Source organism: Zea mays, chromosome 4, assembly GCF_902167145.1.
Source record: "Zea mays cultivar B73 chromosome 4, Zm-B73-REFERENCE-NAM-5.0, whole genome shotgun sequence".
In the NCBI taxonomy this organism is placed as follows: Eukaryota; Viridiplantae; Streptophyta; class Magnoliopsida; order Poales; family Poaceae; genus Zea; species Zea mays.
Genome location: NC_050099.1, coordinates 12,048,696 through 12,120,784, shown reverse-complemented (window position 1 = coordinate 12,120,784; position 72,089 = coordinate 12,048,696). Strand labels below are relative to the sequence as shown.

Sequence of the window (72,089 nt, the reverse complement as noted above, 5' to 3'; positions counted from 1 at the left end):
CAGCAGCAGTGCCCGGCTCTGGGCGGTTGGGAACCTGCGGCGTGGAAGAAACAACTTCTTCCTCCACCAGGAAATCCGTTGAAGTCTCGGCGCGGTGCTCCACGATTTGCACCATCATGCTGAGCGAGGAAATAAGCAAAAACCTAATGCCTAACACCCTACCTGGCGCGCCAAATGTCGGAGAGGGAATTCTCCGGTCGGGTGGCGGAATGCACCCGCCCTAAATCCTAAGATGAGGAAGGGACTTAAGCGTTTTCCCTGTCTTGCTAAGCGATCACCGAGCACATCAACACGCGAGGATTTAGAGTGGTTCGGGCCACCGGAGCGTAATACCCTACTCCACTGTGTGTTGGATTGCTGTGGAAGCTTGAGAGCTAAGAGTCTAAGTTTTGTCTAAGAGAGCCTCCTTGTTGTAACGTTGCATGCCTCCCCTTTTATAGCTAAGGGGCATGTACAAGGGTATTGAGCCCCGACATGTGGGCTCAGGAATATAACAGATGTAGTACTTGGAGCTACTAATGTTCGCCGCTCGAGCAATCTTCTTGTGCCCTGACATCCGAGATCTGCATAGCATCGGCGTGCAGAGGAAGCTTCTCGTATAAGGGATGATGGACACAGTGCGTCGCGCAGCACGGGCGCAATGTTTGACAATGGACTGGACAGGCGCGCCGTCTGCAGGATGGCCCTAGCGCCTCCTGCCAGCGGAGTGGATAGGACACATTAAATGCTGAGGGGGCACATCGCCTGTCAGCGGGGTGGACAGGCAGCGTGTCCTCTCCACAATAAATGCAGAGACCGCGCGGCCTAGAGGCCTTACGTCAGGCTCCGCCCGCTGGCTTATGTCACGGGCAACAAGCCACGTGGCAGCATCGGGACTCCACCTGAGCGGGGAGCGCAAACGCACAGGATAAGGCCTGGACATGTGTCAGTACCGGACCCTTGCTTACGCCAGGGTATCCCCTGTCCCGGGACCTCGTTGTGGCCCGGACCTTACTCGGAGGGATCTGGACCCCATCCAAGGGACCCAACATGCTTACTTGGGAGTCTCGGACCGTAATTGGGGGTCCGAGTTGTGCGTACATGGGTCTGGTGCTTCCTCGCAGAGGTCCGGTCCAACTGATACATCCTGGGATGTATCATCTTTTCTCGCCACATGGTGCCCCTTGAGCCGTCCACGTGGTGGGGTCGGGTGCTGTTCACCGTGCAGCTAGAGATCGCCGTACTGGCACCTGAGAGCACCTAGAGGGGGGGTGAATAGGTGATCCTGTGAAACTTAAACTTATAGCCACAAAAACTTGTTAAGTGTTAGCACAATAATCGCCAATTGGCTAGAGAGAAGGTCTTGCACAATACGATAATCACAAGGAATTCAACACAGAGAAGACACAGTGATTTATCCCGTGGTTCGGCCAAGTACAAAACTTGCCTACTCCACGTTGTGGCGTCCCAACGGACGAGAGTTGCACTCAACTCCTCTCAAGTGATCCAATGATCAACTTGAATACCACAGTGTTATGCTTTTCTTTTCTTATCCCGTTCGCGAGGAATCTCCACAACTTGGAGCCTCTCGCCCTTACACTTTTGATGTTCACAAAGAATCACGGAGTAAGGAAGGGAAGCAACACACACAAATCCACAGCAAAATGCGCACACACACGGCCAAGAATTGAGCTCAAAAGACTATCTCAAAGTTCTCACTAGAACGGAGCTCGAATCACTGAGAATGACAAACGAATGCGCAAAGACTGAGTGTGGATGATCAAGAATGCTCTAAGGTTGCTTGGTTGTCTCCTCCATGCGCCTAGGGGTCTCTTTTATAGCCCCAAGGCAGCTAGGAGCCGTTGAGAGCAAATCTGGAAGGCCTTTCTTGCCTTCTGTCGTCGGGTGCACCGGACAGTCCGGTGCACACCGGACACTGTCCGGTGCCCGATTTCCTTCCTTAAATAGCGAAGCCGACCGTTGGCAGACTTGGAGCCGTTGGCGCACCGGACATGTCCGGTGCACACCGGACAGTCCGGTGCCCCCTTCTAGTCGTTGGCTCGGCCACGTGTCCCGCGCAGATCGCGCGGCCGACCGTTGGCCCGGCCGACCGTTGGCTCACCGGACAGTCCGGTGCACACCGGACAGTCCGGTGAATTATAGTCGTACGCCGTCGGCGAATTCCCGAGAGCGGCCACTTCGCTCGAGGCAGCCTGGCGCACCGGACAGTCCGGTGCCCCAGACCGAAACAGCCTTTTGGCTACACACAGCTAACTCTTCTCTTTTCTTCTTCTTTCTGTTTCTAATACTTAGACAAGTATATTAGTACACAAAACCAATGTACTAAGACTTAGAAACATACCTTTGCTCTTGTTTTGCACTTTGTCCATCCATAAGCATGAATTCACATTTAAGCACTTGTGTTGGCACTCAATCACCAAAATACTTAGAAATGGCCCAAGGGCACATTTCCCTTTCAATCTCCCCCTTTTTGGTGATTTATGCCAACACAACATAAAGCAACTAAAAATAAGTGCAAAATCACTTCAAATAAAACTCAAATTTATTTTGATTTTTGGCATATATGGATCATCCTTTGCCACCACTTGGTTTGTTTTTGCAAATCAAACTCAAATCTCTATCTCTAAGTCAAACACACATGTTGAAGCATAAAGAGAGTCATTCCAAAGGAGATTGATCAAAGATTTCAAAAACTCCCCCTATTTCCCATAATCAACACTTCTCCCCACAAGAGGCCAACTTTTGACAAAAGAGACAATGCAAGAGTTTTGACAAACCAAAAGCTCTATTCTACTATTTTCAAAATTTCTCAAGTGGTAGCTGATCCAACTATTGCTTTGGCCTTTATTTTCTCCCCCTTTGGCATCAAGCACCAAAACGGGATCAATCGTGGCCCCATAACCCCATTGCCTCACCAAAATCTTCAATTAAGAGCAAATGGCAATAAGAGTTCATGAGATGAACTTGGAATAGGTTACCCTCTCATCGGAGTGCAGTGGAAGTCTTTCATGGTCCAAGTCCACCTTTTCCCTTTTAATTCTCCTTTGAGACTAAAACAAGCAAACTCAAGCATATGGTTAGTCTCAAAGGGTCAAGTTGTAGCACAGCTCCCCCTAAATATGTGCATCACTTGCAAACAGGACTTGTGAGGTCCAGGGAGTGTTTGTATAACTTGAGCACCACAATAAGCAACAAAATGCAGAATGAACATGATCAACGGCATAAACACATGTATGCTACAATTCAATCCAAGTTCCGCGAATCTAGGACATTTAGCTCACTACGCAGCCTGCAAAAGGTCTTCTCATCTAGAGGCTTGATAAAGATATCGGCTAGCTGGTTCTCGGTGCTAACATGAAACACTTCGATATCTCCCTTTTGCTGGTGGTCTCTCAAAAAGTGATGCCGGATGTCTATGTGCTTTGTGCGGCTGTGTTCAACAGGATTTTCCGCCATGCGGATAGCACTCTCATTATCACATAGGAGTGGGACTTTGCTCAGATTGTAGCCAAAGTCCTGGAGGGTTTGCCTCATCCAAAGTAGTTGCGCGCAACACTGTCTTGTGGCAACATACTCGGCCTCAGCGGTGGATAGGGCAACGGAGGTTTGTTTCTTAGAGTTCCACGACACCAGGGACCTTCCTAAGAATTGGCACGTCCCCGATGTACTCTTCCTATCGACCTTACATCCAGCATAGTCGGAATCTGAGTATCCAACCAAGTCAAAGGTAGACCCTTTTGGATACCAGAGCCCGGTATGCTTTTTGATCAACGGACTTACCTCCTTTGTTGAGGTCGGTGTGTCCGTCGGTTCCCATCGGCGTCTTTGCGGGCTTGGCGTCCTTCATCCCAAACCTCTTTAGCAAATCTTGCGTGTACTTCGTTTGGGAGATGAAGGTGCCGTCCTTGAGTTGCTTCACTTGGAACCCAAGGAAGTAGTTCAACTCGCCCATCATCGACATCTCGAATTTCTGCGTCATTACCCTGCTAAACTCTTCACAAGACTTTTGGTTAGTAGAACCAAATATTATGTCATCGACATAAATTTGGCACACAAACAGATCACCATCACATGTCTTAGTAAAGAGAGTTGGATCGGCTTTCCCAACCTTGAAAGCATTAGCAATTAAAAAGTCTCTAAGACATTCATACCATGCTCTTGGGGCTTGCTTAAGTCCATAGAGCGCCTTAGAGAGCTTACACACGTGGTCGGGGTACCGTTCATCCTCGAAGCCAGGGGGTTGCTCCACGTACACCTCCTCCTTGATCGGCCTGTTGAGGAAAGCGCTCTTCACATCCATTTGGTACAACCTGAAAGAATGGTGAGCGGCATATGCTAGCAAGATGCGAATTGACTCTAGCCTAGCCACAGGAGCAAACGTCTCCTCAAAGTCCAAACCTGCGACTTGGGCATAACCTTTTGCCACAAGTCAAGCCTTGTTCCTCGTCACCACCCCGTGCTCGTCTTGTTTGTTGCGGAACACCCACTTGGTTCCCACAACATTTTGCTTGGGACGAGGCACCAGTGTCCAAACTTCATTGCGCTTGAAGTTGTTGAGTTCCTCCTGCATGGCCAATACCCAGTCCGGATCTAGCAAGGCTTCTTCTACCCTGAAAGGCTCAATAGAAGAGACAAAGGAGTAATGCTCACAAAAATTAACTAATCGAGATCGAGTAGTTACTCCCTTGCTAATGTCACCCAGAATTTGGTCGACGGGATGATCCCTTTGAATCATCGCTCGAACTTGGGTTGGAGGTGCCGGTTGTGCTTCTTCCTCCATCACGTGATCATCTTGTGCTCCCCCTTGATCACACTCCTCCTCTTGATGAACCTGTTCATCGTTTTGAGTTGGGGGATGCACCATTGTTGAGGAAGAAGGTTGATCTTGCTCCACTTGTTCCTGTGGTCGCACATCACCAATCGCCATGGTGCGCATGGCGGCCGTTGGAACGTCTTCTTCATCTACATCATCAAGATCAACAACTTGCTCTCTTGGAGAGCCATTAGTCTCATCAAATACAACGTCGCTAGAGACTTCAACCAAACCCGATGATTTGTTGAAGACTCTATACGCCTTTGTATTTGAGTCATAACCTAACAAAAACCCTTCTACAGCTTTTGGAGCAAACTTAGAATTTCTACCCTTCTTCACTAGAATGTAGCATTTGCTCCCAAATACACGAAAGTAAGATACATTGGGTTTGTTACCGGTTAGAAGCTCATACGAAGTCTTCTTGAGGAGGCGATGAAGGTAGACCCTGTTGATGGCGTGGCAAGCCGTGTTCACGGCTTCCGACCAAAAGCACTCGGGGGTCTTGAACTCTCCAAGCATCGTTCTCGCCATATCGATGAGTGTCCTGTTCTTCCTCTCTACCACACCATTTTGTTGTGGTGTGTAGGGAGCGGAGAACTCATGCTTGATCCCTTCCTCATCAAGGAACTCCTCCACTTGAAGGTTCTTGAACTCGGACCCGTTGTCGCTCCTGATCTTCTTCACTTTGAGCTCAAACTCATTTTGAGCTCTCCTTAGGAAGCGCTTGAGGGTTCCTTGGGTCTCAGACTTATCCTGCAAAAAGAACACCCAAGTAAAGCGGGAAAAGTCATCAACAATAACTAGACCATACTTACTTCCTCCTATGCTTAGATAGGCGACGGGTCCGAAGAGGTCCATATGTAACAGCTCCAGGGGTCTTGATGTGGTCATCACATTCTTGCTGTGATGCGCTCCTCCCACCTGTTTACCTGCCTGACAAGCTGCACAAGGTCTATCTTTTTCGAATTGTATGTTAGTCAAACCTATCACGTGTTCTCCCTTTAGAAGCTTGTGAAGGTTCTTCATCCCCACATGTGCTAAGCGGCGATGCCACAGCCAGCCCATGCCAGTCTTAGCAATTAAGCATGCATCTAGACCGGCCTCCTCTTTTGCAAAATCAACTAAATAAAGTTTGCCGTCTAATACACCCTTAAATGCTAGTGAACCATCACTTCTTCTAAAGACAGACACATCTACATTTGTAAAAAGACAATTATATCCCATATTGCATAGTTGACTAACATATAGCAAATTATATCCAAGAGACTCTACTAAAAACACATTAGAGATAGAGTGCTCATTTGAGATTGCAATTTTACCTAACCCTTTTACCTTGCCTTGATTCCCATCACCGAATATTATTGAATCTTGGGAATCTTTATTCTTGACGTAGGAGGTGAACATCTTCTTCTCCCCCGTCATATGGTTTGTGCATCCGCTGTCAATAATCCAGCTTGAACCCCCGGATGCATAAACCTGCAAGGCAAATTTAGGCTTGGGTCTTAGGTACCCAACTCATGTTGGGTCCTGCAAGGTTAGTGCAAATATCCTTAGGGACCCAAATGCAAGTTTTGTCTCCCTTGCATTTTGCCCCTAACTTCCTAGCAACTATTTTCCTATCCTTTCTACAAATAGCAAAGGAAGCATTTAAAGCACAGTAAATTGTAAAAGGTTCATTCACTACTTTCCTAGGAGCATGAATAATATTCTTTCTAGGCACATGATGAATAGCATTTCTCCTAGACATATTTCTACCATGCATATAGGAAGAACTAGAAGCAAACATGGCATGAGAGTCAAAATCATCATAAGCATTATTACTCCTATAAGCATTTCTAGTTTGTCTCCTATCATGATACATAAAAGCATGGTTCCTTTTAGTACTACTTGCCATAGGGGCCTTCCCTTTCTCCTTGGCGGAGATGGGAGCCTTATGGCTTGTTAAGTTCTTGGCTTCCCTCTTGAAGCCAAGTCCATCCTTAATTGAGGGGTGTCTACCAATCGTGTAGGCATCCCTTGCAAATTTTAGCTTATCGAAATCATTCTTGCTAGTCTTAAGTTGAGCATTAAGACTAGCCAATTCATCATTAAGCTTGGAAATTGAAACTAGGTGTTCACTACACGCATCAATGTCAAAATCTTTACACCTAGTACAAATTACAACATGTTCTACACAAGAATTAGATTTATTTGCTACTTCTAATTTAGCATTTAAATCATTGTTGACACCTTATAAAGTAGAAATGGTTTTATGACAAGTAGATAATTCACCAGAGAGCATTTCATTCCTTTTAATTTCTAGAGCAAGAGAATTTTGTGCACTAACAAATTTATCATGCTCCTCATATAAAAGATCTTCTTGTTTTTCTAGTAATCTATTCTTGTCATTCAAAGCATCGATCAACTCATTAATCTTATCTATCTTAGATCTATCTAAGCCCTTGAATAAGCATGAATAGTCTATGTCATCATCATCACTAGACTCATTATCACTAGAAGAAGCATAAGTGGAGTCTCGAGTGCTCACCTTCTTCTCCCTTGCCATAAGGCATGTGTGACGCTCGTTGGGGAAGAGGGATAACTTGTTGAAGGCGGTGGCGGCGAGTCCTTCATTGTCGGAGTCGGAAGAGGAGCAGTCCGAGTCCCACTCCTTGCCTAGATGCGCTTCGCCCTTTGCCTTCTTATAGTTCTTCTTCTTCTCCCTCTTGTTCCCTTGATCCTGATCACTATCATTGTCGGGACAGTTAGCAATAAAATGACCAAGCTTACCACATTTGAAGCATGAGCGCTTCCCCTTTGTCTTGGTTTTGCTTGGTTGCCCCTTGCGGCCTTTTAGTGTCGTCTTGAATCTCTTGATGATGAGAGCCATCGCTTCATCATTAAGTCCGGCCGCCTCAATTTGTGCCACCTTGCTAGGTAGCATTTCCTTGCTTCTTGTTGCCTTGAGAGCAAGAGGTTGAGTCTCATTGATTGGACCGTTTAGAGCGTCGTCGACGTATCTCGCCTCCTTGATCATCATCCGCCCGCTTACGAATTTTCCGAGTACCTCCTCGGGCGTCATCATCGTGTACCTGGGATTCTCACGAATATTGTTTACGAGATGAGGATCAAGAACAGTAAAGGACCTTAGCATTAGGCGGACGACGTCGTGGTCCGTCCATCGCGTGCTTCCGTAGCTCCTTATTTTGTTGATAAGGGTCTTGAGCCAGTTGTAAGTTTGGGTTGGCTCCTCTCCCCTTATCATTGCGAATCGTCCAAGCTCGCCCTCCACCAACTCCATTTTAGTGAGCATGGTGATGTCGTTCCCCTCGTGAGAGATCTTGAGGGTGTCCCATATCTGCTTGGCGTTGTCCAAGCCGCTCACCTTATTGTACTCTTCCCTGCACAAAGATGCTAATAGAACAGTAGTAGCTTGTGCATTTCTATGGATTTGTTCATTTATAAGCATAGGGCTATCCGAGCTATCAAATTTCATTCCATTCTCTACAATCTCCCATATGCTTGGATGGAGAGAGAATAAGTGACTACGCATTTTGTGACTCCAAAATCCGTAGTCTTCCCCATCGAAATGTGGAGGTTTGCCAAGAGGAATGGAAAGCAAATGCGAATTCGAACTATGTGGAATACGAGAATAATCAAATGAAAAGTTCGAATTGACCGTCTTCCTATAGTCGTTGTCGTCGTCCTTTTGGGAAGAAGTAGACTCATCGCTATCGTCGTAGTAGACGATCTCCTTGATGCGCCTTGTCTTCTTCTTCTTCCCATCTTTACGCTTGTGGCCCGAGCCCGAGTCAGTAGGCTTGTCATCCTTCGGCTCGTTGACGAAGGACTCCTTCTCCTTGTCGTTGATCACGATTCCCTTCCCCTTAGGATCCATCTCTTCGGGCGATTAGTCCCTTCTTGAAGAGAACGGCTCTGGTACCAATTGAGATCACCTAGAGGGGGGGGGTGAATAGGTGATCCTGTGAAACTTAAACTTATAGCCACAAAAACTTGTTAAGTGTTAGCACAATAATCACCAATTGGCTAGAGAGAAGGTCTTGCACAATACGATAATCACAAGGAATTCAACACAGAGAAGACACAGTGATTTATCCCGTGGTTCGGCCAAGTACAAAACTTGCCTACTCCACGTTGTGGCGTCCCAACGGACGAGAGTTGCACTCAACTCCTCTCAAGTGATCCAATGATCAACTTGAATACCACAGTGTTACGCTTTTCTTTTCTTATCCCGTTCGCGAGGAATCTCCCCAACTTGGAGCCTCTCGCCCTTACACTTTTGATGTTCACAAAGAATCACGGAGTAAGGAAGGGAAGCAACACACACAAATCCACAGCAAAATGCACACACACACGGCCAAGAATCGAGCTCAAAAGACTATCTCAAAGTTCTCACTAGAACGGAGCTCGAATCACTGAGAATGACAAACGAATGCGCAAAGACTGAGTGTGGATGATCAAGAATGCTCTAAGGTTGCTTGGTTGTCTCCTCCATGCGCCTAGGGGTCCCTTTTATAGCCCCAAGGCAGCTAGGAGCCGTTGAGAGCAAATCTGGAAGGCCTTTCTTGCCTTCTGTCGTCGGGTGCACCGGACAGCCCGGTGCACACCGGACACTGTCCGGTGCCCGATTTCCTTCCTTAAATAGCGAAGCCGACCTTTGGCAGACTTGGAGCCGTTGGCGCACCGGACATGTCCGGTGCACACCGGACAGTCCGGTGCCCCCTTCTAGCCGTTGGCTCGGCCACGTGTCCCGCGCAGATCGCGCGGCCGACCGTTGGCCCGGCCGACCGTTGGCTCACCGGACAGTCCGGTGCACACCGGACAGTCCGGTGAATTATAGCCGTACGCCGTCGGCGAATTCCCGAGAGCGGCCACTTCGCTCGAGGCAGCCTGGCGCACCGGACACTGTCCGGTGCACCACCGGACAGTCTGGTGCACCACCGGACAGTCCGGTGCCCCAGACTGAAACAGCCTTTTGGCTACACACAGCCAACTCTTCTCTTTTCTTCTTCTTTCTGTTTCTAATACTTAGACAAGTATATTAGTACACAAAACCAATGTACTAAGACTTAGAAACATACCTTTGCTCTTGTTTTGCACTTTGTCCATCCATAAGCATGAATTCACATTTAAGCACTTGTGTTGGCACTCAATCACCAAAATACTTAGAAATGGCCCAAGGGCACATTTCCCTTTCAGCACCGTGTCTTCATATTATAGTAAGGGGTACCCCTGATTCAGGGTACCGATAACATCTATAACTAGATTCACCTTGACAGAATGATAATGGATTTCCAGAATATAATCCTTAATAAGTTCCAACCAACAGCCCCTGAGAGCAACGGTCTCCCCACACTTCACTCACTCACCACCACATAAGTTCACCGTCGATCAGCCTCACCCATGCCCGCGCCACCGCCTGCCATCGTCGCCATGGCTCGACCATTGCGGCCAGCCTGGTCATGTCCACCCCCGCCTAAGCCAAGGCCACCATCGTGCTCCCTACACCTCACCGCATCTTGCCCACCAACTCCCTGCCCTTCCACTGTACCACAGAGGCACACCACCACGCACCAGTGAGCTCTCCTCCACCGGTGATCGTGGGTAGGCCATCCTACGCCTTACCCATCCAATTGAAGCTCGTAGCAAGCTCCACCAAGGTCCTATTAATCTCCCCTACCCCTCAATCGAAGCGCTATCGCCCTTAGCCGGCTGAATTGCTCGTCGTTAGCGATCTAGTCCCTCCGCTTGCGCTCATGGCTAGAACAACTCTGGCCACCTCCACGCACACCTCGACCACTGACATGATAGCTAGGACCTCTCGGACCTCACCAACACCTCGCCACGAATGCTACCACCACCGGTAAGCCACACTCTCGTTTGTTGCAGTTGGGCACTATTCTGGTGAAGGAAGGACCGCGAGTTAAGAAGATGGAAAGAGTAGTGGGTATTCTATGGAGCCCGTGACTCAGGTGAATAGTGAAACAAGGGCTTAGTTTAAATGGTTTAGAAAATAGGAAACTCAGGGACACCAATGCAAGTTCTTCTTCTTTTTTCCTTTCCGTTTTTTATTTTATAACTAAGAAGAAAACTTCAAAAACTCATAACTCTATAAATATGAGCTCAAAAATGACGAAACAAATTTGTAGCTTCACTTAGGACCAGACCTACTAGATAAAAATACGAAAGCAGATTTTGGCACCATTTATGTAGAGTTTTGTTTTAGAACAGAAACTGCTTATTTCTTATAAATAAGAAGAAAAATAGTAAAATACATCTAAAATGCCAGGAAAATTTTGAGTAGAAACCATAGATGATTTCTCACTAGGGGAAAATAGATTAACCTTTGGTTTAAAGAATTAAGTAGGGATTCTGAAACAAATACCCAATCTACTGTTCATTTTAGAAAAGCAAAATAAACCAAGTCCTCTAGGGATGTCGGAGGCGAAAGCACTCATCTTGGGGTGGGCTTACTACTTATATGCTTTCAGTAGTTATCCTCTCCACACTTGGCTACACAATGTTTACCGTAGGAACGATAACTGGTACACCAGACGTGTGTCCATCCCAGTCCTCTCGTACTAGGGAAAGCTCCTCTCAATGCTCTAACGCCCACACCGGATATGGATCGAACTATTTCACGATGTTCTGAACCCAGCTCACGTACCAGATTAATGGGCGAACAATGCAACCCTTGGAACCACCTACAGCTCCAGGTGGCGAAGAGTCAACATCGATGTGCTAAACCTTCTCGTCCGATTCAATAGGAGTATTCCATGCTAATGTGCCTTGGATGATCCACATCTTTAGGTTAGGCACTGATGAACACATTGAACTATCCATGTGGCTAAGAGCCCTCACAGCTTAGGCACAACGACACAATTATCACGGGTGTGCTCTACCACTGAACTGATAGCTCGTCATGCGGGCCTCCCTTTTTAGTGAGGCAATGAGGTTAGGCCACTAAGTTGCTCCATTTTGGTGCTTAGTGCCAAAGAGGGAGAAATTAAAGGCCAAAGCAACTAGATCGACCACCACTTGAGTTTTAAAAATGTTTTGAGCTTTGAACTTGTCTTTTTATCTAAAACCCTCTTGATAGCAAAGAAATTTACCTTATGAGAAAAAGGGGGAGAAATGGGTATTTGATCAAAACAAGTTCTTTCAAACTAGTTTGTTTTGCAAAACCTAAGTGTTTTTGGCTTAGTAGTAAGAAAAGGTTGAAAATGGATTTGGTTGCAAAATCAAAAACAAGTGGTGGCTAAATGATCCAAATATGCCAAATCATTTGAATACTTCATTTGTTTGACTTTGAACTTCAAATTGCATCTTTTTGACTCATATTGCTTTAAGTTAGTCAACTTTTAGTTGCTTTAGGTGTGTTGGTATATGCTAATTATGTTTGTCTAAGTTGTAGGGATGCTCCCGATAAAAGTCAAAAAGATTTGAAGAAGTTAGGCTCAAAAGGGCCTTACTTGGGTTGTTCTGGGCCTTACCGGACTAGTCCGGTGGTGCACCGGACCGGGTCACACCACCAGACCGAGTTCGCAGGGGCTTGGAACTTAGGCACTGGGCGGCCTGGTGCATCAGATCGGGTCCATGTGCACCAGACCGGGTCTGTAGGGGCTTGAAACTTAGGCACCAGGCGGCCTGGTGCATCGACCAGGTCCATGTCCACCAAACTGCCTATACGGCTAAACTTCGAAGTCTCAGGATTTTAATAATAAAAATCACTAGTTTGTCTACACTAACTGATCCGTTGGTGCACCGGACTGTTTTCAACGGCTCTCTCCCGCGGGCACGCGCTGGCCAACGGTTAGCTAACGTGGCACCTGGTCCAGAGGTGCACCAGACCAGTCTAGTGTCAGTCAGTTAAGGAAGGGCGTCAGTTAGATCCCAGGGGCACGCTACTATTCCCGGTCCTATGGCACATCAGACCGGTCTAGTGTCCCCGCAGACTGCAGGATTTCAATATCCTTTTAGATGGAAGGAGCAATGTCTATGGGGATGCCTTGGACTATAAAAAGGATCCCATAACGCACTCCTTCGATAACCAAGCACTCCAAGAGCAACACATCACTCTGACACTCTACCACAACACATTCTAGTGAGATCCGAGCACCGTTTTTGAGTTGTTCTTATGAATTTGTGTGTTTGCGCTCTTGTGATCTTCTCTCTTGTGTTGCATTGCCACGTTTGCTTTTGTGTGTGTATTCTCTCCTCTCTCTTATGTTGTTAGTAAGTTGTAAACTTCATTAATATGTGTACGGCTGCAAGAGACTCCAACATGTGGAGATAACTTTCAAGGGGAATCGTATTGATATAAGGAAGATTGTGGCACTCAAGTTGATCATAGGATCCCTTGAGAGGGGTTGAGAGCAACCCTTGTCCATTGAGTACACCACAACGTGGAGTAGACAAGCATTTGAGGCTTGGCCAAACCATAGGAAAAATCACCGTATCTCATGTGCTTATTTCTTTGTGGTTTTTCTTCCTCTATCTAAGTTCTCCAAATTCACTTGGAATATTGCTCTTATTCTATTTCATATTTTGGAAGATCAATCAAGTGAAGAGGACTTTTTCTCTTCTTCTCACTCTTACTTGGTTTAGTTTTGAACTAACTGTTATTTGGACCAAGTTGGCACTTTCTATTCACCCCTTTTAGGAGACTCTCAGCATTGTGATTGGATTTTTGCAAAGGTTGCCGATCAACCTAAATGTCAATGGAACGTTGCCCTCGACCCCCTTGTAGATTGGTATTCGATGCAAAGTTTGACAAATATTTGTTTGTAAAATTGTGCGAGTATATGCTTTTGACTATTCATTGATGTTGTTTGGTTGACGTCACTTAGATCATTTTGTTGATCCAACCGCACCCTTAGGCGTCTTCGAGACATTTGTTGGCTTCTAAGTGTGGTTAGATCAACAAAATATGAGAAGTGTCTTTGCTGACATGGCTTGTGTTGTTATGTCGAATGATGGACTTGTGTTGTTATGCTCTGGGGACTCCATAGGCATCCCTTCAGTTTGCCCTTTGGCATCGCGTCATAGGAGAGACTAGGACTTCAACCACGACGAGGCCCTCTCCTAGGCCTCCATGGACCATGATCAAGAAAGTGGCTGCAACAAACGTCTCAACCCCCAAGGGATCGACATTTGGCGGGTGATGTCCCAGTTGCAGACTCGGTCCTCGAAGAATCTCTCGTTTCCATTCGAGTCAGTCGGGGTTGGTTTCGGAGCCCACCTTGGTTTTCAATGTGAGGAGGTGGGGTCATCCTCCGAAACCACCCTAGTCCTTGACGGGAGGACGGGGACGAAAGGGGTTATCGACTCGTTCAAAGGGACACAACCTCAACAAAGCCGCCCTTTGGGTCATATTTGGGGTGTTTGGACCGTGTGTTCATAGCCTAGGGTTACAGTGTCACAAATTATGGCTAACTTGGTGTATGATCGAGGTATGTCTTCGGCCTTTTCCCCAACAATCCCCATGTAACTGCCACTCTAAATAGGTCAGAGTAACACCATGGCTTTTTAATTTGAACCCGTCCTTTTAAGTTCTTTGGTGGGGAAAGCCACAAAAGGAATCATCACCATGAGATAATACCTCCCACCTCCAATCCAGCTGTCAATCTTGCTAGCTCATTCTTAATTATAGCGGCCTCTAGCTTAGTAGCTTGCCACCAGAGACTTTCATCAAAGCAGCAGGAGCAGGATCAAGAATTTCAAGTTTGTAATCCAACTGGAGTTGGGTAAAAACACACCTCATTCCTGGTCATCTACAAAAATATTACTTCCAAGGGAAGAAACTGGCTGACACAATGAGAGTAAAGTCAGATATGCCGACAGCTTTTGTTTACTCTTAATACAAATAGTTTAATTGGAGCAATGCTGTAGAAAATGTCTTGTGATCTCATAACAAACTTCTCAACATTTTGAACTTGAAACCACTGCTTCTTGATTTGATCTGTTACCAGATTAGGGTTTGATTCGTAATATTTTTTAAAACGAAAACATTTGTGTCAAATGGAACCTCAATTTTGCAACCGAAATGGTAGCTCCAAGCTCTGCTTCTTGTGGATCCCAAAATCATGAACAGTTGCTAGAATAACGAAGACGCTGTTCATACTGCAAGGTCGGAAAACCGGACCAAATTACAAACACCTGGAGTATGCTAGAAGCAGCACTTGCCCTGTGGCAGGCATAATAATTTATTACATTAATATATGACTGCTGCATATCGGTTTCTATGGATCTGTCTGTCCAGCAGAAGAGCGGCTGTCGAAGGCCTTTCTGTGCCAAATTTTCAAATGATCTAGAGGATGGGGCCTTGGTGGTGTAAGCCTAGCTGAGAGCACCACACCATCAGCCTCTCCTACCAGGCTACCACTGATATCTGCTTCGAAGCTTCAGGTAAGAAGAAAGCTGCTGCAACACAGGGCACTACAAAGCGGGTGATGTTTCAGAAACTGCTGGGCATAACCTGTAGTGGAAGTGTGGAACTCCATGCCAATCTAACAGGTGGTTGATCTTCCCAGGATTGAATCAATGCAACGGCAACTTAATCTTTTTATCTGGTTTCGGAGTAGCATGAGTCAAAACACGCAAATGACAGTATGATCAACACTTTATCCTCAGCAACCTGCTTCACAACTCTCTGTGCTTGCTGAGGCGCGCTTTGCGCACTGCTTCTTGGATATTCTTTTCATGCTCCTTGAGCATCTGCTCCACGTTTCCTTTTGCTGTAATCATTGAACCTGAGTGCTGATATATTCTGCTCTTGCCCTTGTTCTGATCAGATAGAAGTATACCAAAAAAGTTGTTAATGGTAGACCAAAAAAAGCATAAAAAATACTATGATGTTAATGTCAAAACAGCTAACTTGTTCCAATAGAAAAAATAACTCAGCATGTGCAATGTCCACACAAACTCTATGGATCCTAGCTTATACAACAATTGCAAATTGTTACATAAACAGGCACAATCGGTAGCATAGGATTCACATCATTGCAGAGCATAAAACCTCTGTATCCAATGAATTCTGGAATTAACCAGTCACAAGAATTACAAAAAGAAAATTGTGTAATCATCTCAACAGTCAACAGAGAAGAACAAAATACTACGAGAAAATACTCCTGCGAAGCATAATATAGGTGACGAGTGGAAAATATAACGGTACCAACCACAATTGTTTCGTTGAGTAAAACAGTATGTAAAATCGATATTTCAGTACTGTACTTACCACAGCTGGGCCCTTCAAACCCAGATTGTTGTTCTGAGAACCAAGTATTGCATTCCTTGCATCAGCAGATTCAGGTCTAATCATAGCAACCTTTGTATTCCCGCTTGCTAAAGGATTTACATCTTCTGTCTCGATGGATCCAAATCCACTTACACTCTCAGCTGCCTTTCTTTTCCTATTGAGACAAGAAGACAGTACATCAACATAACTAACAATTCTTCTTGATTGCAACCTCGCAGACCTGAAGCAAACAAGAAATATTTGGAAAAATGGTACCGCCTTGCTTCTTCCATTCGAAGTCTAGCATCATACTCTTTACTTGGAGGACACTTCGGTAAGCTTGAGGGGCTGCAAGCAAGTGGTTTTTGCCTGAAAAACTGCAGATTTTGGATCCATGCATTAGGTGCTACAGTACGGAAATCTCCAAAAAGATGCCTTTGAATACTAGATAGCTGATCAATTTGTACGGACCAAGACTAGGTTTTAAGAAACTACCTCTGAACTAGATAAAAAATCACAGAAAGAAACCACTATACATTTCCACTGGAAGCAACCTAAATTTCCACATGAAGCAAGTATTTGCTCTTCACATGATAACATGTTTCGACTGGTAGTCAAGCACAGGGCAAATCCAGCAATCCAGCTCAATGACTAGGCACACTAGTTAGAATTAATTAATATTTTAGGGGAAAAGTATTGACTGATTTCATTAATAATAAGGGTTTTACCCATTTTTCTTCTTAATATAATGATATACAACTATTCTACGTATTCAAGAAACAAATGATTTATCTTCATACTTTTGAACTAGTTCCTAAGAGCAACTCCAAAAGGATGTTAAAAAATTTATACCAAAAACTGATTATTAGGAATAGGCTAAAAAGTTTTAAGAGTGAATTATGATGTGTACTCCAACAGTTCCCCTAAATGTAATAGGTGGCGCAATCTGTGTAGTCGCCGGGAGCCTGTGGATGATCCGATACGTTGAGAAATGGCCTTTGATTCGATACGTTGGGAGTATATCCTCACCCTCCTTGAGCGCCTAGGCTTCCCTATAAGATGGCAGGAATGGATTGCGGCAATTCTCTCCACCTCAACCTCAAGAGTCATCCTTAACGGCGTGCCAAACCCCACTATCTGGCACGGGCGAGGCCTAAGGCAAGGCGACCCCCTATCTCCTCTTCTTTTTGTCATTGCAATAGATCCCCTGCAAAGACTCCTCGAAGTAGCAACTGAATTCGGAATGCTCACCAAGCTCCGTGGTCGCTCGCCCGACCTGCGCATATTGATGTTTGCGGATGATGCGGTCATATTTGTCACGCCCACAAAAGGTGAGGTATCTATGCTCGCAAGGATTCTGGAACTTTTTGGTGAAACCACAGGCCTAAAAACAAATTTCCAAAAGTCCACAGTAGTGCCAATCCAGTGTAACAACATCAACCTCTCTGACGTTCTATCTGGTCTACCGGCCTCGAGGACTTCCTTCCCCCTCAAATACCTGGGACTACCTTTGTCCATGAACAGACTCAAACGGGTGGACTTCCAGCCATGGATTGACAAAGTCTCTGCAAAGCTGAGTACATGGAGCGGGAAAAACCTTTCGGCGGCTGGCCGCCTCACACTAGTCAATGCAGTGCTAACCTCGCAGGTCACCTATCTACTCCTAGCCCTAAAACCGCCCCAAAGGGTGTTGGATTTCATTGACTCAAAACGTAAGCAATTTCTTTGGGCTGGTTCAGAGAGATTAACCGGCGGTAAATGCAAAGTCAACTGGGTCTGTGCAGCAAGACCAAAACAATACGGTGGCTTAGGCATTCTGCACCTTGGTTTTTTCTCGCGGGCCTTACGCCTTAGATGGTTGTGGCAGGAGGCCAAACTGTTAAATACTCAGAGGATGGCGAAAGATATACCTTGCAATATGTTGGACAGGAGACTGTTTGCAGCAGCAACTTCAGTCAGGTGGGGGATGGTAAGTCTTCTTTGTTCTGGGAAAGTGCCTGGCTAAGGGGTATGACACCTAGGGACACCTTCCCTTTGACCTACTCCATTTCCAATGGCAAAAATAGATCCATCCATGAGGCTCTCTCAAACAACCGATGGATTCAGGACCTACATTTTAATCACAATGATTTTTCTGCCGCGCACATACATGAATATTGTCAATTATGGTGCGAGGTAAATCAGCTTCGCTTAATGCACAATACCCCCGACTTTATCAATTGGAAGTTTACTATGAGTGGCCAGTACACAACTCAGTCAGCCTACCAAGCGCAATTTTATGGCTCCACATGCAGGAATTTTAATAGTATAATTTGGAGAGCTTGGGCGCCACCAAAGTGCAAATTCTTCAGTTGGCTTGCTGTTCAAAATAGAGTTTGGACAGCAGACAGGTTGGCAAGAAGGGGATGGCCTCATAATCCGCGCTGTGTCCTATGCGCCTCATGCCCAGAATCTGGACTACATCTTTTTGCTGAATGTTGCTTCACCAGACATATTTGGGCTGATTTGAGTATGTGGGCTGCAATTACGGAGATCCACCATTCTTCTTAGCAACCTGTAGGTTCGGTGCACCAATGGTGGTCGAATCTTGCAACATCCACAGTGAGAAGCGTGAAGGGATTGCGAACCCTCATCATCCTCGTGTCTTGGACAATTTGGTGTGAGAGAAACTCGCGAATCTTTGAGCAGAAAGAGAAGACCTTGACACAGACTATAGCGATGATTAAGGAGCAAATCCGCCTGTGGATTCTAGGAGGAGCAAAACACTTAGCAAGGCTGCTGTAGGTTTTGGGGAAGGGGAGGGGTTGGTTTTGGGACATTTGTGTCACCATACTTAATGTCTCCTTCCCTAATGTGTTGTACTTGTATATTTTAGCCCTCGCTGGCTCTCACCTTCTTTTTAATATAACAGGCAATTCTCTTGCCAGTTTTCAAAAAAAAAAAGAAATGGATTAGGGGGATGGAACACCAAAATATGAGGGAGAAGAGGCTGCGGATGCGGGATGCGAATTTTTTGGGAGAAGAATGAACGAGCTGTTGGAGTAAGAAAAATCATTATTCTTCACTAATATCTGTTTTGTGGTTAGTTTACACGTTCTTTTGGAGTTGCTCTAATTGATTCATAAATAAAGCTTATTATTTCAGCAGTAGTCCCTAAAACTAACAAAAACTATTCAACTTTCACTATGGTTAGGCCTATATAGAAAGAGCAGACGGAGTGCCAGAAGCTCCCACATAAGTGAGGTCTGAAAAAGGGATAAATTGAGGCAAGTCTTCCTCTGCAAATGCGGGGAGGCTGTTTTGAACCTGCAACCTGGTGACAACAAGACAGCTCTCACCTCTGACCAAACCTGCTCTTCAGTTAGGCATATATAGAAAAGAAAATATATTCTTTACAGAGGAATGCAGCGAGCGTCTAGTTCAAAATTTTCAACTGAGCCCCATTGGTGGTAGGAGGATAACTGTCCAAATACTAGTGTCCTTTTAGAGCCCTATTAGGGCAGCGGCAAAAGTACATAGTCAGCTCACTATAAGGAATCAATGCCAGCATCTATCCTATGTGGCAACAAATTAAATGAAGAGAAAGAGTGTTGCTATCTATAAACTTGGAGTAACCCTATACGTAGAAACCGAGGTGGTTTAGAGAGTGTATTAAGTATTAAAAATAGCTACAGATATGTACTATAGATAAATCATTACAAAGATTTATTATAGTATAGTATATAGATGACATGGATGTTGCTATACAGGTTACAGGGTATGCTATCTATACCATTGCGGCTGCCCTTAGTTGCTCATCAAGGCCATAACTTTAAGTGCTTTCGAATCATTAATTTGAACTACTGGAATAACATAAAAGACTTTGCAAACTGTTGCATGTCGTATTCCAAACCAACAAAAAGGTCAACAGTGACGAGTAAAAGGTGTGTAGAACTTACATCACTTCGGAGAGTCTCAGCAGCTGTTCCACGAGCATATGGTTGTAGTGCAAGCAAGTTATCTAGAAGAACAACTGAGTTTGGAAAATCTTTAAATGTCTCAGCAATGCACCCACTATACTGTCGGCTGGGCTTGAACATCCCTGCTTGTGGTACTTCCAGTTTACTCCAATAGTCATCAGGAGGTGATCCACAGAGCTTGAAAATTTTGTGAAGTTGCTCCACCTACCATAACATTGTTTGATGAAATCACTGTACATACTAAATGAGCATAAGGTAAAATTGTGTAACCTAATGTACTGGTATGGCCTATCATGTATCATAAAAAATGTAACAATTGCCTTTACCTCAGTTCTTCCAGGCAAGATTGGTTTGCCAGCAAGCAGTTCTGCAAAAATGCACCCTGTGCTCCACAAATCCACAGAAGGGCCATACTTGGTGGCACCGAGAAGAAGTTCAGGTGGTCTGTACCACAGTGTTGCAACACGGCTAGTCAATGGTTGCTGATTGTCAGGATCAAATGAGGTTGCTAGACCAAAGTCCGCAATCTTCAGAACACCATTGTTATCAATCAAGAGGTTGGAACACTTTAGGTCCCGATGCAGCACTCCATTGCTATGGCAATGATCGAGGCCACTAAGTAACTGCTGAAATAAACATTTGACCTGGATTCATGTGAAAACATTTAAGTCCATGTCACCTTTTCAGATGAAATAGGATAATATAAAAATCACCTGTGGCTCAGTAAACTTAAGGCCAGGAGTCGCAGCAAGACCAACAAGATCATGTTCCATGTACTCAAATACAAGATACAGGCTTCGTGAAACCGAAGATGTTACGATCCCTTCCAACTTGATGATGTTTGGATGATTGAGTTTCCGTAGAATAAGAATCTCTCTAGCCATAAAGCGCACGCTCTCAGGATCCACATTGACAAAACGCACCTTTTTTAGTGCGACAAACTTGTCAGTTTTAAGATCTCGGGCTTTGTAGACACTGCTATAAGTTCCTTGTCCAACCTGCAATTGGAAATAAGTTAAATAGTTAAAACAGAAAAAGGTTAGCTCCAAGAAGTAATCACATTCAAAACTACCAGATTAAGCAACTTGTATCACCATATTAATAATTTACCTTGTCTAATTTCTCAAATGAATCTTGGCGCCGAGGAAACCAACCTCGCACTGCCTCTGGTGCCACATTTATGAGCCAATCTGGCCATCCAGGTTTTGCATGTTCATCTAATAATAATGGCCTAGCTTCATGGGGCATACCCAATTCTAACTTATTCCCATATTTTCCCATTATTCCATTATGCCCGCTGCTGATCCATATTTTCAGTCTATGGTGCATGCTTGATTTCGTATGGTGGCCAACAGCTGAAACTGAAGTCTCTGCATTGTCCAACTTGTAACTAGGAGCAAGAACCTTTTCTTCTACCTGAGAAGTATTTCCACCATTGGCACTTGCTACATTTGCAGTATCATTACTAGTAGATGGTGTGAAGAACCATTGCCAACATGTGCATCCAGTGGTTTGGCTTCCTGAAGTTGTGTCATCATGTTTCTTAGAACACTTAGGACAAAGGTGGCTCAGAAGCACATTTATGCCCTTCCACTTGACTGAATGCATCTGATCTCTATTAAACTTGGCAGATGATTCTTGGTGAATATCTTCATTACCATAAAAGTTCAGTGCATGAAGCCAGGTACTCTTGATCCAACAGTAGACTTCACGAAATTCTTATTCGAAGTTCCAAACTAGCAATTGTGAATGAGGTCTTTATGTAATTCTATAGAGTCTCCAGACTGGTATTTTATTGGAATTTCAGAGGGGGAAACCTAATTACAAGAAATTCCAATCATAAATTAAATTGTAATTCAGAGAACTGACTAAAATTTAGATGTACGGATTGAAAGTTGGCAATGACGGATGTCTCTCTGCCACCCACAAATTGTACGATAATCCAGAATCCAAATAAAGGTTCTCAGGAATTCAGGCAATGAAGAAACAAACCTCAACTTCTAGGGCCTGTGCCTGGAACAGATAATTGATGTATTCCCTTTATTTGCTCAAAGGTATCGTTGGGGCTATACAAAGGATGAAATAATTTTCTTCACCATGATCAATCAATACAATTGAAGCTCGTCAATGCAGCCAAAAACATGCAACACAAGGTGTAGAAAACCAAAAAATAGAACAAATCGATATCCATAAGCATTACCCAAGCTAAAGAGATCAGAAAGAGAAATGTGCTAATAGCGATAACAAAAAAAAAACGGCAATTCCCTAACCAGACAATTAGGATTTACCTCAGAACTCGATTTCTTTCTCTTCTTTTCCTTTCAAGGAAATACATTGGCAGCAAAAATTGAACAATGCTCCCCATCTTCCCCTCTCTTCATTATCATCCTTAAACGGGGGAGAGAAAGGTGGGAAAAGTAATGTGCAAAATAGAAGTTGGATTAGAGTTAACTGCTCCATGGTATGTTTTCCCGTTTGAAGATTTCTGCAGCTTTTCCCGTTTTCTAATCTAACAAAAAAAAGTAAATAGAAATTAAAGATGGGAAAAAATATTATCTTTTAGGAAAATAAATCAACCGCACAGCACTTGGAGCAAGCAGGGAAAAATGAGGGGAGGGGAGGATTTGACAAGCGTTAAATTTAGATTGTATCGCTATTTCTAGTTTTCTATATTCCTTATATAGATACATTAAGTCAACCAGACTATCATCAAGCATTCTAGGAGGGGAAGACGTTGGAATAAGAACGGTGGAAATTACATTACCCAAAACCATCCCCTCCACATGATCGGCGTCAGGTCTTGAGGTTACCAGCTCCATCGCGCTTTACGGGCAAGTCTCCGTGGAAGAATCCTCTCTGCTATGGCCGTCCCTAATACGCGATGACAGCGATGATCTTCATCACCGCCACCGGCAGTGCAGCGACTGAATGTCGCGGGTGCGATAGGCCGCTTCACGCGAACGGTAAGGATGGTGCAGTCCTCCAGCCTCTTGCCACGTCAGCTCTCCACTCACTTTCGCTTTTAGGCTGAGTCCAGTGCACAGCCTCCCTCTCGCCCCTGCCACGTCAGCTCTCGCCTTCACTCTCGCCTCTGCTGCTCCAGTGCACAGGCTGCAGCAGGCTACAGCCTCAGGCTATAGCCACATCAGCTTTTCTATTTCAGAATTAAGTAATTCACGCGGATTTATTTCAACGCTCAGAAAAACACAACATAATATTTTTTATTGAATTAAAAATTACAAATTGCGTAATAATTAAAATTTGTGATTTTTGCAATTTTTTCGAATTTTTTGGACTCCAAACGGTCAAAAACGGCTAGTTGCAACGGCTAGCGTACGTGGACCAATCAGATCGCGACACGTGGACCAGTCAGATCGCCCCACGTCGCTCTCTCGCCCCGCCAGTGTCTCGCCTCGCTCTCGCCTCCCTCTCGCCCGCCTCTCGCCCGGGCGGGCGCTCCAGCGCGGGCGAGAGCGAGGCGATACCGCCCGCTCTCGCCGGGCGTGAGCGCCGTCGCCCGGCGACCCTCTCTCGCCCGCCTCTCGCCCACGCGCGGGCGGTAGCGGCTCTCTCTCTCGCTCGCGCTACCGCCCGCGTTGCCACCAGCCTTATTTCTCATATGCATAGTCTATAACAATCTACAGCTTTAGCCTACAGACATATCAGTTTTTTTTATTTCAGAATTAACTATTGGTACTGATTTATTTTGACACCTGAAAATTACACGATATAATTTTTTGTTGCATTAAAAATTATGTATTACGTGATAAATAAAATAAAATAAAATTACATGTCACTATTTAAGGGCCATTTGGAAACATGCAACTATCTTTTTTTAAAAAAAAATAGACGGTTAGTTTATTTTAATGCCACTCCATGACATCAAAATAAACCAGCTGTCTAATTTTGTAAAAATTGAGTGGCATGTATATAATTAATCTTTTTTTAATATGAAGCTGCCGTGATGAGAAGAGCGTGGAAGGTGTTTTTTCTTAAATAAAGTCAGTAGACGATCGTTGCACGAAGGATCTAGATTGAGTTTGTGCATATGTGCACAAACGTGTTCTTTTATATAGAATATTCCCTTGATAGGAATGGTTTTAGTGTCCTCCGACAAATGTTTAGTGAAGATTTACCTGATTAACATGAACTATAGTGACATATTCGAAGAAAGGTAAACATGAATGCTAGTGGCATCTTCAAAGAATGAAAAATAGGAATTGCAGTGGCATCTCCACAAATTTTTCTTTGAAAGGGACACCTCCAAACAGATAAAAACGTGGATCGCAGTGTCATTTTTGTTCAGTTCATCATCAGCACACAACTCTTTACACTACACTGACATCTCCTCAAATACAGACAAATGTGCATCACAGTTCAGGCATCAGACAACGTGACAAGTTTCGACGTAGCCAGAGCAAGATCGAAAGATGTTAATGAGTGAGGAGACAGCGTGACTTGCATCTGCGCTCCTGCGTCGAATAGCTGGCTCTTGACCGGCATGACCTGCACAATGCATAGCAGGGGGCCCTGGATTCAGATGAGCAGGGCAAGGAGACCTATCGGAGACAGAAAAATTTAGGAGCGACTAAACCAAAATCACTGTACTACAGAAGCCCCTTCTATATTATATATTTATATATGCACATTTATAATTTTAGAGAGGCTCTAGTGGGACTATGGTTCGATAGCGGTAGGGAGGCTCGAACCCCGTCCGTGCCACCGCTGCCTCTTTCCCGGCGCTGAACAAAACAACAAACCCTAATAGCCAGTAGCCAAAATTGCAGATCACCTTGTTTGGGTTACTGAAAGAGTTTTCGTCCATCACAGCGGTTGATGTGAGAACAGTAGCGGTCGATCGCAGCACATCGATGGTAGCTTGAAGTCCAGCTGTGGAGATTGCAACTCTAATAGCATCAGATCCAAAGTTTACAATCTGCACAAGAGCTTCTGGTATGAGTACAGATCGTAGTCCTTCAGATACAGATTAGGATCCAAGCAGGAAAAAAATTACTTGCCTTTACTCTTAGGAACGAGTCATTATTCTCTGAATCCTTCCAGGTAATTGCAGACGCTGCTAGAGAATCAGCAGAGCTGCCAGAACTGATCGTCGTCGTCGGATGAACCATGGCGCCACTGGACTCGCGGAAAAGCTTCTGCATCCAGTAGCTAGGAGTCCCGTAATGCTGCCAGGTGTTGAAGACGATGACGTCTGGGTTCCACCTATTTTTTTTTCCCGTAACACAATTACTGAATACCAGATCAACAAGAACAAAAGGAAACACAAGTGAAAGCAGAAGCCATTAATTTATACTAACTTTTTCTCGATATCATCGTTTACGAATAGTGGAGCATGGCAAGCCATCTCAACAGCATCACTGCCAAGGAAAAAAAACAACAACATTGGCAAAAGGCAAAGAACCAACAAAAGATCATCTTAGCTTCACAATAAAAAAATAGTGTAGATTTAAATATATTATATGCCACCTGTTCTTCTCCAGTCCAGTAAGGAAAGCCGCTTCTGCCAATGCAGCCAGGAGAGTTCCTCTACCGGCGTCAGTTTTCCAAACTGCATACTCGCTGACAAAAGCCTGCATCAACATATCATGTTTATTAGGAACATATTTACCATCTACCTATGATATGGGTTTCGCAAATGAGCAAGGAAACTAAAATAAATCAAGTTTCTAGTTGTTTCCAGACATGAAAGTAACGTCAAACATCACAGTGATCACTAAACAAAGATCAAGATGAACCGAATCTTAGTTGTTTGTAGACATGAAAGTAACATTTAACAGAATCTTAGTTGTCTGGGAACCACTAAATTGGGATTTACCTTGGGTCCACTGCGGGGTGACTTGTCAAACGTGCTCTTCATGGAAAACAGAGTCTTAGCATCGGCATAGACCTAAAGAGATGCATGGTTGAAACCTTAGAGAAGGCAAGTTGGCCAAGACGACGAAGAATGGAATGGAACAATCACAGAATAAATAGTTGTGAAATACGACAAAAAAATCATAGGGAAGAAAGAAATTTACGTGGAAATCGTATATGTCAGCAGGATGATCAAGTGGTCCGGACGAGCCATCACAGTTCGAAATCAGTTGAATGTCTGGATAGACCTCTCTTATAGCGTTGTAAAACTTGAGGTAATTACCTGTCCAATAGCAGTAGAGAACATCTTGTAACTAAAAGTACGATTCCTCTGCTAAACAAACTACATAGTCTTTGAATTTTCTGCACAAACATTGGGAGTAAAACAGATGCGATAGAAAAGTACCCGTCATCTTACCTCTATAAAACTTTCTCTCACAATCTTCATTTCCAATTGCAACATACTTGACTGGAAATGGTTTAGGGATGCCCCATTTTGGCTCTAACAGAGCCCCATGTCGAATTCGCACTGCCTCTAGCAAATTCTAGGCTGTCCAATATATCCTGTACAAAGATAAACAGTTCTGAAATACTGAAGCTAGGATTACAAGCTATGACAGACTACGTCCACGAAAGGTAGATGTATGGTATCTGTTATGTGTTTGTTATTACTAGTATTTTACATACTAAATCATGTAGAAGTTTAAAACAAACATGAGAGTAAATGAACAAGCCAGCGTAACATACATTCCCTCCGTCCCTAAATAACTATTGTTCTTGCTTTCCAAAAAGTTAGCATATTCAACATTAACTAATTATATATTTATATATAAGAAAATAATACTATTTATAATATATATTTAATATTATTAGGTATATATTTGAATATAGTGTTTATAATAAATTTATTTAGAGATACAAATATTACTACTATTTTCTATAAATAGAGTTAAATATTATAAAGTTTGACCAACTCACTTTTTATAGGCAGTTAATAAGAAGGAACAAAGGGAGTATTTCAGTACCAATTAAGATGTGAAGAATTTCGGCATCATTCACGCAGACTGGTCCTATATAGTTTTCTCATTATTAATCAGGGTCTACATGATAAGGTTTTTGTAGAATAATGAAGCCGATGTATTGATAATAGATGAGATACAATATATATAGAGACTCAACCATAACCCTAATGTGCCGACAGGCCAACAGTGGTGCCGGTCCACACACTTACACACAGGCTAACATCCCCTCGCAGTCGCAACGGGGGCACCACACACGATGAGACTGGAGTAGAGGCCGAAGGTAGGAGCCGACGGGTTGAAATCCCCCCGCAGTCACAGCGTCGTGATGGTGCGAATGTCGCGGCTGGAGTAGAGACCGGTGTGTTCTCTAAGAAGACGATAACCCCTAGATGCCGAGGTAGCTGAAGTCGAGGTGGTCGCGGTCGGGAGACGCGCAGCAGAAGCCTGATCTTTGGGGGGGTCGACGTTCGAGCGTCAACGATCGGCAGGGCGACACAACAAAAGGGCACCGATAGGCCGACCTTCCTGCTTATTCGATTGTCCGGGCGTCAAGGAGCCCCGCCAGGGAAGCTGATAGCAGCGCACGCGTCTGCGCCAGTCATGATGTCCGCGCCCGCGGCAGAATAGAAGGGGAAACGACAGATCCGGCCGGGAAGGCCACGGCAGCGACGGATCCAGCCGGGAAGACGGGACGGCGGATCGAGCCGAAAAGGTCACAGCAACGTGGATTCGGCCGGGAAGGCCGCGGCAGCGACGGATCCAGCGAAGGCGATGAAGGGGGTGGGCGGCGGTGTGGGTCCAGCCAGGCAGGGGCCTACGCCGGACCTGGCAAGGGGTGTTGACGGCAGCGATGACGGGAGAAGCTTGAAGGGTGAGGCGCTGCTGGGCATCAGCGCGGGCAGTTAGGAGGTGGTCAGCGCGATGAGGAGAGGCGGCACGTGCGAGGATGCCAACAGAGGATGCAGCGAAGAGGAGGGTGCACGTGCGAGGGACGCAACGAAGAGGAGGACACTGACCAAGGGAGGTAGCCATGGGGAACAGGGAACCGAGCAGCGGGGCTGCTCGCGCCCTGCCCCATCTCGACGTGCGGGAAATGGGGCTCAGGTGCCGAGCGTCATGGATCCGAAGTTTGGCTGGCGACCTGGGAGAGGTAGTAGCAGTGGGAAGTCAGCTGGAGACCGCGGGTGTGCGTCTAGGGGCTTGTGCCCGCCGAGTAGGGAGCCAGACGGCCGGAGAGGAAGCAGAGAGAGGAAGAGCAGCGACTGTTGTAGAGGAAACATGGAGAAGAAGATGGGGGTGTCGGCTTCTTGAGGAGAGGGATGATGGCCAAGCTCTCCACCAGCGCCGACACCCCGGCCTCGGTGCGGCTCTCCGCAGCAGCGCAGGCGGCTACGATCCAGCCCTCCTCCCCGCGCTTCTTCTGCTCCTCGCTGGCCGGGACCAACCCGGCCTCCCCGCATCGCCATTGCCTGGGGCTGGGCGCGAGCAGTATGGGGTGGGTGAAGAGGGAGTGCGCGAGCACGGCGAAGGAGAGCGGGAAGACGAGGCAGGCGGTGAGCAGCGCGGAGTCGCGAGCGGGATCGACGCCGAGACGCGGACCAGCTCCGCTGCGCCCAGCGCCGCGAGGTCGCTCGACGCTAGGTCCATCGCCGCTAGCGGGGTGCTGCTTGTGTCGGCCGGCCCGGTTGGTTCGGGGGGCAGAGGATGAACTCCATGGCGGCGCGCGCGTCCGCCCTAGCCTTCGCGGCGATGACGGCGGATCTGGACCGCGGCTGGGGTGTGGCCGCCCCCGGAAGGGAAGGATGAGCCTCCCGGGGGCGGGGGCGGCGGCGGCGGCGGCTGGTGTGGGTGGCGGTTGGTGGCTGGTGTGTCGGCTGGCGGCTGTTGTGGGTTGGGGGAAACCCTAACCTAGCTCCGATACCATACAGAATAATGAAGTGGATGTATTGGTAATAGATAAGATACAATATATATAGAGACTTAACCCTAACCCTAATGGGCCGATAGGCCAACATTGGTGCCGACCCACACACACTCACACACACAGTTTTTAATTCCCGATGTCAATTAATCTCTCATGCACATATGTGTGTGTGCGCAAAGAGTCCATATAGTTCCCATTGTACATGAGGTTCCTGCCTTCTATATACGTAGAAAAACTATCTACGGACAATACAATTTGCATTTTTCCCAACTCTAAACTGTTTCACCAAGAAATACATTCTCAACATCAAGATATAAAACAACACAACATTATCTCTTGTTCTGTTGCATCATCATCGTTCGAATTCATTCGAGAAAAGTTTACTCTGCTCAACAAAGAACTATCGAACATGAGCCATACCTTCACAAAGGGGGCAATAGTAGCAGTATTAACTTCATCGTTGTAGCTGATTCCTGAGTTTTGAGGTTGAACATTGCATCAGCTAGCTTAAAAGAGTAACAGTGTCTAAGATCTAACAAACCTAAAAAGTATTACCATTGTTGAATACCCAGATTGGGGCAGCACCTATGTCCTCAGAAAGCTTTTACATGGATTTCAAATGTGATAATTAGGTGATGATGAGAAAAAAGAGAGAGTATGAAACAGTGTAATTGATCTTGTACCAGAAGAAATTCATAATATCCAAGACCATCGTCGGTCCAGTACTGCCAACAATCTCCGAAGTGTCCTGGCCTCTCTTCCCATGGACCAATGGATTGTCTCCATCTGAATGCGTTTCTTAGCCAACCACCTTCCACAAAGCAACCCCCTAAAATATTTCCATGCCACGCGTAGATTGTTTCAAAGATATTTGAGCATATAACAATACATTTCATAGGTCCAATCGTCAAGAACCCTCTTATAAACACAGCGTACCAGGAAATCTTAGGAATCGTGGTTTTAGATCCATCAGCATGGACACAAGTCCTTTACGAAAACCATGTCCCTATACGTGTAGAGAGATAAGAGATTGGTTATTAATACTCAGATAAACCCGTGCTCAACAAGAATGACCGAATGTTAGAAAGAAAACAGGATTTGTTTCTAGGAAGATGAAGTGGTTGCCAGTGTCATGATTGTTCTTCTCTTGTTGTGAGGGCTATAATAAGTGGCTAAATGGAAGAATGGCTTAATTATTACAGTACTGAAAACAGCATTGTACTCTGAAGACTGAACCAAATCCATTTTGCATTCCAGTGTACCATTATTTTTGTGGCAGGCAGAATTAGTTGGCATTGCATATGATTTATTTATTGGTTTCCACTTCCTATCTGGTCTGGTTTATGTCTTTCAATATTAATATCCAACAAGGAAAAAAAACATAGTACACCTTGTATGTATCTGCAGGCATGAGTGACACTTGGTCCAACCAAACAGTTCCTTTCTTCTTGGATGTTATTTGAAGCCTCGAGGTTCTGTTAGTTCCTTTAGCAACCAACTTCTTCTCCACCTTTATCCACTTGGAATCCCCTGCAACTCTGCAGAACCAATATTTCAAGAGAGCCTGGATGATCAAAGACCCTCTTCTGGTCCAAACATAGGGCTGAGAAAAAAAGATACCAACATTATGGTAACTGAAGCCAGATTCTGCAACCCATCAGAGCTTGTCAGCGAAACTGTCAAGCATGTAGTTTTTGGCGACTTAACATACATAACTAGATGATATGTCTTTCCATCTTCTATGTTCTGGAAATGCAAAACGTTAGCATTACTATTTGGTACCAAGAAATAAAATACATAATCGAGACCTACTGAATGTCGTGAGAAAAACGAAATAAAATATCGAAGCGTTGATGTGTTATTAGGGGAAAACACTACCATGCCCCAGAATCCAGGGTTGTAAATGCCAACACCGCCAGCCGGGCAGTCATTGCAGAGGACCTCCATCCTTAGAGCAACAATGTTTCGACTGAAACATGAGGAACGATCAGTCTCCACATAGACGGAGGAGTCGTCCCCAACGATGAGCCAGGGGTCAATGTTCGACGGAGTATTGGGGCCTCCTGCTTCGAAACCTGAAGCAACAAATCCAGAAGATGGCCGTGCTAATCATCGCATCTAGCTAGCCTCTCTGTCTTCGGAGTGTCTTATGACAGTTGACTCCAATAAGCAGACAATACAGTCAAGAATAGCATTTGAGGAGAATCATGGATAGCTAGCTAAGACTAAATTACCTCTGTTGCTGACCAGTTCTGCCCATATCCCACCAGCTCCTCCGTGGCCCATCTCCTGCAGTATAATAAATTGCAAGAACACAGATGTAGCTGATGGTCGATCGTCTACACTTGGATTGGTCCGATTATGTATATAATAAGCGATAAAACTTGGTGCCTAACAAGAAAATAGATTACAGCAATCACCTCAAAGAACACCCCAAGGAATGTATCGGGGATCTTTCGAGCAAGCTTTGGCGAGGCATCAACCTTGAGGGTTACCATCTGGGTTGAATTCAGACCTGACGCTCCTCCTAGACATTTGCTGGCTATGCAGAGAAGTAGGAGCAGGAGGTGGATGAGGGTACGGGGCGGTCCTTCCATCGAATTGGAACCCGTGCGCTTCGATTCGACTTGCCAAGTCTAGTTCTGTCAGTACGTCCACCCACTGAATAAATAAGGGAAGAATTGAAGCTGCTGAGAGTGAGATATCAGCTGAGTTAGGTGGAAGATTGTATCTCAACTAGTATTACAAGCAAAGTACTGAGTGCCTCAAACTTGCCTGAACAACCAAGTAGGACTTCAACATCACTGAGCAAGTAGGCCAGCAGGAGGGATGCATGCCTGAGGCAACACAACACCAGCTATCGCAGAAAGCTATACTAGGTGATTGGCGTCGCTGTCAGCCTGTCACCTCTTGCATGTAAGTGAATGTTCACACTTCACACGTTCACAGCAAGCCATGCAAAGAATTACTGAATAAAATCGTGTTACACGTTCACACCACTGAGGTCTTAATGGTCAAGCCCTTTGTTCCTCCACGCCACATGTAACTATTATTGTGAAAGTTTAGTAGGATGAGTATCTAGTAAATAGTCTTGAATAAAGAATCAACAATAAAGTTTTAGATCTTATCGAGCACAATGGCTTTGATATATGGCGTGTCTTCGTAAGAAAACGAACCAAGGCTCATATTTCAAAAGTTTTAGGTGTTTGATAACTATTTGGAATAATATTCATAGTTAGTGTCTTTGGTTATAGTTCAAAGAATGCAACGTGGACTTGGACGAAGACAAAATAGTGATCAAGGAGATCAACATCTTAAGAAAGGTATCAAAAGACTTGTTGAAGATATGCAACAACATGCAAGAGTCTAGGGCACGAGATTAAATCTAGCTAGACATAAACATCACAAAGAAACAAAGAACAGATGAAATTACATGGTGTTCTGACTCTGGTGTTAAGGCGTTGGATCATACCCTGCTACTATTCTCCTCATAAAAGTGCCGGACCAGTACTATTCAGTAGAGAGCATCGAAGGTTTATGGTGGACCCAACTCGATGAGGACAGAGCATCGATGCAACAACCATCGGTCGTTGGCCTAAATTAGGGGTGTAAACGAGTCGAGCCGAGCTCGGCTCAACTCGTTGAGCCAACGAGTCTAGCTATAAACGTAGATCTGTTCTCTAAATTATAATATAAAATTTTAAAAATATTTTAAATAACATATTTTAAATTAGTAAAATAGATGTATCACTAATATAATATAGAAAATACATTAATTTTGTATAGTAATATTAAATAACATAAATTAATTGTCTACTCGGTACTAATATTATATGCTAATTAGGATTTTATGTAACAAAATGTTGTTACATTGAGCCATGAGCCAGCTCGCGAGCTGCAGCGAGCCAAGCCGAGCTGGCTCGCTCTTTTCACGAGCCACAAAAATAGGCTCGACTCGGGCTAGTTCTAAGCATTAAGCCGGTCCGAGCTGCTGCGAGCCAGCTCGTCGAGCTCGAGCTTTTTTTCAGCCCTAGCCTGAATAGCTCAAACAAGAGAGGCACTGTTCACTAGAGGGTCCACCGGTCAATATGAAAGACGGAAGGCATCAGACCCTGGACTAAAGTCCGATAGTGGTCACCGGACCAGACTCATGATGCTTGGTAGTTTTTTGGGAGTTCACCATAGGGCATCAGACCACACTACAAGAGCTACAGGCATTTTCGGCGGCCAGAAGCCGCCGAAAATAAGCCTTTTGCCGCCGAAAATAACCTATTTTCGGCGGCAAAGAGGTTATTTTCGGCGGAGTCTGGCCGCCAAAAAAAACCGGCCGAAATAAGGCTTTATTTTCGGCGGCCAGGACCTGGCCGCCGAAAACAGCTTATTTCCGGCGGCTGGCTCCCTGACCGCCGAAAATAACAGATTATTTCCGGCGGCCACGTAGTCAGCCGCCAGAAATTAATACTGCCAAAAATAGTATCCCTATTTTCGGCGGCCAGGGAGGCCGCCGAAAATAACTAATTTCAGAGCAAAAAAAATTGAAAAAATGCGAAAAATAACAGAATTTCATACAAAATTCATACAATAACAGAAAATTCATACTTGAGTTCACAACATAAAACTTGAGTCCATACAAATATAAAGTCCACAAATAGTCCATACAAACATAAAATCCACAAATAGTTCATTACAACGTACAGTGCGGCACAAAGCTAACTTAATCACATATCGGGGTCGTTGGAGTTGTGTCCACTACCTACAGAAGCCAAGAACTGGTTGACGAAGTCGTGTGACGGGTTTGGATCCTAAAGAAAAAAGAAGACATTAATAACGACATTGGTTACATCTATAATAACGACTATTCAAACAAATTGTTTCTCAAACTAACCTCTCCTGCATAAGCTCCCTCCCCTGCATAAGCTCCTCCTGGTGCTGGTATGACCAGTGGTGGCGTGTTGTGGCCTATGACCCTGGATCCCTACAAAATCAAGTTTAGTAAAGATTTGAAATTAGGTTGATACAAACGACAAGTCTTAACTAAATTGAATAACCTGATGTGGAGGTGGAGGTGTCGGAGCATGTAATCCCCACTGAGGCATCGACAGCTGAAATTGAGGGAAAACAAATGGTTGCTGCTGTGCCTGCTGTGGAAACCAAGACTGTTGCAAATATAATATATTAGTTATAGAACCAATATCGAGCGTGTTGAGAATAAATAAGACACTCACGTTCATTGCTTGTTGCGCCTGTGCGTTGTAAGCAACCATGTACTCTGATTGCTGTTGGAGAAATGCCATTTGTTGTTGCCGCAGCTCTTCACGAAACTTTTCTTGCTGCTCCCTCATAGCTTCCTCCATGCTAGATACAGAGCGACGACTATGTCTGCTACTACCACAGCCCGCCTGCGACGAAGAGCCGCCACGAGAACGCAACTCCGTCGAATCGATAACACCGGTAAACATAGAATATCTTGAAAAACAAGAAAATTAGCTATTCGGTCGTAGTTCCAATATTATTGAAAATAATTCAGAAGTTCATACCGTCCATGCGCCTTGCCTCCAAGTGAATGCACAACTTCAGCGTCGATGGTAGGCGCTCCTCGCCAATCGTAGTCTTCTCCATACTTCTTAACCATCTCCTGCCCGTATGTTTCCTGCAATACAATATGAAGGTTTAGCACACATGTAATTTATAGCTATATGACAAGAAAATATTAATCATAACAACAACTAACCATACGCTCAACGACCGCTTGACTACACAGCTCATCGGAGATTTCATTGTTTTTCGCTCGATGCCCTCTCCTATAAACATCGATTGGGCTCGGGACAACTCCAGTTTGAGCCTCCTGCAAATATATGAGTTCAATCCTGTTTCATTTCTGAGTAAAATAGAATACTACATACTCACCATTCGCTTAGCCAACCGAATGTGTCCATCAGCCCCATAGGTATGGTTGACTACGACCTCATCATCGTCCTCGTCCTGCTGATGGCGCTGCCTATGTCGATTTCTGTTTGACTTCTCAATCCACTCGGGCGAAGCCCATATCTCACACAAAGCCTTGTAAGCCTGCGGCCGGTGTTCCATCCATGGAAGAGTTACCTGCATATAAAGCGTTAGCTCAAAATTACATTCACATCTGAATGAGCTATTAAATTAGATTTTTACCTCCATGTACTCGTCTACAGTCAAGTAGACATCTGAATATTGTCGAAAGTTGTTGATAGAATGACCTCGGCGTTTCATGTACGCGTTCACAACCTGTAGACGAGCATTGGAAAATGCATCCCTGCACACCTTCTTCGCATTTTTCTCTAATACTCGGTCTGCATGCTCTTGAGCCTCAGGTTCCACACGATAGCGTCTCTGTCCAACATCGAAAATAAAATTAGTTAAAAAACAACTAATAAATGTTAGGTTGAAACAACTAATAAATGTTAGTTCGAAAAAATTACCCAAAAGTCGTGCTTGACGGCGCCTTGAGCTGTTCCATATGTAGCATGTGGAGCTAGTGCGAAGTGCGACCAGCTAGTGCAAGGAACCACCACACCTTTCGGGTCGGTGACAATTCCTGGGTTATGTAGACGGCAGAGGTTACCTAAGACTTGATTAACCTGTCTATGGTGACCTCGACCGTCAAATGACGTGTCTTCCCATTGGCTGCATGACAAAAAAACAAGAAAGTCATGTCATATATATAGTGTAAAATAAACAAATAAGTAAGAACAAAGTGGCCAAACGTGAGTACCTATCACCAACCGGGATGATCAGTACTCGAGCTTCAGATTGTGCAGGCGCTGACGGAGGTAGGACAAAGTGGCCCTTCCGAGTGCCCCTTCGTCGAACGACAGGAGCCTCAGTGGTATCGTCATCCGCCTCAGCATCTATGCCCTCATGGGCCTGCTCGTCCTCCTCCTCATGGTGTTGCACCTCCTCCTCGTCATCCTCCTCATGGGCCTGCTCGTCCTCCTCCTCATGGTGTTGCACCTCCTCCTCGTCGTCCTCCTCTTCCTATGGACATGAAATAGAGACACATAAAAATTTACATAAACATTTACATAAGATCAATTACATAAGTGACTGACAAATAAGATCAATTACATAAACATTTACATCGGTACTCCGTTGTAGAGCGATAGGTGTATCACGTAGTTCTGGCCGAGCGTGTCTCAGCAACGCCTCCTGTCTGCTCTGGCTAGAAGAACTCCCTTGGAAAAGGGAACGTGCACCAGGGAGTATCCTGCTAGCCGCATTAAGAAACCCCCTAGCAGTGCGCTTTGGTTTATTCCTACCACTCATCCTGTTCAATAGAAAAACATTAAATGTATTAGCTCCATAAAATTAAGTGAACTAATAAAAAATCAAATAATACATCACATAATATGAAATTTTGCATTACACATCAAAATTCATCAGAATCATGATCAAGGAGTCTTCTTCGATCCAAAGCTCGCAATGTGGCTTTTTTGTTCCTTGGATTTCGTTTTCGTTTCGGTGCAACACACTCATCAGTAGTGACATCGTTACGGTCTCCGACTAGTGAGTTCAGTGCAACACCCTCATCGATAGTAAAAGTAGTTGGCAATTCTTCTTCTTGATAAACATCATCGGCTTGTTCGTCTTTGAATTGATAACCAGCAGTGCAAGGAGTATGTAAACGTTCCCTAGGGTTCACCTTATGAACTACCCACCATGCTTCAAACTTCGGATTTGGGTACGACATATAGTAGACCTGCTCGCACTGGTGTGCAAGGATAAAATTACCATGGCCTTGAAGTCGTTCCTTGTGCTTTACTTCAGTTATACCATATTGACTTTGTCTAATCCCATTAGTGCTGTCAAACCAATCACATAGAAATAATACTAATTTCAAAGGTTTGTTCCCTGCAAAATTAAACTCTAGGATGTTTTGAATGATGCCATAATAATTAGTTTCTCTGCCGAGTGCATCGAGTGCCCTAGTCAGAACTCCAGTGTTACGTGTGGCTGCACGAGGACGAGACTTTTCAAATTGGTCTGAACGAAAACGAAAGCCATTCACATCGTATCGACCAAATGTTCTGCAAGTGACCGTCCCATAAGATAGCTGTCTCAAGTCCTCGTGTATGTTAGGAGTCTTTGTGCACTACAAATAATATATAGTTAAAATGACTACCTCGCGTAAAAGGCTAAATGACATGAAAGTAAGGAATATAAAGAGTTTACATGCTCGCGAAACCAGTCAACAAAATTAGGTCTTCCTTGCCTCCCATGTCGTCGCATAGTATCTAGTTGTTTGCTTGTAGGCTGATGAGAATAAGTCCAATTTTCCTCGTCGAACTTACTGTACGACAAATAAGTAATTAAATATGGCTCCTTTGGTAAAGAAATTAAGGGGTAAAATAAAGACTTACATGAAATATGGCTCCATCTCTTCCATATTAGAGTACATGTATAGCAATGCGGACATTCTTTCATCCATGCTAAGGTGGTAGAACGTGCCCTTACTAGTACTTGTGCCTCTCCATTGGAAAATGTTGAGATCACTGACAGGAGGTTCCTCATCGACATTGTATCGCATGGTAGCAGCATAGACATTATGTTCCTCTGCGAAATACACACTCGTGAAGTATGAAACCTCCTTTAGCAAAAAAGCTTCAGCGATGCATCCTTCTACTCTAGCCTTATTTCGAACCATGCCTCGCAGGTTTTTGAGTGCACGTTCAATGTGATACATCCACCTATATTGTACAGGTCCACCAACCTTTGCCTCATATGGAATGTGAATAAGTAGATGCTCCATCGGATTGAAGAATCCAGGTGGGAATATTTTTTCTAGCTTGCATAACAACACTGGTATTTGTTTCTCCAACTTCTCCATCATATTTTTACTTATTTCTTTGGCACAGATCTGCCTGTAGAAATAACTTAGCGCAGCTATTGCTTGCCACATGGCGTCGGGCATATAACCACGAAACATGACAGGGATAATCCTCTCCATTAATATATGGAAGTCATGGCTCTTTAACCCAGTTAGTTTTCCCGTTTTCAAATTCACAGCTCTTTTCAAGCCCGCAGCATAACCATCGGGAAATTTAATTTTTTCATCCATCTCATTACCTCGATCTTGTCTTTAGAGGTAAGACAGAACAAGGCACGTGGCGGCTTACCGTTGTCATTGAGCACTTGGGTTGGTCGGTCACAAAGCATTGCTAGATCTCTTCGAGCTTTCAGATTGTCCTTTGTTTTGTCAAAATGCATGCAGGTGTGTATGAGGGCTTCAGCAACATTACTTTCTTGGTGCATGACATCAATGTTGTGCACAAGAATCAATGACGACATATAAGGGAGCTCCCAGAGACCACATATATGTGTCCAGTTGTGGTCCACTCCGAATCCTTCGTACTTGTCCCCCTTTTCATTTAGGACAAGGTTGTTCAGCTGAGCATATATTTCTGCCGCGTTAAGACGTTTAGGCGGACCTTTGGTGACCACAGTATTCTTTATAAAGTTTTTCTTATCGCTCCTGAAGGGGTGTTTCCTGGGCAACCAGCGTCGATGATAATCGAAGTAATTGATCTTTCCACCATGAGCAAGACGGAAGCAATCTGTATCTGAACCGCAATATGGACATGTCTATCTACCATGTGTACTCCAACCGGTAAAAATAGCATACGCCATGAAGTCATGCACCGACCACAAATACGCAACTCGAAGTTTGAATATCTGTTTTGTAAAAACATCGTATGCTTCAACACCTTTCCAAAGCTCCTTCAACTCTTCAATCAAGGGTTTTAACATGACATTGAGGTTCTTTCCAGGATAGTTTGGGCCAGGAATGATTAAGCAAAGAAATATAAATTCATATTTCATACAAAGAGAAGGTGGAAGGTTGTATGGAATAACAAAGATGGGCCAACATGAGTATGATGATGCCATTTGACCAAAAGGTGTGAAGCCATCAGTCGCGAGTCCGATTCGAACATTCCTCGGATCAGCTGCAAACTTGGGATCAAACGTGTCGAGAGCCTTCCATGCATCCCCATCTGAAGGGTGCACGATTAGGTCATCGTTATCACAGACACCTTCTTTGTGCCATCGCATGTGCATAGCGGTTTTTAGATAGAAACATCCGTTTCACTCGAGGAGTTAGTGGCAAGTAGCGGAGCTGCTTATGTGCAACATCTGTCATCACCTTCTCACCCTCATCATTAACAACTTCCACAAATCTAGATTGTCCACATTTCAGACATTTTCTCTCTTCCGCATGCTCCTTCATGAAAACCATACAATTATTTTTGCACACATCAATCTTCTCATAATCCATACCGAGACCTTTGATAATTGTCTTTGATTGGTACATGTCTTTAGGCAACTTATTGGGCTTTGGGAGCACATCTCCTAATAACTTTAAAATCTCATTGTAACAATTGTTCGAGAAAAAGTACTTGGACTTAATGGCCATGAGCCGAGTCACAAAAGCGAGTATACTCACATCTGTGTGTTCATGCAACGGCTCTTCAGAGTCTTTTAGTAGTTTAAAAAATCTGGAAACCTCTGGTGTGGCAGGATCCTCGGAGCTTAGGTTGAATTCTGGACGTAGCGAATCTAGCATCTCATGCATCGCATCATCGCCAGCCCAATCATTGTTCTCCTCCTCTTCTACATTACGGTTGGGTACTACCTCACCATGATGTTCCCACACCTCATATCCGGGCATAAATCCAAACTGACAAAGATCTAGGCTAACTCTTTCCTTATTAAGAAATATACTGTTTTCGTGATGCCTACAAGGGCATCTGACAGTGCCGGTTAAGGACAAGGCGAATACGTGGTCCACAAATTCTTTGGTCTTGGCTACCCAATCATCAGAATGACGTCCATTCCTACTCCAACCATTGTACATCCATGCACGATCGGCAGCCATTCCTGAGACTGTTAAACGGAACCATATCGTGAAAAAATTATTCAACTTCGTCAAGTGTATCGGTCCTACATGTATAGACAGGGATAGGTTCTAAACCCACATGAACCTAGTAGGACCCAAAAAAATTTGGCAGCATAAATTCGCTGCCACTAAATAATATTACTTATATACAAAACAAACAATGATATATGTCGGGGACCATAATTAGGGGTACCCTCAAGGCTCCTAATTCTCAGCTGGTAACCCCCATCAGCATGAAGCTGCAAAGGCCTGATGGGTGCGATTAAGTCAGGGATCAGTCCATTCGAGGGACTTGATCATGCCTCGCCCGAGCCTAGCCTCGGACAAGGGCAGCCGACCCCGGAGGATTTCCGTCTCGCCCGAGGCCCCCCTCCAGCGGCGAATATATTTCCGGCTCGCCCGAGGCCCTGTCTTCGCCAAGAAGCAACCCTGACCAAATCGCCGCACCAACCGACCAAATCGCAGGAGCATTTAATGCAAAGGTGGCCGGACACCTTTATCCTGACGCGCGCCCCCCAGCCGGCAGAGCCGAAGTGACCGCCGTCACTTCGCCGCTCCACTGACCGGCCTGACAGAAGGACAGCGCCGCCTGCGCCACTCTGACTGCGGTGCCACTTGACAGAGTGAGACTGACAGGCAGTCAGGCCCGGCCGAAGGCACCATAGAAAGCTCCGCTCCGCCCGACCCAGGGCTCGGACTCGGGCTAAGTCCCGGAAGACGGCGAACTCCGCTCCGCCCGACCTAGGGCTCGGACTCGGGCTAAGTCCCGGAAGACGGTGAACTCCGCTCCGCCCGACCCAGGGCTCGGACTCGGGCTAAGTCCCGGAAGACGGCGAACTCCGCTCCGCCCGACCCAGGGCTCGGACTCGGGCTAAGTCCCGGAAGACGTCGAACTCCCCTCCGCCCGACCCAGGGCTCGGACTTGGGCTCAGCCCCAGAAGACGACGAACTCCACTCCGCCCTGGCCTCAGCCGACGGTCTCCGCCTCGCCTGAACCAGGGGCTCAGACTCGACCTCGACCACGGAAGACAGACTCGACCTCGGCCTCGGAGGAGCTTCCACATCGCCCAACCTAGGGCGCAGACCAGCCACGTCAACAGGAGGCGCCATCATCACCCTACCCCGAGCTGACTCGGGCCATGGGGAACAAGACCGGCGTCCCATCTGGCTCGCTCCACCAGATGGGCAATGATGGCGCCCCGCATATTCTGTGACGACGGCGGCTCTCAGCCCCCTTACGGAAGCAAGAGGACGTCAGCAAGGACTCGACGGCCCCGACATCTGTCCCTCCGCCAGGCTCCAGCACTCCTCCGACAGCCACGACATCACACTAGATGTGCGCCAAAATTTCTCCGGCTGCCACGACGGCATGTACTTAGGGCGCTATCTCTCCTCCGCTAGACACGTAGCACTCTGCTATACCCCCCATTGTACACCTGGATCCTCTCCTTACACCTATAAAAGGAAGGACCAGGGCCCTCTTAGAGAGGGTTGGCCGCGCGGGGACGAGGACGAGACAGGCGCTCGCTTGAAGCCACTCGCTCCCTCTCCCACGTGGACGCTTGTAACCCCCTACTGCAAGCGCACCCAACCTGGGCGCGGGACGAACACGAAGGCCGCGGGATTCCCACCTCTCTCACGTCGGTCTCCGGCCGCCTCGCTTTCCCCCCTTCGCGCTCGACCCATCTGGGCTGGGGCACGCGGCGACATTCACTCGTCGGCTCAGGGACCCCCCGGTCTCGAAACGCCGACAGTTGGCGTGCCAGGTAGGGGCCTGATGCGTGTTGACGAACACCTTCCCATCAAGCTCCAGATGGGCAGTCTCCAGCGACCTCTCCAACCCGGGACGGTGCTCCGTTTCGGGAGTCTCGAGTTCATGTCCCTCGACGGCAGCTACGACATGATACTCATTCCACCGCCGGGCGGCAGCGGCAACGACGGCCGACAGCCCGCCCGCTGGCAGCGGAATCTACGACGTCTTCCCCGCGTGGTGGAAGAACAACCTTCGAGCTCATCCCGCCCTCTTCCCCGCCGACGGAAGGGAAGGCGGGGCAACCAAAGCCAAGCAGGAGGCAGTGCCTCGTCGGCTGTCGAGCGAGTCGACAGCGCCGACACCCCAACGGGGGGCGCACCGGGTATCGACCTCGCGCTTGAGATGAAGACGAGCGCCGTCTCCCCGCGACACGCCAATCCCGAGCAAGCGGACGACGCCAGCACGCTCGCGAAAAGCTTGCTGGACGTCACCCTCATACCTGAGACGACGGTGCATTCAGTCCCAGACGTGACTTCATCACCGCCCGTCGACCAAGAGGTACCGACCGATTCTCATCCCACGTCATTTGGGTTCAGCCTCAACCCGCCTAGCGGCTTCGCTTTGGCGGGTGCTCTCGTAGAGGCGAGCTCAAACCCTCTGGGGTTTCGTATGCGGTCACCTTGGGACCGGCTGACGGACGTCTCGACCTACGGGCCCTCTAGGTCCGAGGAAGACGACGAGCCCAGCTTCTGTTGGGATTTCTCTGGACTTGGCAACCCCAGTGCCATGCGGGACTTCATGACCGCATGCGACTACTGCCTCTCCGACTGTTCCGACGGTAGCCGTAGCCTCGGCGATGAGGACTACGGCCCAAGTCGCGAATGCTTCCACGTCGATCTAGGGGGTCCCTCCGAAGGCAACCATCTCGGCATGCCGGAGGACGGTGATCTCACTAGGTCGGTGCCTCGCTTTGACATCCCACGGGAGCTAGCTGTGGTCCCCGTTCAGGCGGGGGGCCATGACCCACAGCTCGAGAAAATCCGCGGGGTGGAGGCCAGGCTCGACGAGGGGGCAGGAGCGCTTGAGCCGATCCACCGGGACGTCGGGCAGGCATGGGCGGGCCAACCTCCGGCCGGAGAAATACGTCATCTACCCCAGGGCTTCCAGCACCGCATCGCCGACGATGTCAGGGTCAGGCCGCCACCCGCATCCAGTCGGGATGGCCAGAACCTGGCTGCAGCGGCAATGCTCCTCCGCGCGATGTCGGAGCCATCAACCACCGAGGGGCGGCGAATCCAGGGAGAGCTCAAAAATCTCCTGGAAGGCGCCGCGGTCCGACGGGCCGAGAGCTCCGCCTCCCGAAGGCAGGGGTACCCCTCGGAACCTCATGCCGTGACTTCCCGATTCATGCGGGAAGCCTCGGTCTACACCGGGCGCACGCGCAACACCGCGCCTGCGGCCCCGGGTCGCCTCGGCAACGAGCACCATCACCACGACCGTCGGGCCCACCTCGACGAGAGGGTGCGCCGAGGCTACCACCCCATGAGAGCACCTGGAGGGGGGGGTGAATAGGTGATCCTGTAAAACTTAAAACTTAAGCCACAAAACTTGGTTAAGTGTTAGCACAATAATCACCAAGTGGCTAGAGAGAAGATCTTGCACAATACGATAACCACAAAGAGTTCAACACAGAGATGACACAGTGGTTTATCCCGTGATTCGGCCAAGTACAAAACTTGCCTACTCCACGTTGTGGCGTCCCAACGGACGAGAGTTGCACTCAACTCCTCTCAAGTGATCCAATGATCAACTTGAATACCACAGTGTTTTGCTTTTCTTTTCTTATCCCGTTCGCGAGGAATCTCCACAACTTGGAGCCTCTCGCCCTTACACTTTTGATGTTCACAAAGAATCCCGGAGTAAGGGAGGGATGAGCAACTCACACAAGACACAAAGATCACAACAAATACGCACACACAAGACCCAGACTTGAGCTCAAAAAGACTAGCACACTAGAACAGGGCTCAAATCACTAGAATGTCGAACAAGTGCGCAAGAGTGAAGTGTGAGTGATCAAGAATGCTCAAAGGATGCTTGGTGTTCTCCTCCATGCGCCTAGGGATCCCTTTTATAGCCCCAAGGCAGCTAGGAGCCGTTGAGAGCATTCCAGGAAGGCAAATCTTGCCTTATGTTGCGTGGCGCACCGGACAGTCCGGTGCACACCGGACACTGTCCGGTGCCCGATTTCTTTCCTTAAATGGCGCAGCCGACCGTTGGCAGCCAGAGAGCCGTTGGTGCACCGGACATGTCTGGTGCACACCGGACAGTCCGGTGCCCCCTTCTAGCCGTTGGCTCGGCCACGTGTCCCGCGCAGATCGCGCGGCCGACCGTTGGCCCGGCCGACAGTTGGCTCACCGGACAGTCCGGTGCACACCGGACAGTCCGGTGAATTATAGCCGTACGTCGCCGGTGAATTCCCGAGAGCGGCCAGTTCACTCGAGCCAGCCTGGCGCACCGGACACTGTCCGGTGCACCACCGGACAGTCCGGTGCTCCCAGACTGAGCAGACTTTGGCTGAACAAGGCCATCTCATTTCCAATTCGATTTTTCCTGTTTCCAGCACTTAGACACAATACATTAGTCTCTAAAACAATGTACTAAGTCCGAGAAACATACCTTTATCCTTGATTTGTACTTTGTCCACCATTTTACACTTAGGCATTTGTGTTGAACACTAAATCACCAAAATACTTAGAAATGGCCCAAGGGCACATTTCCCTTTCAATCTCCCCCTTTTTGGTGATTTATGCCAACACAATATAAAGCAAGTCGAACAAATACAAAATCAATTCAAATAAGAACTCAAATTGTTTTGATTCAAATTTGACATATATGGATCACTCTTTGCCACCACTTGGTTTGTTTTTGCAAATCAAACTCAAATTTCTATCTCTAAGTCAAACACACATGTTAAGACATAAAGAGAGTCATTCCAAGAGAAATTGATTCAAGATTTCAAAAACTCCCCTTTTTCCCATAATCAACACTTCTCCCCACAAGAAGCCAACTTTTGACAAGAGAGACAATAAAAGAGTTTTGACACACCAAAAGCTCTATTCTACTATTTTCAAAATCTCTCAAGTGGTAGCTGATCCATTTATTGCTTTGGCCTTTATTTTCTTCCCCTTTGGCATCAAGCACCAAAACGGGATCAATCTTGGCCCTAGAACCCCATTGCCTCACCAAAATCTTCAATAAGAATACAAAGGCAATAAGAGTACATGAGATGAACTCGGAATAAGTTACCCTCTCATCGGAGTGCAGTGGAAGTCTTTCATGGTCCAAGTCCACCTTTTCCCTTTCAAACCTCCTTTGAGACTAAAACAAGCAAACTCAAGCACATGGTCAGTCTCAAAGGGTCAAGTTGTAACATATCTCCCCCTAAACATGTGCATCACTTTGCAACGGACTTGTGAGGTCCAGGGAGTGTTTGTACAACTTGAGCACCATTATTAAGCAACAATATGCATAAGGAACATGATCAAAGGCATAAACACATGTATGCTATAAATCAATCCAGGTTCCGCGAATCTAAGACATTTAGCTCACTACGCAGCCTGCAAAAGGTCTTCTCATCTAAAGGCTTGGTAAAGATATCGGCTAGCTGGTTCTCGGTGCTAACATGAAACACTTTGATATCTCCCTTTTGCTGGTGGTCTCTCAAAAAGTGATGCCGGATGTCAATGTGCTTTGTGCGGCTGTGTTCAACAGGATTATCCGCCATGCGGATAGCACTCTCATTATCACATAGGAGTGGGACTTTGCTCAGATTGTAGCCAAAGTCCCTGAGGGTTTGCCTCATCCAAAGTAGTTGCGCGCAACACTGTCCTACGGCAACATACTCGGCCTCAGCGATGGATAGGGCAACGGAGGTTTGTTTCTTAGAGTTCCATGACACCAGGGACTTTCCTAAGAATTGGCACGTCCCGGATGTACTCTTCCTATCGACCTTACATCCAGCATAGTCGGAATCTGAATATCCAATTAGGTCAAAGGTAGACCCCTTTGGATACCAAAGCCCGAAGCAAGGCGTAGCAACTAAATATCTAAGGATTCGCTTCACTGCCACTAAGTGACACTCCTTAGGATCGGATTGAAATCTAGCACACATGCATACGCTAAGCATAATATCCGGTCTACTAGCACATAAGTAAAGTAATGACCCTATCATTGACCGGTATGCCTTTTGATCAACGGACTTACCTCCTTTATTGAGATCGGTGTGTCCGTCGGTCCCCATCGGAGTCTTTGTGGGCTTGGCGTCCTTCATCCCAAACCGCTTCAGCAAGTCTTGCGTGTACTTCGTTTGAGAGATGAAGGTGCCATCCTTGAGTTGCTTCACTTGGAACCCAAGGAAGTAGTTCAACTCGCCCATCATCGACATCTCGAATTTCTGTGTCATCACCCTGCTAAACTCTTCACAAGACTTTTTATTAGTAGAACCAAATATTATGTCATCGACATAAATTTGGCACACAAAAAGATCACCGTCACAAGTCTTAGTGAAAAGAGTTGGACCGGCTTTCCCAACCTTGAAAGCATTAGCAATTAGAAAGTCTCTAAGGCATTCATACCATGCTCTTGGGGCTTGCTTAAGTCCATAGAGCGCCTTAGAGAGCTTACACACATGGTCGGGGTACCGTTCATCCTCGAAGCCAGGGGGTTGCTCTACATACACCTCCTCCTTGATTGGCCCGTTGAGGAAAGCGCTCTTCACATCCATTTGGAACAACCTGAAAGAATGGTGAGCGGCATATGCTAGCAAAATATGAATGGTCTCTAGCCTAGCCACAGGAGCAAAAGTCTCCTCAAAGTCCAAACCTGCGACTTGGGCATAACCTTTTGCCACAAGTCGAGCCTTGTTTCTTGTCACCACTCTGTGCTTGTCTTGTTTGTTGCGGAACACCCACTTGGTTCCCACAACATTTTGCTTAGGACGAGGCACCAGCGTCCAAACTTCATTCCTCTTGAAGTTGTTGAGCTCCTCTTGCATGGCCAACACCCAGTTCGGATCTAGCAAGGCCTCCTCTACCCTGAAAGGCTCAATAGAAGAGACAAAAGAGTAATGCTCACAAAAATTAACTAATCGAGATCGAGTAGTTACTCCCTTGCTTATGTCACCCAAAATCTGGTCGATAGGATGATCCCTTTGAATCATCGCTCGGACTTGAGTTGGAGGTGTCGGTTGTTCTTCTTCCTCCATTACTTGATCATCTTGTGCTCCCCCTTGATCACACGCCTCCTGTTCATCATCTTGAGTTGGGGGATGCACCATTGTTGAGGAAGAAGGTTGATCTTGCTCCTTTTGTTCCTATGGTCGTACATCACCAATCACCATGGTTCGTATAGCCGCCGTCGGAACATCTTCTTCATCTACATCATCAAGATCAACAACTTGCTCTCTTGGAGAGCCATTAGTCTCATCAAATACAACGTCGCTAGAGACTTCAACCAAACCCGTGCATTGCCCGTTCAGAGGCCAGTCTACTTCGCCAGCGAGGTACTGTTCGAAACCAAGATCCGCTACCCACAAGTTCAGAAGCTGCTGTATGCGGTGATCCTGACACGGCGGAAGTTGCGACACTACTTCGAGTCTCATCCGGTAACTGTGGTGTCATCCTTCCCCCTGGGGGAGATCATCAAGTGCCGAGAGGCCTCGGGTAGGATTGCAAAGTGGGCGGTGGAAATCATGGGCGAGACAATCTCGTTTGCCCCTCGGAAGGCCATCAAGTCCCAGGTCTTGGCGGACTTCGTGGCCGAATGGGTAGACACCCAGCTACCGACGGCTCCGATCCAACCGGAGCTCTGGACCATGTTTTTCGACGGGTCGTTGATGAAGACGGGAGCCGGCGCGGGCCTACTCTTCATCTCGCCCCTCGGGAAGCACATACGCTATGTGCTACGCCTCCATTTCCCGGCATCCAACAATGTGGCTGAGTACGAAGCTCTGGTCAACGGATTGCGGATCGCCATCGAGCTAGGGGTCCGATGCCTCGACGCTCGCGGTGACTCGCAGCTCGTCATCGACCAAGTCATGAAGAACTCCCACTGCCGCGACCCGAAGATGGAGGCCTACTGCGATGAGGTTCGGCGCCTGGAAGACAAGTTCTACGGGCTCGAGCTCAACCACATCGCTCGGCGCTACAACGAGACTGCGGACGAGCTGGCTAAAATAGCCTCGGGGCGAACAACGGTTCCCCCGGACGTCTTCTCCCGGGATCTGCATCAACCCTCCGTCAAGATCGACGACACGCCCGAGCCTGAGGCACCCTCGGCCCAGCCCGAGGTACCCTCGGCACAGCCCGAGGCACCATCGGCACAGCCCGAGGCACCCTCGACTCGGCCCGAGGCGCCCTCGGTTCAGCCCGAGGTACCCTCGGCCCCCGAGGGCGAGACGCTGCACGTCGAGGGGGAGCAAAGCGGGGTCACGCCTGATCGAAACTGGCAGACCCCGTACCTGCAATATCTCCACCGAGGAGAGCTACCCCTCGACCGAGCCGAGGCCCGGCGGGTGGCGCGGCGCGCCAAGTCGTTCGTCTTGCTGGGTGATGAGAAGGATCTCTACCACCGCAGTCCCTCTGGCATCCTCCAGCGATGCATCTCCATCGCCGAAGGTCAGGAACTCCTGCGAGAGATACACTCGGGGGCTTGCGGCCATCACGCAGCGCCTCGAGCCCTTGTCGGGAATGCTTTCCGACAAGGCTTCTACTGGCCCACGGCGGTGGCCAACGCTACCAGAATTGTCCGCACCTGCGAAGGGTGTCAATTCTACGCAAGGCAGACCCACCTGCCCGCTCAGGCTCTGCAGACGATACTCATCACCTGGCCTTTTGCTGTGTGGGGTCTGGACCTCGTCGGCCCCTTGCAGAAGGCACCCGGGGGCTACACGCACCTATTGGTCGCCATCGACAAATTCTCCAAGTGGATCGAGGTCCGACCCCTAAACAGCATCAGGTCCGAGCAGGCGGTGGCGTTCTTCACCAACATCATCCATCGCTTCGGGGTACCGAACTCCATCATCACCGACAACGGCACCCAGTTCACCGGCAGAAAGTTCTTGGACTTCTACGAGGATCACCACATCCGGGTGGTCTGGAGTCTGAGGACAACACCGAGCCGAGCCACGGGCTTCACGCCGTTCTTCCTAGTCTACGGGGCCGAGGCCGTCTTGCCCACAGACCTGGAATACGGCTCCCCGAGGACGAGGGCCTACACCAACCAAAGCAACCAAGCTAGCCGAGAAGACTCGCTGGACCAGCTGGAGGAGGCTCGGGATAGGGCCTTACTACACTCGGCGCGGTACCAGCAGTCCCTGCGACGCTACCACGCTCGAGGGGTCCGGTCCCGAGACCTCCAGGTGGGCGACCTGGTGCTTCGGCTGCGACAAGACGCCCGAGGGCGGCACAAGCTCACGCCCCCCTGGGAGGGGCCGTTCATCATCGCCAAAGTCCTGAAGCCCGGAACGTACAAGCTGGCCAACAGTCAAGGCGAGGTCTACGACAACGCTTGGAACATCCAACAGCTACGTCGCTTCTACCCTTAAGATGTTTTCAAGTTGTTCATATACCTCGCTCCCACGCAAAGTTTAGTAATCAAGGAAGGGTCGGCCTCGCCTCGGCAAAGCCCGACCCTCCCTCGGGGGCTAAAAGGGGGGAACCCCCTCTGCGTCGAAATTTTCCTCGAAAAAAGATCTTTTCTGCCAGAATGTCTTTCGTGCTTTTTGACTACTTCGAAAGTGGATCCTGAAAACGACGGAGTACACGTAAGCAGCCAAGGCTGACCGAGCCGAGGGACTCCTACGCCTCCGGGATACGGATACCTCACTCATCACCTTCTGCGATAAGTAACTCACGTTCGGATAAATGATTCCGCGGACCGAACAAGTCTTCACGCTCGGAAGCTCTTCTGCCGGAGCGATTCTTCGAGCCTTCTCGACTGCGTCGGTGACAGAGCCCCATGGACGAGTAAGAGTGCGCGTAAGCGGCAAGGCCGACCGAGCCGAGGGACTCCTACGCCTCCGGGATACGGATACCTCACTCATCGCCTTCCGCGAGAAGCAACTCTCGCTCGCACAAACATTTCTGTTACCGACAAAAAAGTCCAGATAACTCGAAACAAGAGGAAAAGAGACGCAACTTTACAACACGGCGAGGGTGTGTTTTGGCCTCGACGGCCGCAGGAAACACACGCTACAAGACAATCCGATCCTGCAGGCTCGGATCCTGACGCTTGAAGGGAGCAGCAGCACCCTCGGCGTCGACAACACCTTCGGCGAGGTCCGACCTAGCCTCGGACGGCGACGCGGTCCGAAGATCTCCACTCTGAAGGACGGCGTCATCACCAAGCCTGGGCCATCGCTGCCAGGGTCTTCTCCGGGAATCCGGCTCGGGCAGGCGGCTCGGCTGGTCACCCCGAGGCCTCGGCCGACTGTCCACCGCGGACATCAGCCCGACCCGAGGCCTCGGCAGGTCAATTCCGGCGTCGGTCCCGCTAACGGGCAACCCGGCCAGGCTCCGGCCAACCAGGTTTTCTTTTCGAGCCAACTCTGCCTCTATTCATGCTGACACCGCTACCCCTGGCCTCGGCTCATCGGAGAGCGGTCGAGGGGTTCCTTTAACTAAGCTAGAGAAGCCTCGGACAACAAGGCCGACCGAGCCGAGGGACTCCTACGCCTCCGAGATACGGATACCTCACTCGTCACCTTTACACGGGATGACTCAGGCTTGGTGAAGCGGTTCAGACAACCAACAGGCGAGTCTTAGTGCTCGAAAATGAGGAAAAAACACGGCTCCGTGCCGAAATTACGTACATGTTCAGGCCTCGACAGCCACGATGAACAAAAACACTGGCATTCGAAGTGCCATTACAGATGGAACTCTGGTTCCGTCCCCGCGGGTATGAACAACCTCCGCACAGGGGAGCCTGCGGGGCGACGAACGCCGGGGGACCCGCCAGCGACCTCTGCAGCAGTAGCCATGGTCCTAGGACGGACGCGGCCGCCGGAGGGCTCTCGTTCGCGTTCCCGCTCAAGGGACGCGAACCAGCTATTAAAGCCAAAGAGCGGGCCGCTCCAAAGCGCACCGGCAGGTCCTCGCTGCCGTCCTCGCCGCGAAAGCGAGGAAGAGGGCGGAATGTTGCATCCTAGCTGGGCAGCAACAGTTCGCCTTCCCCGGCATGGCTGGAGGACGTCTCCTCCGCAGAGCTGGAGGATGTTTGCCACCACCAGAAGCTGGAAGAAGAGGTGGCCCGCCGGCCCGCGCGGGAGGTAGAGCCCCGGCTCGCCTCGCTCCTCGCCCCAGCGAGGATGACGAACACCCTCGAGGCTGAGGGCGGGACCGAGATCATAGCCCGGCTTGCCTCTCCTCATCCAGGGGCTGGAGGTCACCGTTTTGGGTGACCACCAGCGGAGGGGTGCAACCGGGCTGTGTGATGAAAATCCTTGAAGCCGAACGATGGCTGAAAGGTACCAACTCCCACGGAGTTGCGTTCCTCCAACGACGAGGCGGAAAGACGGCGGGTATCCCCCATTCGGGGGCTTGGAAGGTGGAAAGACACGATGCATAAGGGAGCGCGAAGACATGGTCGCCTTCCAAGGGGGTCACCCTCCTTTTAAAGGCGACTCTCCCTACTTGCGTCCCCAGCCGTCGCGGGCTGAGTCTTCTCCAACACGCTCCAAGGTCCTCCCCTGCGGCGCGGGGCCCAGGCCCACGCGTCATGCAACCGGCGCGCCGAATGCTTCGTGCATGCAACTGCACCGCCACTTGCGCCACCACCGCGCCTCCTCGACTGCGGAACCAATACCGTGACTCGAGGCGACCCAGCGCACGACCCAGCAGTGACCAGCCTGGCACGACGGTCAATGCGGCCAAAAACGGGCCGGCAGTAATGGCGGTGGCAGGCAGGCAGGAGCAGCGGTCACGTCGCCGACCAAGCCTACGTCCCATCCGGGGGCAACGAGAGAACCCTCTCTCACGGCGTGAAGACAACGCGCCTGTGTTCCGTTCCTCGAACGGCTCGCGCACGCGCAACGGCCGCCCCGCCAACCACTCGCCCCGTCGCATTAACTCCGCGGCGGGACAGGCGGCGCCTCTGGCAGGAGAAGCGAGTGACGCTTCGCCTTCGCCATAATGACCGCGTCAGAAAAGGTACGCCGTGTCGTTCGATTTCGTATCCTTTTCCTTTTTTCCTCTTTCTCTCTCTTGCAACAGGGACCGGGAAAAGGGGGATACCCCGAAAAGGATCCTTCCCCGTGAAGGAACCAGGTTCCGAGCCTCCCTACTGATCAGAGGTTCGAAGGCTGGCCCCTCGAAAGGGTTCGACAGCCGCCTCAGATCACGTGGGCCCTACACCCACTACTGGTCAGAGGTTCGAAGGCCGGCCCCTCGGAAGGGTTCAACGACTGCCTCAGGCTACTCGGGCTCCGCGCCCACTACTGATCAGGGGTTCGAAGGCTGGCCCCCGAAGGGTTCACAGCCGCCTCAGACACAGAGCGAGGGATGACCATGGGTACGTTCGATACATAACCAAGGCTTGGGTTGCGCTCCCGAGGTACCCTAGGACATTTCCGAGACCAGCGGGAACGATCTTGTAACGGAATCCCATCAGAGGGAGGCATCGAGCCCTCGGACCCCGTCGCTAGGGGACCGGGTCCGACAGATCACCCGCAGGTACTTTTGGGCGTGCCTCTGGGGCCCTAGCCGACCCCTAACGAATGGGGCACGGACGTCCACTCGGATTACCCGCCTGCAGCTCACCGGAGACACCATGTTCGGCGCCCATCGAGGGCAACATGGCGCTTTCCCCCCTCCTCCTTGCGGAAAGGCGACACAGGGGTGTATATAAAAAAGTCGAGTCTGTCCCTGATCGCCCTCTCGCCCTGTGCAGAGGCTCGGGGCTGCTCTCGCAAACCCGGCTCCGGCCGAACCGTTGACAGCGTCAACATACCAGCCCGAGAACTTGGGACCCGACCGTACACCCGGGCTACGGCCAGCTCGCATGAGGGAACGATCAGACCAGCCGAAGCGTTACGCGAGGCATTAAGACCTCGAAGGAGTGAAACCACTTCTCCGAGGCCTCGGGGGCTACACCCGGCGGGTGCGCTCGCGCGCACCCACCGGAACAAAACGCAACCGAGAAAGGCTGGTCCCCTTGCAAAAAAGTGCGATGAAAGCCTCCAAGCGAGTGCTAACACTCCCTTCGAGGCTCGGGGGCTACTGTCGGGGACCATAATTAGGGGTACCCTCAAGGCTCCTAATTCTCAGCTGGTAACCCCCATCAGCATGAAGCTGCAAAGGCCTGATGGGTGCGATTAAGTCAGGGATCAGTCCATTCGAGGGACTCGATCACGCCTCGCCCGAGCCTAGCCTCGGACAAGGGCAGCCGACCCCGGAGGATTTCCGTCTCGCCCGAGGCCCCCCTCCAGCGGCGAATATATTTCCGGCTCGCCCGAGGCCCTGTCTTCGCCAAGAAGCAACCCTGACCAAATCGCCGCACCAACCGACCAAATCGCAGGAGCATTTAATGCAAAGGTGGCCTGACACCTTTATCCGGACGCGCGCCCCCCAGCCGGCAGAGCCGAAGTGACCGCCGTCACTTTGCCGCTCCACTGACCGGCCTGACAGAAGGACAGCGCCGCCTGCGCCACTCCGACTGCGGTGCCACTTGACAGAGTGAGACTGACAGGCAGTCAGGCCCGGCCGAAGGCACCATAGGAAGCTCCGCTCCGCCCGACCCAGGGCTCGGACTCGGGCTAAGTCCCGGAAGATGGCGAACTCCGCTCCGCCCGACCCAGGGCTCGGACTCGGGCTAAGTCCCGGAAGACGACGAACTCCGCTCCGCCCGACCCAGGGCTCGGACTCGGGCTAAGTCCCGGAAGACGACGAACTCCACTCCGCCCGACCCAGGGCTCGGACTTGGGCTCAGCCCCAGAAGACGACGAACTCCACTCTGCCCGACCCCAGGGCTCGGACTCCGCCCTGGCCTCAGCCGACGGTCTCCGCCTCGCCTGAACCAGGGGCTCGGACTCGACCTCGACCACGGAAGACAGACTCGACCTCGGCCTCGGAGGAGCTTCCACATCGCCCAACCTAGGGCGCAGACTAGCCACGTCAACAGGAGGCGCCATCATCACCCTACCCCGAGCTGACTCGGGCCACGGGGAACAAGACCGGCGTCCCATCTAGCTCGCTCCACCAGATGGGCAATGATGGCGCCCCGCATATTCTGTGACGACGACGGCTCTCAGCCCCCTTACGGAACCAAGAGGACGTCAGCAAGGACTCGACGGCCCCGACAGCTGTCCCTCCGCCAGGCTCTAGCACTCCTCCGACAGCCACGACATCACACCAGCTGTGCGCCAAAATCTCTTCGGCTGCCACAACGGCATGTACTTAGGGCGCTAGCTCTCCTCCGCTAGACATGTAGCACTCTGCTATACCCCCCATTGTACACCTGGATCCTCTCCTTACGCCTATAAAAGGAAGGACCAGGGCCCTCTTAGAGAGGGTTGGCCGCGCGGGGACGAGGACGAGACAGGCGCTCGCTTGAAGCCTCTCGCTCCCTCTCCCGCATGGACGCTTGTAACCCCCTACTGCAAGCGCACCCGACCTGGGCGCGGGACGAACACGAAGGCCGCGGGATTCCCACCTCTCTCACGCCGGTCTCCGGCCGCCTCGCTTTCCCCCCTTCGCGCTCGGCCTCGCGCTCGACCCATCTGGGCTGGGGCACGCGGCGACATTCACTCGTCGGCTCAGGGATCCCCCGGTCTCGAAACGCCGACAATATAATACTAATCAAATCAAACTAAGTACCACATACACTAATTATGCAACTATTATACGTACCAATATAATATACTATTAAAGCTAATAATATAATTAGTACCACATATTAATATGAAATTAATGCCTAAATACAATATACCTCTAATCACTAAACCACATATACCACTAATACATTAATGAAATCGAACTAAACAATAATACTAATCATACAACTAATCAAACAAACACAATTATAAATATATACTAATTTCGGCGGTAATTCAATAACGGCCGCCGAAAATATGGAATAAAAAACGCAAAAAATACCTTACGACGGGGAAGAGCTTGGCGACGCCGGCGGAGTGGTTCCACGACGGTGGCGGCTCGGGGCTTTGAACGGCGGCGGTGGAGTAGGAACGGCGGTGGTCGACGGTGGTGGCTCGTGCGACGGCGGCCTCAGCCGGAGTCCCGTGCAGGGGCGCTGCGCGGCGCGGAGGTGGCCCGGGAGCGGCGGCGCAGGGCCGGCCTGGGAGCGGCGGCGCGTGGCCGGCCAGGAGCGGCGGCGCGGCGGCTGGAGGCAAGGCGGCGCGGCGGCTGGAGGCAAGGCGGCGCGGGCGGGCGAGGCAGACAGAAAGAAACAGAGAAGAAGGTCGGGGACCGTTTTAAACTTTTAGTTTTCGGCGGCTAGGGCTAGCCGCCGAAAATAAGTAGTTATTTTCGGCGGCTGTGTCAGGCCGCCGAAAATAACTGCTTATTTTCGGTGGCCAACCCCTGGTCACCGAAAATAACAGCGGCCTCCGAAAATGGTGTACAGTGCTGTTGTGCCATATGACTATAGTTCGAGGGGTGTCAGACCATAGAACGTGGGGCCAAAGAGCAACTAGCCATGGTGCTGTAATGGCCAAAATAAGATCATGGTAGTTTTTTGGGAGTTCACCATAGGGCATCAGACCATCATATGATTATAGTCCGAGGGGTGTCATACCATAGAACGTGGGACCAAAGAGCAACTAGCCATTGTGCTGTAATGGCCAAACTAAAACGACTAGTACACATGGCGCCATCGCAGACCGTAGGACCGTAAGCAATGTTCCGACGATAGGTTGACGTGTAAGAAATATAGACCAAGCAAATTATTTGACAATTTAATTTTAGTGTTTGATGGACTAGCGTTGTTTGCTAGTATTCTTTTTGTTATAATTCAAAAGATGTAATATGGACTTGGATGAAGGTAATTGATGATCAACACCTCAAAGAAAGATATTAGAAGAGTCATTAAAGACTTACAAGATTATGTAAGTCCAAGATACAAGATAGGAGAAGGCCATACGAAGAGACACAAAAACATGGAAAAACAAGCTGCTCAGCAACACTGGACATGCTACAGGAAATAAATAAAGGTTCATGGGGCAAATTAAGAATGCGGGTACCGACATTCTTATTTGAGTTAAGTTTGTGGGTTTTGTTAAGAACGTGGGTGCCCATGTTCTTAACTTAAGTTTGTGCACTCGGATTAACCATCAATCTTAATGGTATTAAGAACGTGAGTACCCACGAACTTTATTTAAGTTCGACGGTACCCACAAACTTAACCTTAGGTTTGTCGGGACCGATGAACTTAGTTTGCGAAGTTCGTCGAAAAATCACTGTTGGCTATATTCGTCGATAAACCAACGAACTTAATGTAAGTTTGACAGTTTCTTTAGTATGTTCGATGACTTTGCACAATTGCACCCACATTCTTTACACAGATTCCTGTAGTGATGTCTGATAGTGCACTAGATATAAGTTGAAGTTTACTAAAGTAAGGGCCACTAAGAAAGAGTACACCAGGCACATAGATGTGCACTTGACGTTACACTGTACGAGGCATCGGATATGCCATTCAGAGAAGTCTGCATCATGTTTAGAGAGATGCACAAGGCACTAGACATATCGGGTGTGCCACTAGATACCCAACGGGACTAGGTACTCAGAGAAGTTGCACAACATCCAGAATAGGGCTATAACACATTAGATGTGTCTAGTGCAACACTAGCTAGAGCATTAGATGTCCTTACACGAATGGTTGGCAATGACTAGTTTCAACATCTAGCTGATGGACAAGCACCCAGATGTTTGGTGCTTGCAGCAAAGTGTCCAGAGAGTACACGGAAACTTTGCATGACTTCCAAGGGCTAATTTGGACTTGGGGCCTATATATACCCGCCCAAATGGCAATTTGAGATGTGTGGTAGCTAAGAAACATTGGTAGAGACTTTAGATTCAATTCCTATAGCTCTAGACACCCAAATGCTCAAAGATCACTCAAAGATTAGCACATGTATTCTTTTGAAGTGCTTAGTTTAGTTAAACTGTTTAATTACTGTTTGCTCTAGTTTTTTCTTAGTGATCATAAGTGAGGTTAGATACCCTCAAACCCTAGGTGCTTGCACAGACTATTATATCATGTGATGCTTGCATGTATCATTGTAAGTTTTACTAGGAAGGGTTGTGATATTGCAAGTTCACACCAGCTGCGTTTTTGGTTTGGCCACCACCGTGTACTAGATAGAACAATTGAGGCACATGGCAGTTCGTGTAACACCCCGGGGTCCACCAACACCCCGGAATGCTACTAAACAACACTTCTGACATCTATATATAAAATTTCGGCAGCATCCCCCTTAAAAAATTGCATAAATGAGGGGGCAACAGTGTATAAACATATATCATGACAAAAACATACTAAGTATTATTAATCGGCTAGCAAAGAGAAGTTAAACATACGACATGAAGTGAATTAACTAGTGCGCACGACTAGTTAAAAAAACTTCCTTTGACAATAAGTTTCTAATTAAATCATGGCTGCGCCTGGGCAGCGTTATTGTGAGAGTGAAAGTGGACGTGCTGCTACTCCCCTCATTCCCAACATGTATCAAGTACCTGCATTGAGTAATGCAAGAGTGAGATGTCACATCTCAGCAAGTAAAATAATATCAAACTGTTTAACCACATAAGAACATTGTTTTACCACCACTTGATTCCACAACCTTCTTATTACGAAGGTGCAGCACGTATACAACGTACAACACACCTAGTCACCACACCTCGCAGGTAGAAACCACAATAGTAACATAGTAATGTCATACTTCATATATACCTCATGAGTGCAAATGTCTGCAAATGCAAGGATGACTTCTGCCTTCATACCTCTAAGGATATGAAGCCGCATCGTACCCCTCCTCGGGCAACGTACGATGCTAAAAAAATGTACCGGTACGGTCGGACCATAAGATCACGACATAACTTCAAAATGCAAGATGGATGATGCGATGAGCATGTCATGCCTACAACACTTCATATTACGTGATTCAAAAAAAAATACTTCAACTTCATCCAAGATGGGAATCAACCACATATATCATTACCAAATTATGATCATCCACAATATTAGACAATTGAGAATTAATACTTGCAAACAAATAAACTTCATCATAGAATTCAATGATTAACATAATTGAAACTTATGCATACTCAATGTCAGGGAATAGGATGCAACCCAAACGGTAGCAACCACCACTGTATTTACTTGCCTTTACCGGAAGTTCGGGCAAATGCCTAAGTACGATCGGGGAGTCCACCACCTGTTTTTGACACACAACTTAGTGCACCAATTTCACATAATCAGGCTCATAAACGACGCCGCACCTACGCACAAACTCAAACCCCGCCGCGGGTTACATCTCTCCCCACACCCACCAAACTGCAGCGGCGCTGCTTAATAATTTCATAACTTTAAAATTATGACAGCAGTGGTAACAAACAAAAACTCCAGAGGCATCTACATGAAATTCCCCACAAGTTTTGTATACAATTTATAATTAAATTCCAACATCTAATTAGCCCAAAACAGTCCACAAGATAAACCCTGTAATCTGTTTTTTTGTCTTTTGGACAGCGACATACCCGGATTCAAACAGCGATATCTTTTAAAATATAATTCCAAATCAAGCGCATAAGTACTCATTGGAAAGATAAGACAAAGCCCTACATGATTATCATACTGGTTAACACTAATTACCCACGAAAATTTCCCAGAAACTGCTAATACTACTGCTGTTCACCCAACTGAAAAATCTGTTTTTTTGGACAGCAACATAACCGGATTCAAACAACGATATCTCCTAAATTATAACTCCAAATCGAGCGCATAAGTACTCGTTGGAAAGGTATGACAAAGCTCTACATGATTCTCCCACTGATCCCCACTAATTGCCCACGAAAAATCCCCAGAAATCCCTAGAACTACTGCTGTTCGTCCACCCACTAAATTTCTGGACAGCACCTCTACCAAATCGCATAGGTAAACATGTAACCAATTGGATTGCAGCACAAATACAACAAAATGATCACGAAAATCACCTTAGGTTCCTCCTTTCCTCCTTCTTTTCTTCCTTCTTCCTCCCTCCAAACTCCCATGGAAGACTCGCACCCACACGACGGACACCAAGCAGGGAGGCTCCACCTTGATGAGGAAGGGGGGGGGGGGCTAGGGTTGAGGGGTGGCGTTGCAATCACTTGGGGAAGAAGGAGAGGGATTGGGGCGGCTGCAAGAGTGGAAGAGAGAGGGGAGGGGCGGCCAAAGGGGTGGGGGAGTGAGAGGGAGGGGGCGGCTAGGGTTAAGGGGGAGAAACTAATGGGCTCCCCACCGCCGGATCGAGATCCATGGCCCAAACTCGCTCTCACGTCTGCTCCCGACCCCAGCGCACAAATCCAACAAGTATTCTACTGTTTTATTGGTGAATGCTTCCTATAAAACTCCAACCCCAACTACACAGATCACGAAAGAAAAGGGAAAAATACATTTAACTTCTTTTCAGAAAATTGGGTATCACACTCTACCCCCCTTAAAAAGAATTCGACCTCGAATTCCGACGCTTCTATCGGAACGACAAGGAAAGATCAATGAATCAACAAAACTCACACATAAAGAAAGGTTCGGGTACTTCTGCCGCATCAGCTTCTCAAGATCCTAGGATTCTAAGATACGCAGCAGACGACACTCTAGAGTCTGGTCTTGCTACACAGGAATCGGCTCTAGCTCGATTTGATGGTCTGGATTCCGCAAATACTTCCTCAACATAAAGACATGGAATACATGGTGTACTCTGATCATAGACTCCGACAATTGTAGGTGCTAAGCCAAGCTGCCAACTCGGGCTAAGATAGTAGACGGTCCTATATAACTCGGACAAAGCTTTCCTGACACCAAATCAACATTGACACATGCAAGTACTTCAATGAATATATATATATATATGAATGCAATACATACTGTGCTCAAATAGCCTAAACCAAACCTATCCAAACAAGAGTAACTTCAAAAGATCAATTTAATGCTTGCATATTTCTAGACAGCGGCACAACTGTTATTTGTTTTCCTCATAACTCACAAAATATGCATCCAATAGAAGTAAACTAGGACTTTATGGAAAGCTTACAAAGTCCACTATACCCTTGGTATTATCATCACCACAAGATTTGACACTTAGAAAGGCCAAACAATGCGAAACATAAATTTTGTCCAGACTTGAACAGAATTCAACTACTCACTTCAAAAATCCATAATTGGAGTCTCAGTCATCCCATTCAGGCGCTCCTAGACTTTTTAGAAAGCCAGTAAAATTGTCTATATTTCATTTATAAACCTATCAGGTTAATTCAATGCATATCAAGATCAAAAGACATAAGAAAGGCTTTGCTGTCCAAATTTGGACAGATTCAAAGATTCCAATTAAAACAGATGTACTTACTTATAGGTCACCAAAAAGGGTGATCCAAAATTTGTTGGAAAGCTTAAGGAAAGTACTACCACTTCTTTATAATTTATAAGAACTGATTCGAAGTTTAACATGGGCAAACAAGGTCAGTTTCGAAATCTGTGCAGAATCTGGACAGATTCCAAGACTAGACTTGAGAAAATCATAATTCCCAAACTACTAGACCTATGGTCATGAAATTTTACACAAGTAAGATGAAGAAGTTGGCTACAACTTTTTATATACAACACCTCTACCAAAACCATGGTGTAATTCATTGAACTAGCGGCATAACCAAAACTGGTCATGTAGTCCCAAACAACAAGCAATATATTTATTCAGGTTCTATACTCTTTTAAGATTAAGCGTTCATCGAAGGACTAATAACTTTAGGTTCTTCATTACGAGACACTTAGAGCCAACATAAGGGTAGAAGCAATATGCTTACTTTTTAAATCATTTTAAGCCTGATCTCACATCATGCAAGCAAGAATCAATTTAAGTATACTATGCCTGCCCATATATCCATCCAATAACTCAGACAATCTGCATCTCCACCTAGACTTCACACGACGTAACTATTTCATACTTACGCAAACACGCCAAGACCAGAAAACATGGCTTCACAACAATACGTACTGGCCTATTCAAATATCCCTCGCTATCTGTCTGTTTCAGCCCACGCTCCACATATACAATAACAAGATAACTATCACAACCACTACATCTATTCCCTCCCACCATACAACATAATTAACATGGATTGCGAAAGAGCTCACCATAACTAAACCAAAGTCCCAAAGAAATATCCCTAAATAGAAAATTGACAATCAACAGCACAAATGCTCATTCTGTCTCTACCTCTTTCACTATAAAAGCAATGATAACAAAGAAATATTGTAAAATCATCTAAACTTCATGACCTACAACTTTTGTATTCAAAGGATAAACAAAGTTTTTTATCTCCATTTTTTTAATTTGACTTGTAAGGTGACATACATGATCTGCCACCAGAACCTGACGGAACATGACCCATAAATTCAAAACCTCATAACTCTTTGCATCTAACAAAATTTTACAAATATAAACTCATTGAAAAGATTATAACATTCCCTAAAACTTTTATTATAATGAGTGTCTCAGAATTGGTTTCCAAACCGATAAAACAATGCAACTGCTTTGTTGCAAAACTGATAGGTTAGAAACAATGGACAACTAAAATTCAAAATACTATAACTCCTGCTATACTCAACTTAAAACTACAACGAACACGCGTTGGAAAAGTTTGGAAATTGTCCATGACTTTTGCAATAAAGTTCCACCCAAATTTAACTTTATAGCCCTCAACTCTGCATGACCTACAGCTAAACTCAGCCTGAGATACTGCACATCAGAGATTCAACTTATATCCGGACAACCACCTCTCCCAATCTATTTAACAGACAATTACAAGTAAATACCCATTAAAAGGTACTAAGAAAAACTAAAAGTTTTTCCTAAAGAGAATTCCCAAATTTGGGCTCTGAAACTATCAAAACGCGGTCGATTTATTAGTGGTTTTAACGACACCTAAAGTTCAGACACAACGGTGCAACAACTTCAGAGTAGCCTAACTCCAATTATATGCAATGAAAATTACAAACCAATACTCTTTGGGAAGATCATGAAATTACTAAAACTTTCATAATCCAACAAAACCCAAAATTTACCGTATTCAATGTCTATACTTCCGTACCAAATTAAGGCTGCTATAGGAAACCCATAACTCTCAAATGTTTAGACCAAACTGGGTGATTGAGCATCCTATGCAAAGATGAAGAAACCTACTACAAAACATTCTAGTTAAGCGAAGCCTGATTCAGCCTCCAACTAATTTAAAATGACTCCCAAAACAAAACAACACCTTACCCATAATAATAAAAAAACAATATAAAATAAAACCCAAGGCATTGGCAGGTGCGACCAACATTAGGATTTTCCACTACCAAATGGGTATGCAACTCCCCAAAGCCTTTAAGCAACACTTTATCTAATAGGTTAGAACACTAAGCACCACAATCAACGAATTCAACAACCTCATTTGTTAATGCCACTAAGGTCAAACATCCATGTATCGACAATGTATGAAACACCTGACATACTCGTCTCTAGCACTATAAAACGTGGTTGTTATTACACTAGAATCCAACTATTAGAGCTCTCCACAACTATTCTGTTGACGTGAAGCAAATGGTGCTCATGCCATGTAACGTCTTTTCCTCCTCTCAAAAGAGATAAAATTTGCAATACTCATAAAGCAATGGAGGGATAACAAGAAAAACTAATGTACTTCTTGACACAGACTCATGCAAAAGCTTCATAAATATTACTTTCAATACTAAAATAATAACACGATACTATGCTCAACAGGAGTAATTGGACGTCAATAAGACAATCCACATAACCAAACTACCTTAATTAACCTCACATACAACAAAACCTACTATAACTGCACTTGAACAATTTGTACTTCGTGATATCACATGATGCATTCAAAGTAGTAGACATACATAATCTATCAAACCATCATTCATATAAGAAAAATCTTAATCCGATGCAACAACCCCATCATTAAAGAGATCGATGACTAACAAACATAAGCAACTCCCAGTTAAGCATTGACTTCGTTTTAGATAAAGCGGTCCAAATAATGATTCAACAAGCATGCATAGAGAAACTGCTCATAAAAAAATCAAACTGCCATACAATGTTGGCAAATAAAAAAAATAAAAAAAATAAAACGGGTTGTCAATATCGCCCACATGACTAGCCTGCAACAACTAAAAAAAATATGCATAGCCTTTATGGCTATTGAAACAAGCCATAGAAGGAAAACATGCACGGCATAAAATCCACTTGAAACCACCCCATTTATTGTTAAAAATAAGGTTGCACATAATAAGAAAACCTATCAGGTAGACATGGTTGGACTTATCAATCTACGTCATCTCACAAATTCACTCGAGTCAGTCTAAAGATTTCATAGACATTACAACGTTGCATCTGCTCTATAGAGACAAACCAATTTTATACTAAGATCAAGTTAGCAGGTAGCCACACTAGCCTAAAAAAAGTGAGGCGCAAAGCATTGCACCCATGGAAATATTACATTGATAAGTTGGGTTGTAACCCAACAGTCAATCAAACTCAACAACACCATAAAGCTACATTACATAGTGTTTCACACTACACCAAGTCGGATTAGACCCACTATACACAAGCTCAATAAACAATCGGTCCTATAAGTACAAGAACCCAAGAATCCCTTTGGGAAAAAACATCCACAGTCAAGCATATAGAAATATATGATGGTAATAGCTCAGAGATTTGAAAACATTGCATCCCAAAAAAAACATCATGACGATATGTATATAAAACAAGTACGTTAGTAGCTTCACTTGCATAATATCTTCAATAACAACCACATCAAGAAACCAATACTAAATAGAAGTAACATATCATATCAAGCATTACGTCGTTAACGACATACCCCATCAAACCATAAAGGGATTTGGAGTAAGGAAGTTCTAGTCATCTATACAATAAAATACTAATATGAAAGAGATACGAACCCATACCCTTCCTATATGTGCAAGTGTGTCAAATTTATCTTCAAATTGTGTAGAATCTAAAGCCTATCCTTTGATACCAACTGTAACACCCCGGGGTCCACCAACACCCCGGAATGCTACTAAACAACACTTCTGACATCTATATATAAAATTTCGGCAGCATCCCCCTTAAAAAATTGCATAAATGAGGGGGCAACAGTGTATAAACATATATCATGACAAAAACATACTAAGTATTATTAATCGGCTAGCAAAGAGAAGTTAAACATACGACATGAAGTGAATTAACTAGTGCGCACGACTAGTTAAAAAAACTTCCTTTGACAATAAGTTTCTAATTAAATCATGGCTGCGCCTGGGCAGCGTTATTGTGAGAGTGAAAGTGGACGTGCTGCTACTCCCCTCATTCCCAACATGTATCAAGTACCTGCATTGAGTAATGCAAGAGTGAGATGTCACATCTCAGCAAGTAAAATAATATCAAACTGTTTAACCACATAAGAACATTGTTTTACCACCACTTGATTCCACAACCTTCTTATTACGAAGGTGCAGCACGTATACAACGTACAACACACCTAGTCACCACACCTCGCAGGTAGAAACCACAATAGTAACATAGTAATGTCACACTTCATATATACCTCATGAGTGCAAATGTCTGCAAATGCAAGAATGACTTCTGCCTTCATACCTCTAAGGATATGAAGCCGCATCGTACCCCTCCTCGGGCAACGTACGATGCTAAAAAAATGTACCGGTACGGTCGGACCATAAGATCACGACATAACTTCAAAATGCAAGATGGATGATGCGATGAGCATGTCATGCCTACAGCACTTCATATTACGTGATTCAAAAAAAATACTTCAACTTCATCCAAGATGGGAATCAACCACATATATCATTACCAAATTATGATCATCCACAATATTAGACAATTGAGAATTAATACTTGCAAACAAATAAACTTCATCATAGAATTCAATGATTAACATAATTGAAACTTATGCATACTCAATGTCAGGGAATAGGATGCAACCCAAACGGTAGCAACCACCACTGTATTTACTTGCCTTTACCGGAAGTTCGGGCAAATGCCTAAGTACGATCGGGGAGTCCACCACCTGTTTTTGACACACAACTTAGTGCACCAATTTCACATAATCAGGCTCATAAACGACGCCGCACCTACGCACAAACTCAAACCCCGCCGCGGGTTACATCTCTCCCCACACCCACCAAACTGCAGCGGCGCTGCTTAATAATTTCATAACTTTAAAATTATGACAGCAGTGGTAACAAACAAAAACTCCAGAGGCATCTACATGAAATTCCCCACAAGTTTTGTATACAATTTATAATTAAATTCCAACATCTAATTAGCCCAAAACAGTCCACAAGATAAACCCTGTAATCTGTTTTTTTGTCTTTTGGACAGCGACATACCCGGATTCAAACAGCGATATCTTTTAAAATATAATTCCAAATCAAGCGCATAAGTACTCATTGGAAAGATAAGACAAAGCCCTACATGATTATCATACTGGTTAACACTAATTACCCACGAAAATTTCCCAGAAACTGCGAATACTACTGCTGTTCACCCAACTGAAAAATCTGTTTTTTTGGACAGCAACATAACCGGATTCAAACAACGATATCTCCTAAATTATAACTCCAAATCGAGCGCATAAGTACTCGTTGGAAAGGTATGACAAAGCTCTACATGATTCTCCCACTGATCCCCACTAATTGCCCACGAAAAATTCCCAGAAATCCCTAGAACTACTGCTGTTCGTCCACCCACTAAATTTCTGGACAGCACCTCTACCAAATCGCATAGGTAAACATGTAACCAATTGGATTGCAGCACAAATACAACAAAATGATCACGAAAATCACCTTAGGTTCCTCCTTTCCTCCTTCTTTTCTTCCTTCTTCCTCCCTCCAAACTCCCATGGAAGACTCGCACCCACACGACGGACACCAAGCAGGGAGGCTCCACCTTGATGAGGAAGGGGGGGGCTAGGGTTGAGGGGTGGCGTTGCAATCACTTGGGGAAGAAGGAGAGGGATTGGGGCGGCTGCAAGAGTGGAAGAGAGAGGGGAGGGGCGGCCAAAGGGGTGGGGGAGTGAGAGGGAGGGGGCGGCTAGGGTTAAGGGGGAGAAACTAATGGGCTCCCCACCGCCGGATCGAGATCCATGGCCCAAACTCGCTCTCACGTCTGCTCCCGACCCCAGCGCACAAATCCAACAAGTATTCTACTGTTTTATTGGTGAATGCTTCCTATAAAACTCCAACCCCAACTACACAGATCACGAAAGAAAAGGGAAAAATACATTTAACTTCTTTTCAGAAAATTGGGTATCACAGTTCGGTTGTAAACTTTATAGTGGAGAGATGGGGGCACCCAAGATAGGCCACAACTGGAGCGCCACATGTGTGTGGAGAATGCCTGAGGCTATCTACACAGTTATTTGACTAGGAGCTTGGCCCTCACGTGGGCTTTCCTGGTGTTGGGATCCAACGAGGATTAGACGAAATCTAGTGCACTTCTTGATACCTCAATAAAAATATTGAGACATAAATGGGAGTTTTTATCTCTATCATATTTAAGCTTCTGCATTTGTGTGTATGTTACCTTGGTTATATGCTTTATCTTTCTAGCTAGTTATAGGCTAGTGAATATGTTTTGGACCTAGGTTGCATGACTCCTTTGTGGTAGGGATATAAAACTTACTCAAAACCCTATTACACATAAGATATCTTGGCTTTACTACATAGGTTTCGACTAGAAGAAAGACCATAGTTTATAGAGAAATTAGATTGCCTAACTCACCCCCTTTTAGACATCACCATTTTCTACAAGTGATATCAAAGCCAGTGGCTTCATTTGGAACTCTTGGCTAAACAATCATTGAGCTGATGCTATTAAGAGACTAACAGATGGATACCTATAGGCCATCTCACTCCAACAACACTAAATTTCCCTATTATAGTGCTAGAATGGATAACTAACCTTGATATACCTAGTGACACAAGATAAGGTTCACATTATTTAACATTTCTTCACTTAAAAACAATGTGGGACTCGGTATAGCATGTTCTTGCCATTATTCATGGAGATGGTCGTGTACCAACACAAGTAGTGGGGTTGATAGAAAAATGAAGAGCTTCAAATTTGTTTTTATTCTAAAATTAATGTTGAAAATGCTTACCATCACAAATGAGCTCTCTAAAATCTTGCAAGGAAGAATGTCAATATTGTTTTTACTATGAAGTTGTTTGATGTTGTGAAGATCTGAATGGCTATGATGAGGACCAATAGTGGTTGTGAGTCATTCTTTGATAATTTGAGGTAATTTTGTGCTCAAAAGGGTATTCTTGTAGTAGATATGAATTAAGAAGTTCCTATTAGAGGACGCTGAAGGCAACATGGGTTTAAAATTTCAAACCTTCACTGTTGTCGCACAAAAATATTCTTTGTTATTCATTAATGAAGCTTCTAGGGAGTTGCTAGTTGTTTTTATTGCTTTGATCCAAAGAACTCATTTTTTAGTTTTGATTTATCAAGATTTTTTCTGTTATTGAACGTGCAATGTTAATAGAGCAAGATATACATTTTTCATGTAAGAAGAAATGATGTTTTTGGTACTTGTGAAGATATTGCATCTCTTTCGATAAAGATGGTTGAAATTTGAAAGCATGTTGTTTTTTCTTTTGTCTACAAGCTAATTGAGTTGGCCTTGCTATTACCCGTGTCAACAGCCGAGAGACGAATTTCAGTAATGAATTTCATCAAGAGAGAATTGTGTAATAAGATTGAAGATGATTGGATGAATGGTTTAATGGTTTGCTATAATGAGAAAGAGATGTTTAAATCCGTCAATGATCATTTAATGCTTCTTGTTACAGGCATATAGGTCACAATGTGCCTGTGATCTGTGCAGCAGGATTGTATATGCACAAACATCACGTCGCGACCTCGGCAATAGAGGGCGTGAATCTGTTTTTTGGGATAGCGACTTGTGCGTGCCTTGCCTCATGATTATTTCATCTACACTGATTAAGGTTGGTTTATCTTTCTTCGTTACTTGCTGCAATTATATTGTGGGGACTTTATTTGTTATATTGTTTAAATGATTAGTTGCAAGGTTGGTAGGATGTGATTGCTCGATGATGATTACATCCCACACTAAGATGAGACTAGCCATAGATTACATTGTAGACTTAACTAAAATTTTTTGGGAACAATTGTAGTTGTTCATGAAATCTGAATTCAATAGAACTACTAGCTGTTTTGACTTCATTGAAATTCCTATGGGTGTTTGTTTTTGGGAAATTCTAAGAGAAACCATGTAGTATACTTGCTGATAAGTAAACAACCTATTAGTTGTTTAACAACCTATTAGTTGTTTATATACTTTAATACTCATTGTCTTATGGTTGTGCCAGTGGCGAATCTAACCGAGAATATTGTTGGAGTTCATTTGATCAACTTTACTATATGATATGATTTTTTATTTTAATAGTGTTTTGCTAAAGGATTTATAGATTTTATTTGGGGTCAGCTGACCCCAATAAACCTCTCTAAATTTACCCCAGGGTTGTGCTTTTATGCAATCTCTACATACTCTGCTATAGAAATATTTCTAATCTCACGACATAGTTAACTCTTGGTGTATGTTGATTTAGTTCAGCCAATGAAGTATTTATTTTGGTCTTTGTATAGGGTTAGGATCTAATCTGAGAGCAAACCTAAACACTAGTGGATTTATATCTAGTGTTTTACGTACTTTGTTCATAGCAACTGTTGATGAAATATGAGTTACATAGATCCTCTTTTATGTATAAATTTTAAATGCTCATGTTCATAACACTAGTAGAAAAGAGCTCTAAGCATGCGGTTCGTTCAACTTTTTACACGTAATTTCGGTTATCTCACGCCAGTGATAATAAACTGGTGGACCCGACTGCTAGCCAACGTTACCGATTTTCACTCGCGGTTTTCTTAACAAAATCGCCAGTGCAAATCGAATCGCCAGCCACTAGTGGTTGCCTTAAGAAAAGCGCCATGGCGGTTCCAAAATAACCGCAAGTGGAAATGTCAATTCCAGTAGCCTCTAGTACAAGCGGCACTAAAAAACCCTAGTGCAAATAGGTTCAGAAGCGTCGCTAAAGACCTTCTAGGTACTACTGTAAACTATATATTGTCGGCGTTTCGAGACAGGGGGGTCCCTAAGCCGACGAGTGAGTGTGCTGCGTGCCCCAGCCCAGATGGGTCGAGCGCGTGGGCGAGCGCGAAGGGGGGAGAGGCGAGGTGGCCGGAGTCGAGCGTGAGAGAGGTGGAAGTCCCGCGGCCTTCGTGTTCGTCCCGCGCCCAGGTCGGGTGCGCTTGCAGTAGGGGGGTTACAAGCGTCCACGCGGGTGAGGGAAGCGAGCGGCCCCAAGAGAGCGCCTGTCCCGTCCTCGGTCCCGCGCGGCCAACCTTCTCTAAGAAGGCCCTGGTCCTCCCTTTTATAGTCGTAAGGAGAGGATCCAGGTGTACAATGGGGGGTGTAGCAGAGTGCTACGTGTCTAGCGGAGAGAGAGCTAGCGCCCTAGGTACATGCCAATGTGGCAGCCGGAGAGGTCTTGGCACCTTGCTGGCGTGATGTCGTGGCTGTCGGAGGTGCGACGGAGCCTGGCGGAGGGACAGCTGTTGGAGCGGTCGAGTCCTTGCTGACGTCGCCCTACTTCCGTAAGAGAGCTGGGGGCCGCCGTCGTCACAGAGCTTGTGGAGCGCCATCATTGCCCATCTGGCGGAGCTGGCCGGATGGGACGCTGGTCTTGTTCTCCGTGACCCGAGTCGATTCGGGGTAGGACGATGATGGCGCCCCCTGTTGACGTGGCGGGTCTGTGCCCTAGGCAGGGTGACGTGGGGGCTCCTCCGAAGCCGAGGTTGAGTCTGTCTTCTGTTGCTGAGGCCGAGTCCGAGCCATGGGGTCGGGCGAGGCGGAGGTCGTTCGGCCGAGGCCAGGGCGGAGTCCGAGCCCTGGGGTCGGGCGAGGCGGAGTTTCGTCGTCTTCCGGGTCTTAGCCTGAGTCCGAGCCCTGGGGTCGGGCGGAGCGGAGTTCGCCGTCTTCCGGGTCTTAGCCCGAGTCCGAGCCCTGGGGTCGGGCGGAGCGGAGTTCGCCGTCTTCCGGGTCTTAGCCCGAGTCCGAGCCCTGGGGTCGGGCGGAGCGGAGTTCGCCGTCTTCCGGGTCTTAGCCCGAGTCCGAGCCCTAGGGTCGGGCGGAGCGGAGTTCGCTATGGCGCCTTTGGCAAGGCCTGACTGCCTGTCAGACTCACTCTGTCGAGTGGCACTGCAGTCGGAGTGGCGCAGGCGGCGCTGTCCTTCTGTCAGACTGGTCAGTGGAGCGGTGGAGTGACGGCGGTCACTTCGGCTCTGTTGGGGGGGGGGGCGCGTGTCAGGATAAAGGTGTCAGGCCACCTTTGCGTTAAATGCCCCTGCAACTTGGTCAGTCGGTGTGGCGATTTAGTCAGGGTTGCTTCTGAGCGAAGCCAAGGCCTCGGGCGAGCCGGTGATGTGTCCGCCGTAAAAAGGGGGGCCTCGGGCGAGACGGAAGTCTCTCGAGGTCGGCTGCCCTTGGCCGAGGCTAGGCTCGGGTGAAGCGTGATCGAGTCACTCGTGTGGACTGATCCCTGACTTAATCGTACCCATCAGGCCTTTGCAGCTTTATGCTGATGGGGGTTACCAGCTGAGAATTAGGCGTCTTGAGGGTACCCCTAATTATGGTCCCCAACAGTAGCCCCCGAGCCTCGAAGGGAGTGTTAGCACTCGCTTGGAGGCTTTCGTCGCACTTTTTTGCAAGGGGACCAGCCTTTCTCGGTTGCATTTTGTTCCGGTGGGTGCGCGCGAGCGCACCCGCCGGGTGTAGCCCCCGAGGCCTCGGAGGAGTGGTTACACTCCTTCGAGGTCTTAATACCTTGCGTAATGCTTCGGCTGGTCTGGTCGTTCCCTCATGCGAACTGGCCGTAGCCCGGGTGCACGGTCGGGGCCCAAGCTCTCGGGCTGGTATGTTGACGCTGTCAACGGTTTGGCCGGAGCCGGTTTTTGCGAGAGCAGCCCCCGAGCCTCTGCACAGGGCGAGAGGACGATCAGGGACAGACTCGACTTTTTACATACGCCCCTACGTCGCCTTTCCGCAAGGAGGAGGGGGGAGTGCGCCATGTTACCCTCGATGGGCACCGAACATGGTGTCTCCGGTGAGCTGCAAGCGGGTAATCCGAGTGGACGTCAGTGCCCCGTTCGTTGGGGGTCGGCTAGGGGCCCAGAGGCACGCCCAAAAGTACCTGCGGGTGATTTGCCGGACCCGGTCCCCTGGCGACGGGGTCCGAGGGCTCGATGCCTCCCTCCGATGGGATTCCGTTACAAGATCGTTCCCGCTGGTCTCGGAAATGTCCTAGGGTACCTCGGGAGCGCAGCCCGAGCCTCGGTTATGTATCGAACGTACCCCTGGTCATCCCTCGCTCGGTGTCTGAGGCGACTGTGAACCCTTCGGGGGCCAGCCTTCGAACCCCTGATCAGTAATGGGCGCGGAGCCCGAGTAGCCTGAGGCGGCCATGGAACCCTTCGGGGGCTGGCCTTCGAACCCCTGACCAGTAGTGGGTGTCGGGCCCACGCGATCTGAGGCGACTGTTGAACCCTTCGGAGGGCTAGTCTTCGAACCCCTGATCAGTAGGGGGGGCTCGGAGCCCGGTTCCTTCACGGAGAAGGATCCTTTTCGGGGTATCCCCCTTTCCCGGTCCCTGTTGCAAGAGATAGAGAAAGAGGAAAAAGGAAAAGGATACGAAATTGAACGACGTGGCGTACCTTTTCTGACGCGGTTATTACGGCGAAGGTGAAGCGTTGCGCGCTCCTCCCGCCAGAGGCGCCGCGTGTCCCGCCGCGGAGTTAATGCGACGTGGCGAGTGGTTGGCGGGGTGGCCGTTACGCGTGCGTGAGCCGTTTGAGGAACGGCTGTACCGCTTCGCGCTTTTTGAATCCCGCGTCCGGTCCAGGCGGTGTGCTGGAAACGGTTTCGCCCTGGCCTTCATATACTTGAGAGGGGGTTCGGTGACGGTTCTTCGCTCTGCTCCCTTCTTTTCCCTTTAGGTTTTCGCAACCCGGGAAACTTTAGTCGGAGAAGAGAGAAACCGCTCTCCCTGCCCCCCGCGCCGCCATCTTCTCCATTTTGGTGATGGCGGATCGAGTGACCATAATCCCCCCGCGCGATCCGTGGCCCTTCTCCACGGTGACGGCGAGTGATCTGGAGGAGCTGGTCGGCGAAGGTTTGCTCCGCCCCCTCACCGACAAGCAGCGG

The 72,089-nt window shown here is 47.1% G+C and overlaps 1 protein-coding gene and 1 pseudogene across 6 annotated transcripts; both read right to left on the bottom strand.

The window, feature by feature from the left end:
• Positions 1-14,914: 14,914 nt before the first annotated feature.
• Positions 14,915-23,003, bottom strand: LOC103652833 (probable serine/threonine-protein kinase At1g54610). Of its 6 annotated transcripts, none has more exons than XM_023302333.2 (10): positions 22,773-22,952; positions 22,297-22,517; positions 22,001-22,074; positions 21,119-21,825; positions 20,722-21,006; positions 20,335-20,652; positions 19,988-20,212; positions 16,326-16,426; positions 16,050-16,224; positions 14,915-15,598 (listed from the first exon to the last, which is right to left on the bottom strand). In XM_023302333.2, exons 4-10 carry the CDS (start codon positions 21,614-21,616, stop codon positions 15,455-15,457), a joined length of 1,746 nt encoding a protein of 581 aa, XP_023158101.1. In that variant the 5' UTR covers positions 21,617-21,825; positions 22,001-22,074; positions 22,297-22,517; positions 22,773-22,952; the 3' UTR covers positions 14,915-15,454. The 6 variants fall into 6 exon arrangements, with proteins under 6 accessions (XP_023158101.1, XP_020408057.1, XP_020408054.1 ...); XM_020552468.2 differs by having other exon boundaries at positions 22,001-22,098; positions 22,773-22,885; XM_020552465.3 differs by having other exon boundaries at positions 22,001-22,517; positions 22,773-23,003.
• Positions 23,004-24,222: 1,219 nt separating this feature from the next.
• Positions 24,223-31,496, bottom strand: LOC103652835 (alpha-L-arabinofuranosidase 1-like; annotated as a pseudogene).
• Positions 31,497-72,089: the final 40,593 nt, after the last annotated feature.

What these genes read in the sequence shown, in the direction of transcription:
- LOC103652833 (XM_020552465.3), bottom strand. Translation starts at nt 21,616, where the DNA reads ATGCATTCAGTCAAGTGGAAGGGCATAAATGTGCTTCTGAGCCACCTT. An exon ending in TCTTGCCTGGAAGAACTGAG is followed by an intron (nt 20,213 to 20,334) that starts GTAAAGGCAATT and finishes ATGTTATGGTAG; the next exon opens with GTGGAGCAACTTCACAAAAT. An exon ending in GTTTGAAGGGCCCAGCTGTG is followed by an intron (nt 15,599 to 16,049) that starts GTAAGTACAGTA and finishes CTATCTGATCAG; the next exon opens with AACAAGGGCAAGAGCAGAAT.